This window comes from Perna viridis, chromosome 5 (genome assembly GCF_037379345.1).
Source record: "Perna viridis isolate PV_CMFRI_1.1 ecotype Kerala chromosome 5, ASM3737934v1, whole genome shotgun sequence".
NCBI classification, from domain to species: domain Eukaryota; kingdom Metazoa; phylum Mollusca; class Bivalvia; order Mytilida; family Mytilidae; genus Perna; species Perna viridis.
Genome location: NC_142449.1, coordinates 44,682,177 through 44,751,569, shown reverse-complemented (window position 1 = coordinate 44,751,569; position 69,393 = coordinate 44,682,177). Strand labels below are relative to the sequence as shown.

General features: G+C 31.6%; 1 protein-coding gene across 20 annotated transcripts; it reads right to left on the bottom strand.

Annotated features, from left to right (window-relative positions):
• Positions 1 to 8,921: 8,921 nt before the first annotated feature.
• Positions 8,922 to 65,167, bottom strand: LOC148617885 (kinesin-like protein KIF28). Of its 20 annotated transcripts, XM_088585501.1 has the most exons (34): positions 64,857 to 65,167; positions 61,662 to 61,700; positions 60,760 to 60,836; positions 60,389 to 60,405; positions 59,577 to 59,599; positions 45,393 to 45,517; positions 41,672 to 41,750; positions 41,055 to 41,121; positions 40,309 to 40,495; positions 39,149 to 39,304; positions 37,970 to 38,067; positions 36,830 to 36,930; positions 35,777 to 35,927; positions 35,285 to 35,363; positions 34,773 to 34,873; positions 34,212 to 34,408; positions 33,518 to 33,663; positions 32,650 to 32,796; positions 31,993 to 32,152; positions 30,897 to 30,914; positions 27,697 to 27,784; positions 26,822 to 27,115; positions 25,461 to 25,736; positions 24,600 to 24,644; positions 22,939 to 22,953; positions 21,210 to 21,374; positions 20,077 to 20,205; positions 19,512 to 19,559; positions 19,238 to 19,276; positions 16,317 to 16,397; positions 15,477 to 15,518; positions 14,374 to 14,544; positions 13,811 to 13,954; positions 8,922 to 11,802 (listed from the first exon to the last, which is right to left on the bottom strand). In XM_088585501.1, the coding sequence occupies exons 1-34, from the start codon at positions 64,868 to 64,870 to the stop codon at positions 11,710 to 11,712; spliced, it is 3,612 nt and encodes a 1,203-aa protein (XP_088441627.1). In that variant the 5' UTR covers positions 64,871 to 65,167; the 3' UTR covers positions 8,922 to 11,709. The 20 variants fall into 20 exon arrangements, 18 of the variants coding, with proteins under 18 accessions (XP_088441627.1, XP_088441630.1, XP_088441629.1 ...); XM_088585504.1 differs by lacking the exon at positions 15,477 to 15,518 and having other exon boundaries at positions 64,857 to 65,165; XM_088585503.1 differs by lacking the exon at positions 22,939 to 22,953 and having other exon boundaries at positions 64,857 to 65,165.
• Positions 65,168 to 69,393: the final 4,226 nt, after the last annotated feature.

Genomic DNA, 69,393 nt, shown 5'->3' with positions numbered 1-69,393 from the left:
AGATCTTCACTACATAATCGTTTAGGAACCCAATAATCTTGCACTAGCACAGATGTTAAATTCTCAATATCTATCAATTATTCTGCATAGGTAAATATTGTTCAATTGAAGTTTACTTGAGTCGAGCTTCTCTTGATCTACATGTAGCTTTCATGTGAACTTGAGCATGATACGAAAAGTACACATGAATCTTACGAGAACTCTGTTAATGGATTTGTTTTGCTCTATTTAGGTAAAGACCTTATGAATTTCATGTGAAAATTCCCTAAATTAATATTTCACTCCATAAAAGACTTCCAGCCTAGATATCATGAAACATTTATTTTCTGTTTTTCACAACTATACATAAAACAATATCAGTGGACATTGGACAAGTTGACAGGGGATTTGATTTTATTGTTCAAACTCCAATACTGTTTCTGTATTTCAAGGTTTGAGAGGACAAGAAGGCAAAGAATTTAACGGTTCTGAAAATATGGACGATATCCGTCAATTTCTAGTTGGTCCTGATGGAACAAATGGTTCAAATAGGAAAACCGGGAATCGATGGAAATTCTGGGTCTCCTGGCATAGACGGTGATAATGGGGACAACGGAATACAAGGAATTAGGTGAGATCGAGGCAATACAGGGAGACATGGAAATATTGGATCCCCGGGAATGCCAGGAGTATAAGTTTATAATTCGTTAACCATACATTCACACAATATCTTTCTTTCTTCCATGGATGATGACAAAAACCTTGGTCTGTTTATGTGAGCTTAAAATTAATTTCAAATATTGTAAAATAAAATCAAAATTCGTGTTATTCGTAAAACATGTGTGCAGCTGAATTAAGAAACAATATAAGTGACAGGGAGTTGGTGATGCAAACGGAACACCTCCAGCCGTCAAGGGTTCTAACTTTATTATCCGATAAAAAAATAGACACTAAATATAGAATATTACAAACGATATAGAAAAATTTCCTCAGTTCATATAATATCATAGTCACATGGGGTTGACAATTTAACTGAGTAAAACATACAAGTTCAGATGCTTGTTTAAATACAATAATTAATCTTAGTAATCGAGTTTTCCTTATAGTGTAATTTCACTGAACTACGTGTAATATACATAGTTTCATAAACCCATTGATAAGTATTTTATCAGATGCAAATACAACATAAGAAGTGATCCCAGGTAAAATATATTTATGTTTCTTACCAGTTGCAACGATTCATATAAACAGGAATCTGTCCTGAAACCAAATTATAAAGGTAATACAATGTGCTGGCCTTAACCTCTTAATAGATACACGCATATATTGTGAAAAATATAATATCCTAGCTGTCATAAAAACGCTCTGATTATATGTCTGATTCTTTACATATTGAAAAGCATAACATAGTTCACGCGTGGGTGACCAAAATTGACTAGGAAAGAAAGAAAATATTTATAAGGTTTAGTTCATTCTATGATGCGATTGTAATTAATAGGTTCCATCCTTTAGTTTTTAGTGTAGTCATTTGCTTTTTTTTACTTTGTATGTATGATTTTAGTTACTTCTTATTCTTTGCTGTGTATGTCTGTTTTCCTTGCCTGGTCTTAGTCCCTGGATTATATTTTTTTGATTACTGCTATAACCTTGGTTCACTTGATTACTCTTTGTCCTTCTCTTAATTAATATATGTATCAAGTCTTAGCAAAAACAAGAAATATATAAATAGAGACTATATATGATATATAAATACATGGAAGGGTATCGAACAATTGTTAATCTAAGTCCGAACCACAATTCTTAAATATGATTATAAAAACTATTTCTTTTTAACGCTGCAGTTTACTGTAAATGTATTGATTTTCACGATTGCTTATCTTCGCTTTTTTTCGCTGTGGACAGAAAAGCGCGAAAAACAGGAACCACGAAGGCGAGTTTTAACACTATATAACGCTATTCATTATTTTAAACCGCGAAAATTGATAACGCAATTATGACTTTGTTTAACTTGACAGAATCTGCAATACTGAATTAATACATTTACATTATTTTATTCTCAGGCATATGGTGTTTGTATTTCTCATTCAGCGCAAAACGCACACAAACTACTTTAAATGTTTGGGCGGTGATTTCATTTTAGTTCCAAGCTTTTTTTGTCAACTTTTTAAGTGAGCAACAGCTGATTGCGCTTCTCTGCTCAATTGTTTTATAAAGTGACGTAAACAGTAAACATCCGTTTTTGTTCTTTATTAAATTCTATATTCTATAGGCTAAATTTTAATGAAAAGTTACAGTAGTATACATATTTGTCATGTTTTATTTGAATCTGGTTTAAAAAGAAACTCATTGCATTTTACGTCAATACTTATCAGCCAAGATGCTAAACATGTCCCACATTAATTTTTACATTATTTCTCTATTTGTCTTCGACTGATTCATTAGGAGTTCACTGATTTTTTTTAAAAAAAAAGGATCGCAATATTCCTTTTTCATTCAGATGATAATGCTCACTTAGAAAAGAAAATATCTTCGAATAAAATATATATTGTCGGTTAAAGGAGATGTCTTACTCTTTATCGTATAGTTATAATGTGATCCGGTTTCTGTTCATATATTAATTTTTTAATATATTATTTTTTTTTCATATAGCCAAGGACGATTGAATGCATATCAAGGAGGGTAGGGGTGGGAGGGTTAGAACCCCCTTTTGTTGAGAACTTAATCAATTTCGTACAAAATTATGGTAAATTCTTAGCATGAAACCGCCTAATTTCTGGATTCACCCCTGCATTACTTAAGTTTTTTTTAAGAATACATAGATTAATATGAAGACTAAGTTAAACTCATGGAACTTTAATATGCTTATATATGGAGATTATTGTCTATGGTTGTCATTATTCAGATTATGATACTGTACCTTTAAATGTTTTTTTCTAAATCATTTTTGCTTATATTAAATTTAAATATTTTCTTATAATATACTTTTTTTAAATTGAAGTCATTTTCAGATTCAAAGGATAGAAAAAAAAGAAGGATTGTTTATTAAATAAGGTGGTTTTAATGGATGACTGCTCGTGACGTGTTCTCGTGACGTGTTGAAGCATAATATTTGCATTCATACCAAAGAAAAATAAAAACTATAATAATCTGCAATTTTTATTCATTGCTGTTCTTAACAAAATATTTCGATACTACTTTCTTATACGATTAAAGGTCACATCGTTTAACATTCAAAATTCTGAAATACTGAAATCTAAAATTCAGGTGTTTGAGAAAATAATGCCGCTCAATCCAAAAATACTTCTTGTTTATTTGACGTCATAGTCACATAACACGATATGAAACCAACCAACACATGCGATAAACATTACATCTCAATAAGAACTGGTTGATTAAAAAAAAGGGATACATTGCTTTCTCCCCTTTTTATTTTCTTATCCGAGACCTTCTGTGACAACATTTACGATATATCAAATTATCCAGTGTATAGCAGACCCTGTTCTAGATAAAAAGAATTTGATGCCAGGCTTTCAGATATATTAAAATTATTCGATGTATTATTTCGAGGTTTTCTTTCATAGACAGATGTTTCACATTCGAACTAAACACTATTCCTTACCTCTCACTGTACTACACTCCAAAACAAGTCTTGACACTCCTGTTTCTGAACGTACCTCAGCATTATATAGACTTGTTGCCATCATTTTGGATATTGGTGTCCACAGACTCTTTAAACCAGTTTGTGTAAAAGGTCAAGATGACGAAAAACGATCATTCTTTCCATTATCGTTTGTCAACATAAATATAGAATCAATTAATTTGGCTAACATCCTCCGTCATTAAAACGTAACCAACAAAACTTTCCCTTATTTCAACAACAAATCAATACCGATTATTTCATATTCCTATACTTCACCTATTGCATTCAAAATTTTCAGTTATAAAAGGCTATTGCAAAACCACGAGATTTAAGACTTCATGGCTAAACCACCTAACTGTTCTTGCAAAAACTCTCCATTCAAATATGGCCCTTCTGGTCATGTCATTACGGGAGATTTAAGCATCATCGAAAACGAACCTTTACGTGATATCCTTTCTAAAGGTCCCTAGTACCGTGAACCAAGCTCCATGAATTGGAATTATAACTAAAAAGGTTCTTATGAATGCCGAGGAAGCTTAAGCAAGAAAATAGATAAAATGAGAACAAGAAGACATTGATTCTCTGTCAGAGTGGACAAAGGAAATCTGATCTGATCCGAAGAGTAATCAAGGGAACCAAGGTTATAGTGGTAACAAAAAGAATGTAATCCAGGGACAAAGACCAGACATGGAAAACAGACATACACAACAAAGAACATACAGTAACTAAAATCAAACATACAAAGTAAAAAAAGCAAATGAGCAACTCGGACTCCACTAAAAACTGGGAGCATGGACCAGGTGCACCGGTAAGGTTAGCGTCCTCTGCTTTTCTTGAAACACCCGCCGAGTTGCTCATAAAAAGTCCGAGATAGACAAACGAGGAAAGGAAAACTATGGCCCGTTGAATAAATCAGTTTTCATGGTGTAGATGGATACACTATAACGATCCACGAGTTCATGATGACGACCATAAAACTTCTGTAGTGATGACTTCAATCTTGTAGCAACATAACCCTGTTCCAGAAGCCTATTTGTTAGAGTTCTAGCGCGATACAAAAAGTCTGCGTAGTTTCGGCAAGCTCTGGCATAACGTATGAGTTGTGATATGAACACTCAATACGAAGGTGCTGAAGGGAAGTTGCCACAGATGAAAGGAAAGTTGACAATTCTCAATGAAAGTCATTACGTTTGTCGTAAAATGTGATCAATAGTTTTCCTTTACCATCCATTTCTAAGTGTAGGTCAAAATATGAGGCTGACCTGACAGTGTCTTTAGTATCCTTTATCTCAAGTTCTTTTGGGTAAATACGATGTATCAAATCCCCGAAATTAGGATTGTTTAAAGATAATACGTAAACTATATAGCGGAAACTGAGATTGAAGGATCTAGCCAAACGATATTATTTCTTTCTGATCAGATCAGCTATAAAGTCAGCCTCATAAGAGGAATAGGTCAGCAAGTAAAGGAGCACAATTTGTTCCCATTGGAATGCCGAGCGTTTGTTAAAAAACACGTCCACCACACTGGACAAATATGTTGTCGATTAAAAATTCCAGCATTTTGTAAACATCTTCCTCTGTATATTTGGAAGATGATTTGGAATTATTTGTTAAAAAGTATGAGGAATCTCTACCAAGAACTATATATTTGTATCTAGGTGTACCATCTTTTTGGAAAAACAACGATGTATAATGTCGGGATTTTAACTGAGTATGGGGAATAGAAGTATACAATGTTGAAAAATCATAGGTTTTAATGTATTATATTCAGATAATAGTCTTAAACTAATTGTCTCCAAAAGATCCACATTGAATTAATACCACTACGGGAGTGACAAGTGTTGTAGTAGGACGGCAAACCCTCTTTGACAGTTGTGAGTATAGAAGTTAAAAGTTTTGAAAGAGGTTTGGTGGTACATTTTGCAGATCCAGCTATGAAACTTGTTTGTATGGATTCTTGTGGAGTTTAGGAATCCAGTACATAGACGGTATATCACAATCATCGTCCTTGGTAGAGAGACCAAAAGAGGATAGCACAGATTTATGGTTTTCCACAATCTCTTCTTTGGAGAGTGTGTTAGCAGTATAGGTCTTATCACTGCTATTATTTTCTACGTCTACCTCTGATAATAAACATTGGATGTAAAACGTTTTGCAGACAAAAATAATGTTATTTTGGGCGTTGTCTGCTGGTACGACAACATATTTGTCATGTATAGTAGACAATGTTTTTGCTACATCGGGGTCTGATGTAGCCTTGGCACTCATTGCCTTCATTCGTTTCAAAATTAAAGACCTCACGGCCTTTAACCACTCTGACAGAGAATCAATGTTCTCGTTTTATTCATTTTCTTGCATAGTCCTCGACGGCATCCATAAGAACTTTAAAGTTATAATTCCAATTAATGGAGGGTGGTTCACCGTACTTGGGACCTTTAGAAAGGATATTACGCAGAGATTCGATTTCGATTATGCTTAAATCTCCCGTAACGACATGATCAGAAGGACCATATTTGAATGGAGAGGTTTTGCAAGAACAGTCAGGTGGTTAAGCCTTGAAGTCCTCAATTTCGAGGTTCTGCAATAGCCTTTTATAATTGAAAATTTTGGATGCAATGGGTGAAGTATAGGAATATGAAATAATTGGTATGGATTTGTCTTTGAAATATGGGGGAATTTGTTGGTAACGTTTTGTGATGGAGGATGTTAGCCAAATCAATTGCATCTGTACCTTTGTTGACAAACGGTACACACCTCTATGAGAGTTGATTGGTTCTTTCAACTTTTGAAGAGTTTTATTCTTCAGGGACATTGAAAACTTATGAATACTTATTCTAGTTATATATTACACGTAAAGGTAATGATCTACCAATTATTTTTTGTTAAAAATGACCATGTTTTTTTTATTTTACATAAAGTAGGTTTAACTATTAGTTCATACTTAATCAAATCTCTAGGAAGATAGTATAGCTTTTTTCATACTAGAACGAATCTTCATCCTTACAGTACTTTGAAAGATAAACATGCAGCAGTAAAGTACAATTGTTTTCCTTATTCAAACATTTGGTATCAATTTTATTGGACATATCCGTAAGTCATTAATGTTTTATTGTTTTCATTGGAAACAACGCTGTTCTAGGAAGTAATTTCACTGCTGTTCTATAAAATGAAATACCTTGTGTTCGTAATTTCTAGATAAAGCAAGAATGTTTAATCGTATTGAACGAATACGAAACAAAATTGTCTATATGTAGATAGAAATCAGGTGCACATCAAAATGTATGGTTTTTAAAGAAATGAATCTGCAAACCCGTTTATTTTCTATGCCATTACTGTTTTTACCGCTTCTTGCTCCAAAAGTTTAGAGAATTTGGTGGTCTTTATTATACCCCCACAAACAAGGTTTAGATGTATATAGGAATCATTTTACTAATACGCTCCCGAAAGGAGCGTAAATGGTTGTATTACCAACTTGGTTCTGCATACCTATGGCCAACGAAGCATCAATATCCGGTCTGTATCTTCATTTTCAGGAGCTGAAAAATAGCATCATGCATGGCAGCTTCGTTTGCGTATACTTGTATATATGCAATTGAGAACCAAACCAATTCTGGAAAATATTTGCTAGATTCGATGATTAAATATAGATCGAATCATGATAACTTTTTTAAGATAGGGAGGGCCATAACAGTCTGCAGTATGGCGCCCAGATCTTTATGAAAATTACGTAACCAAAATTACCCATAATTCTTGGGTACTTAAAATTGCGAAAATAATCGAAAAAGAAAGAATCGATACAAAACAATTCTAAAAAAGGAATCAAAACGAAATAAAAACAAAATTAAACGATACAGATCGTTACAGAATGAAAAGAAACTAAATGGAATAATGAAATCTTTTAAGACGTTTCGCAGTTTATAAAAACCATAATGTTTACCTATGCCGGACATTTCTACCCAAAAAATTTTCAGACCATGACAACCCATAATTCCTTACGAATGCCGGACATTTCGGCCAATAGACATATCAGACCATTACAATTAGTATAATGCTTTAGGATAATTAAAACCATATATCATTACAAATTTTACCACATTTGAAGGTTATAAGTATATTATATTAAACAGAGCTGACAAAAATTACCAAATGTGTTTTTGATAAATGTTTATTCGTGAGCGTTAAAATGTTTCACCTTCATTATATTATGGTACAACGACTTGTAACAACAACTCGTGGATGAAGCTACTCTGGTCTGATGATCAATACATTTTCTGCAAATATTTCAAAATGAACTTTTTCCCTCTTCATTCCAATTCAAGGCTATAGTTTAGCGTAGCAATTACATATAGAGTGGCGGAATCCAAAGACAGTCAATGGGTTATTACCTACAATTTCCTTGGGATTAGTGTTATTTTTGAGCCAAAATTAGCAAATGATAGCAAAATTCTTTTTCTAAATAGGACCAGTCACTAATGCAATTGCATTCAGAAACAGTTGTCTAATGTCTGTATCTGAATCCTTACGCATTTCCCAAAAAGTGTATCTATTTTATTTTCCCTGAAAATCGATATCAGAGAATTTAAGAAAACATATCACCAGAGAAGAATATTCATTTAACAATAACTTGTATCAAAAAAATACAACACACCATGGCAGAAAGTAAGACTAAACGATGAAATATAAAAATAGTTTTTTGATTCTGATAATTTTTTTATGAAAATTTTGTAGGCTTGTAAAAATAAACGTGTGATTTGAAATGAAGTTGTAAGCGATAAGGTTAAGCTGGCGGAGATTTAATAGCATGCTTTTCATTTAATGCACTCAGAACCTTGAAGACAAATTTATTGTGATGCTGAAGTATCCACTGAAACGGTACCAAAATCTATGAAAAGATAGTGGTATCAAAGGAGGTAGACCTAGCGTAAAGGACACAACTCTTACAAATCATTGGATTTAGCATTTTACATCAATCCCGTGTAAGCATGAAAGTAACTTGGACTGAGTTCATTCTGTTTCAATTGAAAGCTTGATAGGCTTTGGTGAAATTGTATGTGATACAAACATAACACTGATTTCAAGAGTTATGTCCCTTACCCTAGGTCTGCCTCTTGAAGTGGTACGGAGTTCATTTTTCGAAATTGTGATTAATATTGGTGCTGGTGCTGGTGTTGGTGTACCTCTGTCACAATGATGTCGGGCGACAGATAAAAGTTTTCCAAAGTACAAACACCCCTCTTTTGTATTATTTTCTTTTATTCATCTATCTTTTTATTTATTTATTTTCGATAAATGAATCAAAATACAAGAAAACAGTTTTATTCTAAAGAAAAAATATAACCATAAATTTACACGATATAAATTAAATGAATTATATCACAGATAAGTGTAAACAATTTATTTCAGAGGCTGGACGGACGTATGTACAATTATTATATGAACAAAACAAAATATAAAACAATATTATAAGATAATGGGTGAAACAGCACATATGTTGAAATAAGCCTGAAGCCCAGCTCCGTACAATACATGGAAATAATACAAGTACAATACAAGTAAATAATACAACCATTAATCAAGAGTCAAGATGACGGGACAAATTCCTCTAATATGTTTGCCTCCCTCAACCAACATCAGACCTTGGACAGAAGGAACGATATGGGCTTTATAAGCAGTGTTAAACTGTGTTACGGATACCACACATATTAGTCGTCAAACAGGAAGTTGTTGTTGCTTACGGATATCTAGGATATCGCATCCCACAATATGGAATACCCTTTGAAACTTCTGTCAGAATGTAAAGTGGCCGTTACCACATAGTACTGGACAACGGACAGATATCATGATTATCAAATACCACCCGCAATGGGAGTACAAAAACTTACAGAAGCATAGTAATGGTTTTCAATTGCACAAATTAAAAAAAAATCTAAAAATTAAGAAAAGGAAAACAGTCTATCAATTTCATTGCCTATCAATGAAGGATAACTGTGAAAGTATTTTCGGTCTTCAGGTACTAATTTTCGTGGTTATTGTGGATTTGGTAAACCACAAATTTTTTTTCCGACCGAAAAGGAAAATGTCCATTCGTTTGTATGATTGAGTTCTCAAATCAACAAATTCAAGAATCTACGAACCGATAATTTTTCCGTAAAGCACGAAAATAGGTACCCACGAATATAAGTACTTTCACAGTACACAGCAGGTACTTCAAGATATTTTTAAAATAAGAATATACTTTTAGCAGTTTGCATCAAATTTAAGGGTTCATCATCTATAGATTTATTGGAAAGCATTTAAAAAAAATCAATAAAAGGAAATAATTGAAAATAAGACTGTTGAAATAAAAGCAAAGCTTTGTGAGTATTATTTCAATGATCTAGATGTATAATGATCTAAAGATGTATAGTAATTCTGTCCATACCAAACACTTTTTGTACTGTTAAATCTATCGGTTTAGACACGTGTTCGGTTTAGGCAGATTATAAATACAAAGCTCCACGCCGCGGCAGTCATTTCTTTCCCATCTTACTAATCGCTGAAGACAGGCCTTTCGACGTTTTCTGACATTATTCAAGTCAAACGTTGTTTGACAATCGCATAACGTCGCATAAAATCATTCACATTTTCCCGAATTTGCAAGATTCTTGCATTTTCCAAGAGGGCTGGTTGCAGCGTCTAGGGTGAATTTCGAACGTCCGACGCTGTTTCGGAGCTTATCAATACATTTAAACCGATATGAAAGGACAAAAAAAATAGTTTCTGGTTTCGACAGAGTTTCGATTTTTAGGGTTCCAATATGTAAGACATAGTTTTACCAAACAAATATTGATATCAATCCATGTTTAAAACACAATAAATGATAGTGTATATTAAATAATTGTCATAACATTAAATTAAAAAAAGAAAGTTTGACAGAATAAGAAGAGAGACATTTACTTAAACCATCAAATGTCATGAAAATTATCATCTGCATTTAGATTTTTCTCAGTGTATAAAAACATACTTACTGTATTATCGACAAATTGAACTAAATTAGTGTTTACAAGGATTAAAAATTCGGTTAACAATGATCTTAACGGATTCATGCTGAATTGGTGCGCTGATCATTAATAATTATCGCACTGTATCAGAATATAAAGACATATTTCAAATTAAAAAAAATATTAAAAAAAAATAAATAAATAACGGCACTTCACACTTTTGTCATGTGAAAATAGTATAGAGGATTCTTATATATTTGAACACATATGAAAATGCATATAAATAATGTACAATATACATAGTTACAGGTCTTTCTAAAACTTAAGAATTCATTGCGAGGTTGCTTTATTATTGCGAACAAAAATAACAGGTCGGAAAACCAAATAATCAAGCTCACAATTTGGTTATTACTACTGAAAAGACGCATTAATTATCTACAAATTGCAAAACATTAAATTGTATTGGTCTAAATCATTGCCAAAAAACAGAAAACGCACGAAATAATTTGTGTGTAAAGCAGTAATATGATATTTTTAATTGACTGAATTGCAATACAAAGGACAAAATGAAAACAATTGAAAAAAAGAGGAAACCAAGTCTACATCACAAATTACAAATATTGCATAAACTATACAATTCTTATTGCCAATGATACGCAATTCCGTGATTTTTTGTCAAAGCTAACAACTCATGCAATATAATTAAACTGTATATTTCAAAATATTTTCGTTATTTTATTCACATGTCTATACTAAATCCATATAGTCCTTTTGTGTAGCAGTTTTTAATTCACAGACATGGAATAATCAATTCATATAAAGAGGAGTAGATTTGTCACATGACCAAGTATCATCAAGTATGGTGATTTAGTATTAGAGGACATGTTTTAGATTTTGAATGCCATATTATCTTCCAATCATCGATATAACTTATAATAAATGGATTCCAATCTACGACGTAATAGATCTTGTGGGAAGAAAGTTACATTTCATAGCAAATTCAATGATACGTGTTATTATGAACTTCTACTTGGCAGGGTAAGTTTAATGTTTTAATGCTAAAGTAAAATATACGAATTAACGATATTCAATCCAAGAAATACTTTTGCTACTGAATAGAACATGTTGAACTTCCATCCCTTGGTTTTCCTTCTGCCGAATTAATCCGCCTCTTCTCTTGGCTTTTTTTGCCGTTAGTAGTCTAGAAAATGAAAGAAAAAATTATATTTAGTCCCCTCATATGAGTTATATAATGTTACTCCTCACAAATGAGTTATAACATATTTTGTCGCATCAAATATAGCACAACATGCATTTCACAATTATTTTTTTTACACTATACAGGGATCAATCAGGAGTTTCAACACAACTGGTCATTACGTCTACGTTTTCGTTCTAATTTTGTTTTCAGATACCAAACTTCTTATACTGACCATAGTACAATCCCATTACCATTCTGTATATTTCTTTTGCTACTTGTGGGTGGTGACCATAATAAAATCATAAGTCAGATAATATGTGGTGACCCCTGCCTTGATAAGAAATATCGGTAACTAAATGTACCGAAGCGTCAGCAGATTTACTGAATAAAATAACTAATTAACAAAAAGTTGACATATAATTTATCGGCCATTTTGATCCAATAAAACAAGGTAGATATTTAATTTCAGTTGCAATGGGGCATTCTTATTTTTGCGTGTTCATGTACATAGAAACTCCAACAGATCCCTGAAGTATGGCGGAAAAAAACTAAACTTCGCACAATTAAACGTTAACATTTTTTTAAATGATCATTATAAGGATTTTAACTAAGATCTTGAAATATTTCTATATATTGAAAAATCTCTATTTGTAAAGCAGATATTTGTCATAATAATTTATATTTGACAAAACCTTAATAATTTTTATCTTAAAATACATCTAAATAGCATCCTTGTCACTTTAGTCCAGAGAAAGTTCATGCAAACTGAAAAATAAACAAACTAATATGCATGTTCAAAATAATAAAATAACATAGGAAGGGTATTAAAATAGAGGTATTAATAAAATGTGATAAAAAAGGTACAGTGCAACTTATCTAAACCGAGGCCCCGAATTCCAGAACCTGTGTAAACCAGACATCTTAGGAAGTTCATTCATATCACTTTCAATACTTTTTATGTAAAACAAACATCTGCCTTAGACGAACAAAACCGCAATCCAAAAAAAAAAAAGACTCGGTTTAAACACGTTTCACTGTAGTATTATTATGCAAGACGTATTCCTTAGTTGTGTTTTTGAGTCTTTTTTTTCAGACAAAATTCGTAAGTAGATGCGCAATAGCATTACATATCCCTGGCAGTTTTATAGCGGTTGAGGAGACTTGCAGATACAATTGCTCCTGATACGATGACGGAGTTTGGCGAGTTGTTTATAGTGACTTTAAATCCGTTCAAAAAAAAAAAACATAAATGGGTGGAGCTCAATGGTAAATCATAATAAATCATTCTTAGAAAGTTTCAGAAATATCCATTATTGATTACCATGTTATCATACAAAAATTATACAAAGTGGAATAGCAAAAATGTAAAACATAAGAATCAGAGGATTAAAAATGATATAGAAATGTTCGAAATCAATCTGAACAGTATTTCATAGTACCTACACATATGATAATTTGGAATAAAACCCTCGAATTTTCCCTGTGTTTAGAATCAACAAACGAGGGGATGACATTAATAACAGCATAATTCAAAAACAGTAAAATTGATTGTGCTGAAATGGACCTTAATATGTTGATTTATTTTTTTATTTTTGTTTTTGACAACAGAGTAAGGTTTGAAAAAAAATCCTTAAATTTATCCTCTAGTTATCATACGAAAATGTTCTGGTGCCGAACAGATGGGTACACAAACTGAGTGTACAATATGATTCCACTACGTGTGGCGGGTTGTAAAAACAAAGAAAAGGAGAAATATGAAAAACTGAACTCAACGGCCATAATAAATAAAACTATAAAAAGGTCTACGAACCATAAGAAGCAATATTTATTTCGAAATTAGAATCTACAATGTGACCTGAAAGAAAAGTGTCTTTAAACGTAAGAAGTTTTTTCCATAAAAACGAATCTTCAATTAACAAAAATTATATAAGCACATTGTAAAGACTGACAACAAAAACAAGACCAAAAGAAAACGGTGTGCTGACAAATGCATTTGAAAAGAACTCACAACGTTCTCTGTTGATTTATATCTACGGTTATTTTTAGCTTTGTTGTAACCACTCGAGCGTATCGAATTGTTAAACCCCATATATGGTGCAAGATCAACAGATGCAAGGGAGTCAGTGTCGCCATATTGTTCCGATTCAGGACGCTGCATGCATAAAAACAATTAGCATTCATGATTTAAAATGATATATACATGCTGTCTGTGCTATATTAAGGAACATATATATTTCGAAATTTTGTTCAGTTAACAAGAAAAAATGGAATGATTTTTTTTACCTGCCAAAGAAATTGAGTATATACAACAGACTACTTTTCCCGGAAACTATAAAGAATTCTAATACAGAGCCTTAATTGAATATACCACAACAATAACAATCTATATCTTACATTAATCGTGCAATAGTTTTTAACAGTTACAGGAAGTAAAAATTAACATCCATGCGTAAATAACCATTCAATCAGAGAATTCAAGACAGAAAGAACAACAAAAACGAAATCAATCAACAACCAATCAAAACAAAGATTCATTCAAACAAACTAAACAAAGAACCCGGATGATCTTACTTGTTGTTGTCCATTAGATAGGGGCAAATCCTTGTAGTGGTGCTTAGAAACCATATGGTAAGAAACTATACCATTGTTTTTATCCGCCTCAGCGGCTAAAACTGGTTCTTCCTCGCCAAATATATACAGGCTGACGAGATCGTCATCCTTGTGAGAATGATTTTGTTTTTCCTGGAATTAAATCATTTTAAATGTGATATACTACCATATCTATGGGTCATGCATATGCTTCCTAAGGTTATTCAGAAGATGACTATATTGAATGATATTAGTGAATGGAAGTGCATTCCTAAATATTTCTAAAATTGCTCAATAGTACTAATTAACAAGTTTATGTTGATAAGCCTTATAATTTAGATATTTTTTCCCCTAGAGGGAAACAAAAACTCGAAATTTTATACTGTTGTTTTGTAATCCTTTTCCGAACATATTGGTTTATTATCTATAATTAGTAAAACGATACAGTACCGTTCTATGTGAGGGTTGCAAAGATTTAAACAAATTTACGGTATTTCTTATTCAATTTCAGAAACAGCAGTAGCTAGCAATGAAAAATGAACTTTCTTGTTTGATGAGTAAATAAAATTTGTCAAACCCAAGATTGCAGGAAGGAAGAATAATAAATAAACATCAAGAATGAAAAAGGGAATGCACTTTCAATCATTAAACTTTTATAAGTTAGTTTAAATCTGTTCTTGCATATAAACAGCCTTATCGAATTGATTCTCTTCTACACTATTCTACAAGGTAATTTTATGTCAGATTGTCTTTTTTTCATGTCTACAACGACACTACAAACTATAATCAGTGATCATACTTCATGGAATTAAATAACTATAAGCTACTTCAAGTTAGTTACCAGAAATCACCTCAGTAAGAATTACAACATTACGACTCGTGAAACGTGGAATAGAGAAGAGTTGTAAGTTCTTTTCGTAAAAATACAGACATTCCATAAAATAAAGGAAGACTAACACTAACGTGCAACAATAATTTGGTTCCGTATAAAAATATCAAAGAAATGAAACTGATAAGACTGCTTAATGCCAGAAAAAGTAGATGAGTACTATAAATGTGAGTAATATGAAGGAGTCTGATCTTACTGCAGGTTTTGTGTCACGAACAAATTTGTGCCCTTGAAACATCTGAAAAGCGTAAAATGTAAATTGCATGAAATAAAGTCGTATACAGATGATTCCTTGCAAAGATTAGTATGTTAAGCATCGATTTATAACGAAATAATAAATACACAGTAAAAAAAACGCTGCTCCATTTCTTACACTTGAAAATTGTATGTTTATAATTGTCAAGAAGCCTATATATATATAATCACTAAAAGAAGATCCCACAGCCATAAATGAAAAAAAACACAAATGCAAAGTCGAAAAGCTTCTCTCACAGCAAATACGTTTTTATGAAATATGTAAGCAACTCGATGTCAGATCATACCTTTTGTAGTCATGAAAGTACTGAGAAATAAATCATAATTTACACGAGAATTTTTATCGAAGTATAACATCTTTGATGAATTCATACTCAAAATTACTCATACAAAAGAATTTGAAATTTATTTACTAAAAAGTGAACTCATGACAGACACAATCTACAAAAATCTCCTGTGCAGAAGTAAAACCGCTATTTCAAAGCTATTACACCTCTGTCATACGCAGTTCTATTCTAATTTCGTACAGAATACCAGCACCAGCTTCGTGGATTCTATATAAGAAGTGCTTATGCCTTGTAAATGTTTTTACATCCTTAATAGCAGAGCAAATAAGTTAGCGGAGTGATATACAGTATAACAGGTGCGATTATTAAGTCTGCCTAGGAGATTGCGTCAAAAACCGAAATTATCAGTACAATTTGTTTAGAATCAAAAGGTGTCTGACAACAGTAAGGCTGCAATGTTAGTCTAAAACAAACAGATTCACACAGGGACATACTAAATGTGTCAAATCCGTTGACTGTCTGAGTAGATTGGGATTCTCCACGCCATTTTTACGGAAAGACTGTGGATGTAACATCTACAATTTAGAAATATTTCATGTACAGGCTGTCTTATAAATGCAATTATTTGCTTCTTTGTTCAAGTTTAGATTATTATTATATACCTGTATTCAAACTACGATATTTGGGACGTTTTCACATTACCGAAAAGTAGTGTATTCGAGTTATTAAAACTAGTTTTCATTATGCACACTAAACGATTCAAACTCACGTAAATTAACAAAAAAGTACAAGATTTTTACTTTATAACCACAAAATAAATAATGAATTCCGGAATTTATTAAATCTGCCTCGCACATTAAAGGCATCATCTGACAATGCGATCCTCAGGTCCGATACCTCTGAAAAAAAATTCTTAGGAAAACACATTGTGCAAATAATACGTGAGATTTTATATCTATTATAAATATCAAGCAGTATAACTACTACTGTGAATACTACCATTTGGAATAATCATACAAAATGACATACGGAGGAGACCTAGCGTAAGGGAAATAACTCTTCAAATCGGTGATATGTTTGTAACAATTTCAATTTCACCAAAGCCTATTGAGCTTTCATTTGAAACAGAATTAAATCAGTCCAAGTTATTTTGATGCGTGCACGAGGTCGATATTAAATGCTGAATACAAAAGTTTCAATGATTTGTAAGAGTTGTGTCTCTTAACCTAGGTTTGCCTCCTTAAGATCAATAAAAACCCTTCCTCTCATAAACAAGAATCTGCAATTCACATTTAAAAAAATGAATATATTACAAACAGCCGTTTCCCTAGAAATATCATTCATTCATAGAGTTAAACTAATGTTTACTAGAAAAATAAACTGTAATGAATTTCACAAGAAGAAGTTTATGTACTAATTTGGAATGTAAGACCAGTTTTGTAACCTTCACACACATATAAACTCACATTTTTTATCAAATATACCACAGACCTCTAACAATAAAATATCAGATCAACTGGGTATTATTTTCATTTTACATGTATGAAGCAAGTGTCTGCAATCTAGTATACAGTATCTTTATGTGTGCTTAAAAATGTTAAGTGATTATTGTCATCTATTAACTAAAAGCGATCCTAGAACATTAGTACATTTTGGTCAATTATAATCTTAGGAACTATTCTAATCATAGTATGACCAAAAACTATTCTGAAAGCAGTATATTCCAAAATAAATTTTTGTGATTTCAACCTTACAAAATTAGCAGATTTGGCTGCTCGTTTATACTGCTTGGAAGTATTTTCTATACCAAGACAAAAAGGCTGAAATGAAATATTTAGTTATTGTTTTCGTTGTAAAAAGCAATTCAAATCAAAGTGTTTTGTTGTCTTCTTTCATTTAGAGGATACTGATCAAATAAATGCATATAGATGATATTCAATTGTTCATTTACTTTATGTTTCGGTTTTAAGACCGTTCAGCAGTTGTTCGTTGAATCACTTTGTTTTCCAGAGATTATAATTTGACATTTTGTATATAAATAAGGCTTCATTGTTGTATTAAACAAAGTATCTACAATAATGTAGCTCCCATAACATTTTATGGCAGAACTTCCGGTAATCAGTGCTGGATTTAGTTTCCTATTTTGACATTTTTGGTAGAACTACCGGTAATCGGTGTTGGATTTAGTATCCTATTTTGACATTTTTGGTAGAACTACAGGTAATCGGTGCTGGATTTAGTTTCCTATTTTGACATTTTTTGTAGAACTACCGGTAATCGGTGCTGGATTTAGTATCCTATTTTGATAATTTTGGATCTTGAACTCCCTTAGTAGCTGATGCACAGGTTTACTCTTTGAAACACGTGAAAAGCAAACAAAATTTGTAATATTTTTATTACAGATATTTTTTTTTCAAACGTGAAACTAAACTTTCTTCTTTAGATATACCATTGTAATTTTTAGTAAGTTACAATCAGTTTGCTCATTTCGTTGAGGCTACTGATAGTTTTAAAATGTTTGTATCACAAGAAAAGCAATCTTGGAACATTTTACATACAATTTCGTCACATTCATATACTGTTGAGAAATCTTTTTTTTTTTTTAATTGACCAAATTAACAACAAATTGACATGTCCCAATTTATCATTCTTTTCCTGGGTCAGAACTGAAACAAATCCATACTGTTTTGATATTGATAGAAACTAATTAGTAATGTGCTATCATCCAATATTGTTAGATATATTTTCAGACACGATAGTTGTTATAGTAATACTATATATGTATCAAAAATGCTTCCCTATTCTACACACTATTGAAATGATAACCAGCAAATTCTGAACAGCAAATGAAATGCATTTGATCCACTTTCTTCATATAAAGACTTACTTGTGAAAGTCAATCTGATCATAGGGAAAACTTCTCATTATATCTGATCATAGGTAAACTTCTCATTATATCTGATCATAGGTAAACTTCTCATTATATCTGATCATAGGAAAAACTTCTCATGAATTTGAATTCTAGCTTAAGTTTTAGTCAACAAACCTATACTTATGAGGCAACAAAAACCCAAATAAGACCTAAATGATAAATTTATAATAAAGCATAGTCAAATTTTACCTTAATTTCAGCAAAAATGGATGGACAGATGGACAAGATAATATACCCTATGCACTGTTGCTATGTTCAACAAATAAAATTAACATTATCCATTGATATTCTAGAAAAAAAAATGTGTACAAAACCACAAAGAAAAAGAATTGTCCATCATTTCACAAATACTCATGACTAAAATCACTTTCACAGTTTATCATAAAGATGTTTATATAATGGTTAGATATCACCAAAAGTATGCATGTCAAACGTTACATGAATGACGTGAAGCAAGCCACTCATAATAAAAGGTTTTCTTACTGTATCTAAATTCTTTTGAGATTTGGATAGTTTCATAAACTGCAAAAATTAGAAAAATTACTCTCAATGCTGGCACAAAATGGATTTTAAAATATACGATTAGCATAAAATTCAAATTGGTCAAATCAAAAATTCAAGTATAAATGTTAATCAAAACAAGTCCTACCACAAAGTTAATTCAATCCAGCATTTGCTTATAGCAGGAAAATAAGCCACAAACAAAGACTTTCATCTCAGAAATAGCTATAGAAAAGCTGAAGCACCCCATGCTTACAGTATGCTTTTCATAATGCTCATGAGCTGTTCTAGCCAAATGTAGAAACTAAAAAAATTGCAAGGCAAACAAGTTTTAAGTTATCTTGTTGAAAAAAAAGACATTGATTCAGATAATTCACCAAAATTATTAAATATTCAACAACTCCATTTTTTTGTTTAAAAAAAAGCAGAACATCTATGTTTCATGCATTTGAAAATGTCAACTTTTTTTCATCATTGAACTCTAAAATCTGCATTTTGAAAAGACAAAAGATGCTTGAACATTCAAATTTAATCACCTTATGTTTAATCAAAGATACAACAAATTAATAAGGATTTAGAGCTTAAATGCTGAAAGGTAAATAGATATTAGAAAAAAAATCCTCCAGGCAAAAAAAAAGAGTTCCATTGAAAGTCAATTCAGATGTTCTAGACAAAAAGCTGTTATCCTAAAAAATTGTTTTATCATTTAAAAAAAACTTACATACACTCAAAGTATTTATAAATAATAAACAATATGAACAAAACAATTGAATAAATATTTCATTCCTTATGAAGGCCTCTACAAGCATGCAGTTACTTACTGAGTTCAGAATCTGTACTCGTGTTTTTAGCCTGGTTCCAGTACTGTATGCTACAGCAGAAACAGTTCTATAAAAGGGTTCAAACTGTTTCTCCTCCTCTGGCTTATCTTTCCATTCTTCACAAACTTGCTAAAAATAGTACAAAACATCAAAGAGACAATAACTTCAAAATCCAGGATGGACTGATTTTGAAAAAAAAACAAAAAAAACATTAAAACAAGGAACTAAAACTTTGTAATTTCAGAAAAGGGCTAGACCATGATAATAAAAAAGCACAATAAATAACAAAAAATTGAAAGATAATACACAGAAAATAAAGAATGAATCAGCAACCTGGACTATACTAAATACTGAACATGTTGAATTATGGATCAGGTGCACCTGTAGAGTAAAACATTTCTAACAATGAGATATGAAATTTGACCATAATATTATCTTGGTTTAAAGATAATCAAAGCAGAACAAGAAAAACTAATATGATTTAAGGCTATGACTCTGATAGGCAGAGCTCAATTTAGTATTAAGAGACAAAACAGCACTTCCCCACTTGCACAAATCATCTTACTTCCATGTCAACAAATTTCCTCACTTAGGTCAGAATATTTTTTTGCCATTCATAGTTCTAGTCTTACATTTTACATATACAGGACATCGCTGACGCTCCCCATATGATAAAATAAACAAATTCATACTAAATCTCAGCTAAATTCAGAAATAAAAATAGAAAATTTTATATGAAATCATTTCAACAGAAAGTTACAAAATAATGGTATCTAAAAAAATACCTCAATAGAAAAACAAATTTGTAAAATAGATTCCATTCATCTAGGAAAAGGGGACGATAAAAGGTATTATTGGCCAAAAATACGACTGAAAATTAATTGAAAGGGGTGATAAAAGGTCTTATTGGCCAAAAATACGATTGAAAATTAATCATAAAGTTTTGAATGATTTAATTGTGAATTTGGGGACTGAATCCATTGCAAATTAGAAAATATAATATTTTTTTTGCCTCCAAGGGGATTATGTCATAAATCCAAAATCTTGAGTAACAATACTAAGTACCTGTTAAAGACTTCTTTTCTTAGAAGGGGTAACAAATTCAAATTATAGAATGTATTAAGTTAGTGTACCTGCATCCTCCTTTCTTTCTGGACAAGTCTTTCATACTTCCTCTGAAGGAGAACAACTTCTGTCTTTAAATGTGATTGGTCAGACATTGTCTCAGCGCTGAAAATAGTATTTCTCCTTGCCTGGTTTTGTGGGTGCTGGTCCATTGAATCCATCTGACGTAACTCCTGAAATTCAGAGAGAGTATTAATTATTGGATTATACTGTGTTAAAAAACAAACAACTGTAAATTCAGAAATAATTGCCATTAGTTTGGAATTAAATCATTGTCATTGAGCTAATATTATGAAAATTTTTTTTTCAATTTTGTCAATGGCATACTACATTGCTATATTTTTCTGCTGCTTTTACAGGAATACAGTAGTTACGGTATGGGTACATTGCAAAGCATTCTTTCCTTGCTACTTGCATGTATAGCCAATAGAATAGTTAACAACAGGGGATCAATTTGGTATTACCATTTTCTAAAGTAGTTAAGTAGACAATTGGTTAGTAAACTTAAAATTCCTGCTTTATTCTATGTCTGATATATCTCTTTGTCAATTGTCCAGTAAGCAACCTAAGAAAATTCATCAGTTCATAGTCATTCTATCAATGCGAGACTAACTCTATTCCCTGAAGTTAACTATTTAACTGGCTGTAAAAGCTTTTCTTAACATTGTCTACCTGTTTTTTCAATGCTTTAACTAGCAATACCTATTCCATAGCTGACAAACTAAATCTCTAGAAGAAGTAACAAATCAACCACAGTCAAATATATTAAGGTCTGATGAACACAAATATACAATTTGTGAATGACACACCGGTGAAATAAGTTGGCATAAATGTGATGTGCAAATATCATAAAAAAATCAAATATTGGAAGATGATACCAATGAAAATAGGTCACGTTCAAAAAAAAAAAAATCATATATCTATTTATAATTATTGTCATTATTCATCTTTATTATTAAAATTACTGACAATTAATTGTTAAAAATAATATAGATTCAAGTTAAGAATACATTCATATAAATACTCAATTTAAAGTTACAAGACAGCCATATGTACAGAAAAATATTTAAAATATTTTTGTGCTATTGACATTAAACAAAAATCAGCCAATGCAACTATTTCAGCAAATTGTTTGCTGTTTCAGAAATTAGCATTTTTGTCAATGACATAAGTAACAGCAAATCAATTAATTTGAAAATTATTATTAAATTGGAATTCAGATACTTTTTATAAAAATATCTTAATTCCAATTAAATAATAATTCTAGAATCAAATAATTCCTTTGCTGTTAAATGTATTAATACAAATGAATAGAATTTTTAAGACAACTGTCTCAACAACAGTGGTGGCTCAAGAGCTTTTTGAAAATAGGGGTTCCAGAGAGGTTCTAGAATCTCTCATTTTCTCATTTCTACCCAAATTTTCAATAATTTCTCATAAAAAAGGGGGGGGTATGAACTGTGGAACCCTCCACTTGATCGGCAAATGAACAATACTTCTGATTTTTTTCAAAATTCATCAGTATGTTATGACAGACTGCAGCCTATGGCTATCCTATTCAGGAAAAAATCAGTAAATTTAACATCCACAAAAATTATGAACAATTTTGTATTATACATGGGTTATTATATTTGGATGTGATCACATGGTTTAAAAGCTGAGAGTGAAGCAGTAAATTATCATTAAAAACATAGAGTTAAACAAAGAGTAAATCAAGAAAACAAACATAATGCTTGCCATTTGTCTCATTTCCTGAAATAATGGTATATCATCTGATCAATGATAAAGTAAAAACAAAAAAATAATGAATAGTTCAAATGTTGTAACTGGTATATAACTTTCAGCCATACCGGGAAGATTTTCATGTTACGAAGATTTTGTGATAATAATAACAATAATCAATGTTCTAAGATCATGAATCATTTCTTAAAACCAGTAATTAAAGGTGAAATTTATAAATCTGTTTCTGATGTTTATTTTAAGTAATAATTATCTTAGAAAACAAAAGAAAACGGATCAATAAACGTTACATAAGTAAATCAAAGCACTCATGCACTGAGTCAATTAATATCAAACGAGAAACTTAAAATAACACTTAAAACTCACAATATTCAAATAAGAATATTTCTATGAGAAATGTTGATAAGACCCCAGTTTGATGACTTCTCACAGAGCCGCTGATTGTTCCTAGCATTCATATCCTTACAATCATGTTATAATGTTCTTATACCGAAATTACCATCATGATTCATGAATGAATAAAAGTTTATTTATATTGAAGTCCAATTCAAATAAAGAAAACTGAGTGTGACACCAATTTATAGATCAGAAAGCAAATTATATATATTCTCATTAGAAAAATTTAACAAAAAGCTATATTTATCCTGGGGACATGGATAACTTTAACTTATGAATGTAAAACACAACTGTTTTCCATGGAGGTTGCTTACAGGTTTAATAAATTTCTAGACCTAAGGGACTGCAATTACAGTTTCAATCTACGATCCTAATATTCATGAAAATGAAAATTATAGATTTTCTGTGATTCATCTCATCTATTCATTATAATAAAATGAGCTAAAAAAAGTTTTAAATCCAATTACTTGACTGTTCACATTTTCAAATTGACAATTGTTTAAAATAAATACCACTACCATTCCCTGTACATGTATTTGTATTATCATTCAGTGCATATAATGATAAAGCATTTGGAAAACAACCAAAATATATTTACAAGCAAAGTGTTTAATAGTTCTTCTGTCACAATAATTAATAACAAAATGAAACTTTAAACCCTATGTCACCTGAAAATCCCCATTTTTCACAAAATTGAAATTATAAGTAAATATCAATTCAATTAAAGGTAACATTTTTTTATTGATTCAAACTTTTTTTTCAAGAAGTATTTTATAACATTTCAATGAATGATTATACAGTTTCTGCTAGAGTCTTGATTCCCTAGATTACTCTTAAACCTGTCTAAAAGGGACTGATGAGGAAGGTGTTCACTTTACACAGATTTCAGGTGTAGATCCAAAGACTGGCACATGGGATGTGCTAATTTTACAGTCAGAATACCTCCCGAAAATGTCATTGCTTCCCATGCCTCAGCATTGATTACTAATAAACCCCCCCAACCTCCCTTGAAATCCTGAGTTCAAAATGTTTTGAAATTGAATATGAAAGGACCTCAAAAGAAATCTGGTTTGGACAGGTTATTAGCATCTTCAGGGTTCAGTTTAGACAGGTTTCACCATAGCTGACCAAAAAATATTACTCCATGTGATCCCTAAATCACAGGTGACATCCTATCTTTTGTTTGTGCCCATTTCTGATGAAGCATATGTATAATTTACTAAGCAAAAGACATGTGTAACCACTAGTTATCTCCCTTTTACCTGATTTCCTGCAATCTGTTGCTCATAATCTAATGCAGTTAATTCCTATATTATTGGAATGCAATTTGATTTTAAAGCATGGTTGATTACAAAAAAAATCATAAGCTTTATTTTTACTCATTTATCTGAAAAAGAAGCCCCTAATCCGATGCAAAATGTTCTTGTCACGATCCTTGGAAAGTTCTAACAATATTTGTGCACTATGGCATGTCTGAATGTAAGCAATGCCATTCAGCAACTTTTACAAGAATAATACTCCTTGTTTTGCAAAATATGTGAGCAGACTCAATCCCATGAGAAACATGATAATAGAGAAGAAATCCAGAGAAACTGACAGACAATGTGATTTCACTACACCATCACTTGTTCAATAGGAGTACAGTATATGATCCAATAATTGCAACTATAACTGCAATCATTCATCAATCACTGGTCAGTTTCCAATCAGTCATCAATCCTCCAAACTGACTGTTAAACCTTTTACATCACATGACCGATGATAGGTTTATATATTTTATGGATCGGTTTGTTTTTGTCTTTCATATTTACATATATTTACTAAATTCTATAAATTTAGGCTTATTTAATATATTTGTCTATTAAATTTACCATTTCTAATGAAATACAAAATATTGATTTATCATTTTAAGCTCCAAGTAAATTTAATATGGCACATTTTTTATTTGTTCCTATCAAATTTATAAAATTTACGTGAACCCCTCATCTACCAATTTTTGTAACAAAAGTGCAATTCCATCAGTCACCAGTCATCAATTTTCAATCTGTCATCAATCATTCAATAGTTGCACTGATGAATTCAGGGCCAGCATAACAATTTATCATAGCTAAATAATGTCTCACCCTGGTTGTCAGTTTCATCAACTTGGGATCAGGAGCTGTATCCTCTTGGACTCCATATACATTAAAGCAGATTGATTTGGTTTCAAAAAATTCTAAATGTTTCTTCTTTAATTTGGATATCTGTATCACTTTGGAATGTTTAAACTCTGGTGTCAGTGTATTTTTCACAGTGGGTGTCTCCACAACATCACCCTTGCCCTCGAGAAAGGCATTGTATTTGACATGTATGCCTTTAGAAAATCTCACTTTGTTTATTTCTGCTTTGTTGACAGTCACCTGAAATATTAGGAAATTTCAAAATAAGTAAAAAAAGTATGAGGTTCATTTTTGACAAAGCTACGACAAAAACAAACATTGCAAGGATTTCTTAACATGTTTAAGGATTGTTTTTTATTTTTTTTTATTTTTGACCAAGTTATACTTACTAAATAGCAAATTTTGGAGCAGCTAAAAAGGGTAAAGCATTATCCATTCCATAGTTTATTATGTAAAAACAACTTGGTCAAAAATTTTGAAACAACCCTTCTAATTTTTATAAAATTCCAGGTCAACTTCAGCCCAAATTTAGATTTGATCTTTAATCAAAGGGTTTTCAGTGAAGGATCATTTGAATCGTGGACTGCAGAGCAGTTGACATTAATGACATCACAGTACCAATTTATTTCATTTAACAAAAAACAATATTGAAGCATGCTTTAATTCAATAGTACAAGACAATAAAAGAAGAATGAATATGCTGAGTATATCAGAGACAGCAACATCTGACGGATGAAAAAATGTCAGCTCATGGCCACCCATGGGTCTTCAATGAATGAAAAATAAACCCTCACACCACTGGGCAGGATGCAGCTGGACAAAAAATAATATTATACACAGGTACAGTGAAATAGTTGCCCCCATAAACTCCAGCAGCGTAAAAGTAAAATTAAGGAGTCAACATAAGATAAGGGACACAACTCTTACAAATCGTTGGAACATTTGTATTCAGCATTTTATATCATGTAAGAATCAAAGTAACTTAGATTGATTTTATTCTGTTTCAAATGAAAGCTTGAAAGACTTTGGTGAAATTGAATATCATACAAACATATCACTGATTTAAAAAGTTAAGTCCTTTATCCTAGGTCTACCTCCTTAAAGTGAAAATGAAAAGTGTATTTTTCAGTAGTTATGAACAACTTTTCACTCAACACCATTTGTGAAATAGGCCATAAAAATTATATAAATGAACTTCGATCTCAATAATTTTTCAAAACATTATATACACACATATATATATATATATATATGTATGTATATACAACTACAAGTACAGTTATACTTCAACCAGACCCAAATAAATAAAAACTGACTTTACTTACTTTGAAATTATAAGGTTTACTCAACAACTCCTTTGGATCCTCAACAAAAGATTCTTCATCTAATGGCTTTCCATTGGCAGCACAAGGTGTCACATGGACATACAAGTAGCCTTCTTCCTGACCTTTATAATCAGTTATTAACACTTTATCATCAAAGTCCAATGCGTAGCAGAGTGACTGAAGAAAGACATTAGCGGTACCAATGAGGACATCTTCCATTGGTTCCCAGAAAGGGTCCTCTTCTTTGGGCATTCTAGACACATCTTCTCCATCCAAAAAACGTTGATATAGTTCCTAAAGAAAAAAAATCTATGGTGTTTATTTTTCAAAGACACCAACATTGATCAAAGTATTAATCATTAATGTTCCAATATCAAATATATATTGTTGATAAGTAAAGGAGTAGTCATAATGAAACTAAAAAGAAAGCCAAAATGCCAAGGAAACTTTACCATCTTTGCAAATAGTACAAATTCCCTGCAACCCTCCTCTTTGTTTATTTGGATATTGATATGCCAACATATCAATATCCAAATAAAAAAAGAGGAGGGTTGCAGGGTCAGAGGAAATTTGGATTACTTTGCAAATTTCAAAATTCAATAAATCCTACCAATTCAAGAAGCCTTGTTCTAGATTTTTATGCAAAATGAATAAAAAATGCACAAAAAAATCATATTGACTAATGTTTGTTATTCATTTTGTACATGTAAGATGAAAACTCTTAAACAAACATTCTTACAAATGCTAATTGGCAAGCATTCACTTTATATAATTTCAAATATTTTTAGAAGAAAAACAGCTTGTTTTAAACTGTAATAGTACTATACAAAAAGTCTTTGTATAACCTCAATTTCAAGTCTTTCTTTCTATCATACCTGAATCAGATATCTTCTGTTCATGAATTTTCCTCGCTCCCACAACCATGTGTTACCATTCAGTAAATTTTTCATTTTTACCATCACCCTGTAATATTCAAATCAAAATTTTTAATCCTTAGCTTGGAGCACTGGCACATTTTGTTAGAAGTGTAAGCTGTTATACCAAATGCAGTTTATTTTATTTGTTATGATTTTGTCACAGTTGTGTATAATAGTGATGAAATATCTTAGAACTTCTGTTCTTTCGGCACAGTATTTTAGCAACAACAAAAAACAACATTTCTTGAACTAAAACAAGTACTACGTGTATTTATAAGTTCTCAATTGTAAACAATACTAAAAGGATAATTAATTGGAAAGAGTGAATAATCAAAATATTATCTCGAGTGCTGAAAGGGCACCTACATTTAAGAAGTGAGTGGAACTTGTTCTGCACACGAGTTAAATCTTCAAGCGTTCATGGCACGAGTGATCATATTTTGGTTATTCAAGGTAATTAATTGATTATCCTATTTATTATAGAGATAATTTATTGATATTTTCAACATGAATTTTAAATTCTATGATTGGCGGATTGATATTAATGTTGTGACTCTTTGGCAGGCAAAAGTCCGAGAGTTAAATTACTGAATTAACTTCACAGTATGAATTATCGAAATTTATTACATTGGGAACATTGGATAAAACACTGCTATCTATAAAATAATTCTGAATTCCACATGTAAGAAGATATACAAACAGTAATTAATACTAGTATTTGTTTCAAATACCCTACAATAAAAAATGGCAATGGAGTAAAAATTAATGGCCTTATATAATATTCTAAATATGTGAGGGGAATTATATGGTGTATATATATACTCCTCGAGTAAACATCAATGACGATGCTTTGGACGTTGATTCTACATTTCAGTGCAAATAGCTTGTAGTGAATATAGAAATAACATTAAAGTTATTTATAGAATTTTTTTTGTCTCGTAAAATTAACTATTCATAAATAAAATAATATGCAAATGTTTTTTTATACTTAAACTTTACTGACTAAAATTCTTTTCAAAGTCATACTATATTTTGATAAAATATTCCTCAAGCTAGACAAGCCACAATTACTTTATTTTCTTCCCAAAAGAGGAGGTGGGTACTTATATAAAATTGTAACAGTTCTTCGTTTTTTATATTTTTTTTTTATTTTTACCCTTTTCTTTATAAAAAAACTTTGTAACCGGTTTTCGCTCAGCAAGAAATTAAACGTTTTAAGGTTTCTTTTAACAGTAGTCTGAGTAGCTGTCTATATTAATGAAATCTTAATGAGAACTTAATAAGTTTTTTTGTTTGTTTGTTTTTTTTTCTTTTTTCTAGTAAATCAAAATTATTTGGTATTGGTATTTATTTTTATCTAAATTGTGGGATAAAATAATGATTCAATATAAATCAAAGCCGCTGAAAGAAGCAACATGTACATAAAAACAAATGATGTAGATACATGTATAAATATATCTAATGAACAAATATCAAAATATAACACAGGCTAAATACTGTGAAAGTATTATTGTTCATGGGGTACCAATTTTCGTGGTTTTCATGGGTGAGCCAGACCATGAAATTTGGTTCCCAATGAAAAGGAGATTCCCATTACTGTTTATGTTGAAAACCTCAAAACCACGAATTCAAAAATCCATGAACTTGCTTGTGGTTCTTTCTTTGTCCATGAAAACTGGTATCATTGAATTAAAGAACTTTCACAGTAAAGAGAGAAAAATCTCTGACATGTTGTCAAAACTGTAGGACCATCACACAAATAACTATACCAAAAAATAATAACTGGAACCCCCCCCCCCACATCATTTTACAAAATTGAATAACTTACGAAAATTTAAAATTCTAATTAAAATGATGGTAAATAATAAAACCAAAATCATAATCACAAAACAATAATTACAAAAATATAAAAAAGGTAAAATCAAAGAAAATTTATTATAAAATGCACTCTTTATGCAAACATGTACATAAATAAATGTATACTAATACATAAAAACTTTTGAATTAAATCCTAGTACCAAAAGAATAAGGTAATTAAATCCTAGTACCAAAAGAATAAGGTGATTAAATCCTAGTACCAAAAGAATAAGGTGATTATCAATAAAAGAACATATTTATTAATAAATACTATATAGTCAGCTTTCCAGAAAATTATACACAGAGACTTTCTTTTAAAACTGATTATGTAAAGCTTGATTTAATAAATATTCAGTAAAGAATAATAAATACTGTATAGTGACTGACCTCCTGATTTCGTGAAGTCAATAAAGAAATATTGACTAGCAATAATCAATCCCTAGGCCTGATAATTCTCTTACATTTATGGATCAATTAGATGAGACAGGTGTTGTTATTGTATTCATCAGAAAGATGTTACCAAATTTCAATGAGTTACCATTACAATAAACAGCATAAGATGCACTTTCCTTATTTTTGGAGCATTTAAATTCTCACAACTTTAACAACTACACAATCAAAACACAAAGAGAAAACTAGTACCAAAAAAATGATTTCAATTCCTGAATTTGTTTTTTATTTATCATATATCAGGGCAGAGAAACAGATGGATAAAAGGCAATTACACACCAAATATGTCAATCAAAGATGTGCATACTAAAAGGTAATGGGCATTCATAACCTTAAAATTTTACGATGAATATCCAAAAAATCATAAAATTTGGCTTTGTATCAAAACATAAGAAAAAAATATTTCAAATCCAATTTTCATATCCAGTCAAAAATTTCACAAATAGGAAATCTGTGAGCCAATATGCCCATTTAATGATTAACCCCAGCTGAAATATATGATATGATATAAGTTGTCGGACAGGAAGTTGTTGTTGGTAAGCCTTTAATCGCACTCCATGATATGCCAATCTATATAAAACTTAGGTCAAAATATCAAGTAGTCCTAACAAGTTGTTGCAGAAAAAAACTGTTACAAAAAAAAAGACAGATGGACAGAGGTAAAACAATTTACCCCCTTCTTTTGAGCTAGGGTATAATTACATCATTGAATCTTATACTAACAAATTCTCTCAAGCTATATCAACTACAACAATACACATCATTATTAAAACCCACACAAATTTCTATGACTGCAAATCACATGACTATCACATGACTATCACATGACTAAAGCTTACAGTGTAGTTTACCTGACATTTTGGTCCTGCCTTGTTTGATTAAATACAAATATAAGCATGCAAAATATCGATTTAAGACTGAAAAAGAACACTATACATGCAAATTTCAATTTATTGTACAAATCTATATATATTTTTACAAAAATGTATCTCATTATGGTCATTGTATGAACTTTTCAAATTGATCTCGATTTCTGATGGGAAAACCGTACAATTATACTTGACAGTAAAATTCACGATCATTAGTTCGACAATGAAGATTATGGAAACCAAGAACTGTCATTGTTAACTTTACTGAACAGTTGGTTTAACAAAAGAAATTGCAGATATTGTGGTTTAATTTCAAGGCTTTTGGCTGATGAAAAGCTTTTTTTTTTTTTAATTTGACAAGATATGTGGTAAATTTATTACAGATAATTGTAATTTCAGCATAGTAATGGTTATCAATATATTGGAAATTATCTGATTGAGAAACGAGAAATTATTATCTGTCAAGTCTTTGAAGAAAAATTTCTTTGAAACAACATGCACTCATCATATTTTCTATTCTGATTTTCTAACCATACAAGTTAATTGCACATAATCTTTGTTCTTGGATGGCAAGCATCGAATTCAGTGCAGTAAAAGTATTTCAATTCTTTGGATTTTATGAGTAGCACATATGGACAATATGCAAAAATCGTCTCAAAATTTTACAGCAGGCATTTTTGTCATACATTACTCTTTCAGAATTTATAATACAACTATCCTATTAGATGCATTGACTGTTTATCTGTTCTAGACAATATGCATATCTGCACCACATACAAACCAAATATAAGCACTGAAGAACTTTCAAATTCATAGTTGTCAATAAAGATAACTCTCACAGATTGGAAGCAACTCATAGAATACATAGAAGAAAGAAATTCTAAAACTACTATAATGGGAACTCTACCTATCAATCATGCAGGGTAAATTCTAAAATCCTAACTCAAATGGGTCCTAAACATTTTGTGATGTGAGCTTTAGTCTCTCCTTCTTTAAAATACTGAAATACTCAAATTGTGACTTATTTTTCCATACTTTATCCAATAAAATATTCTTGCATCTGGCATTATGAACTTACTTTGTGCCTTGATTACTGGACAGGTCTGATCCTTCTGTGGCAGCAGAGGCTATTAGAACAACTTCAAATGACTTGTGCTTGTCTAACTCTTCAGATACAGCATTTACTTCAGACACCATAGGCAGAATTTCCAGAACCTGCTCTTGGGCTATTTGCTGATCTATACAATAAAATGTCACCATAATATTAATCATAAATCTTTATATTTTGTTCCTATTTCTATCTTATGAATAAACAAGATATAAATATATATCCACAATCTATTTTGGGGTCAAGTGTTATATTCATACAACTTGATTTCTTAAGAAAAAAATGAATTTATGGGCAAAAGTTGCAATTTCATTTCTTACTGACTTCATTTGTGAAATTTGGATACAAATCACACTATTTCAAATATATATAATTTCATGCATTTATTTTTGTAATTTTTAACAACTGCAGCAATAAAAAAAAACCAAAAAATACAGCTAACTGCAAAAATCACTTTCATAAAAGTTGACTCTGAAAGTCCAAGCCCATTAATTGCAAGAGAAGAGCTACTCTTGAAATAAGCTACTTTGTGCATGTTTTAATTATTTTCGTTTACTTCAAAGAGATGATTCTAGTCTCAATGTTTTTCTAACATTTAAAGGGTTCAGACTTGATAATTTTTTTTACCTTTGGTCAGTCCAGCTGAACCTGTAGCAAAGCCCTTAACCTGAGCAATTTCTTTCTGAGCAAACTCCCACGTTATCTCTCCTGGCAAATCATTAGCTGCCTCATTCTTCTTCTGAGGGTTCATGAACACATACATGTGATTAGATCCTGAAAAAAAGATGTACATGTATTAATGACTTGGGTATAGGTACATTTAAATCTGTTTAAGGAGGTAGACCTAGGGTAAGGGACACAACTCTTACAAATCATAGGAACTTTTGTATTCAACATTTTACATCAATCTCAAGTTAGCATCAAAGTAACTTGGACTGATTTCATTCTGTTTCAAATGAAAGGCTCTCGTGAAATTGAATATGATACAAACATATGATTTTAAGATTTATGTCCCTTACCCTATGTCTACCTCCTTAAATTAACTCTTTGATTTGCTAAAATTGTTTGAAACTATGTTTTCATATACTAGAAGAAATGTGTTCATAAGCCACAGTACACCACCTCATGCTGAACCTCTATTCTAAAGTGAAAATTATTGCCACGAAGGGGTCCCAAATGTTAGCTAACAAAATCAGCATATTTATAAACTTAGTGACCTGAAAAAGTAGACCCTTTCCGGCCACACATATATATGTATGCATCTATATAGGTAGTTACATATACCACCTTCTCTAATCCCCAAAACCCTGATCCTGTAGAAAAGTCCTTCATTATCAATGTACCTCTTTGCTTGATCTTAAACATGAGCTTGATAGCGAGTCAGTGTCATCCAAAATAAAAAAAGTCAGATTAACAGAATTGTAAAAAAGGGGGATACATTCAGAAGCACTGTTTATTGTACTATTAAAATATCAAACAAAATTTCATAACTTACCGAACAATACTCTGTCCTTATGACAGAGAGTTTTCTTGCCCTGAAGTGGTATACCATTGACCTTTATTTTTGACCCTGAACCTGACACAGATTCAATCTCTACAGATCCACCTTTGTTGTATAATACTGCATGTTGTTTCTGAATACTGTAACATAATATACAAAATATATACATATTTCATGAAAAGATAAAATATGTAAGTATTATATCACAGCAGTACGAGTTTGAGTCCGCAGAAGGAACGACCAAAAGTACATTTTTTTAGTCTCAGGTCGTCTAAATACGTTTCATATAGATCTGTAAGAATTGGCCCTTTCTTTCTCAAAATTGTTTTCAGTGATATGATACCTGAACAGCAAGAACAATTGTTTCAAGCTCAACAAGCTTTCTGATCTTCTGGGACCTACAATAGCTTGAGGGTTTCAAAATTTTATTAATCTTGAACTCTAGGTTATCTTACCTACAAACTCTGACAATGGTATCTAATTATAACCCTCTATTAAACGTCATTTTCAATCCAGTTTTTAGTGGAGTCTGAGTTGTGATTTACTTTTGTTACTTTGTATGGATTATTTTGTTACTTTATGTTCTTAGTTGTGTTTGTCTGTTTTTGATGTCTGGTCTTTTTCCCTGGATTACATTTTTGATTTCCACTAGAATCTTGGTTCCTTTAATTACACTTTCAATCTTTACCTAAGACCATTGAGACAGATCTGTGGTAATGGTTTTGCATCTTTCCTTCCAACTGTAGTCTCTTTTTGAGACAGGAAGTGACATATGACCCCTGATAACATAGGATCTTCATTCAAGTTGACTATGTGGGCCTCTTTAGATTTTCTGGCTGAAGTATTATCAGTTATATGCTCTGTTTCTGTTCTAGCAGCAGCTAACTGCAAAACAATAATACAAACTTTTATATCTAGGTGTTTCCTTTATTTCTGACAATCTTTAGGTCATGAAATATTTTGTAAGAAACATGTAGGTTCTTGGAGTAAAACTGATTGTAAGTAAGGATGTTAAAAGTGAAAACAGCACTGTAAAATGGTACGGAATAAAGGATTGATATACCACATGACAGAGATAACCTAAAATTATATTTCCCTTCAACTTTGCCAGCAGAAGACCAAAAATATTGTGGTCAACAAAAAATCATAAACCATCTGTGTTTTGAAAAAAATGTTGCATATCAATATTATAATGTACTCTAAATGCCTTAGCCCTTTGCTAATAAAACTGTCACCTCTCACCACTCACCTGTTCCTCCCAGCTTTGAGAATTCTGGGCCAATATTTCCTGGTTAGCCATGAGCTGAGCTCTAATTTGTTCCTCCATCTGTTTTCTCATTTTTTCTACCTCTAAAAATAAATTAAAAAATCATTTCATATTATACTATAAAGATGATGAAGATATCTATGAGCAAAGTTCAGACTACAAGCAAAAAATCAAAATGCAGGCAAACAAATCATTCTGAGCACTCAGAGCAGGCACACTATCTACTCCTGACACTCAAGGCAGGAAAACTATAAATTCTCCTTACTCAAGGCAGGTATACTATAAGTTCCCATAACTCAAGGCAGGCACACTATCAATTCTCATTACTCAAGGTAGACATACTTTGCTACCTAAACACTCAAGGCAGGTTAGACAACTCAGGCACACTATCCACACCCCACTATCAAGGTAGACAGACTATCCATTCCATACATTCAGGTCACTCACACTAACCACAATCAACACTTCAAGTAAGAATACTATAAATAGATAACCTTCAGGTGTCATTCCCATGTCTTGTCCCATCAGTCCTCCACCACCTTCCATTTGTTTCTTCAATCTCTCATTTTCTTCCTGTAAAATACAAATTCTTTATTAGATTTTGGTTTTTTACATCATAAAAAAAGATTTAATTTTCTCCAAAATTCAAATGTAAGACAAATTTATTTTGTCACAACCTTAAAATATTTTTTAAAAATGTATTCAGCTAATTTAAGTGTCCATAAAAATACAATCGAAATGGTCTTAGACGTAGTTCAGTTTCAAATATATTTGTAAGTTAAACAGGAGGTATATAAGAAAGGATCTGGAAAGGGATGACATGATATATGTCATCATGCAAATCTACAAAATATCTAAGCATTTCCTCCAAGAAAAATCTGTTGCCAAAAAATTGTTCAGAAAGACAGACGGACAGAGAAAATGATTTCAATATAGCCCCCTCTCTAAAGACATGTCAAGAAATCAAAGTACAATAAAATATTTACCTTTAGTTCTCTAATAAGTTTGTCCATAGGGTTTTCATTGATGACAGCTTTGTTTTTAATTTTTTTGGCTCGGTCTGCATACCGTAACGTAGACAATGTCTCATCATAATTGATGTCAGCAGGAGATAAGGCAGCTATCATTATTGTTTTGCTGAAATATAATTCTGATACAGTGAAACCTGCCTAAAATGAACCCCATTGGACTGTAGTTTTTGTTTGGTTTAGACAGGTTTTTGGTTTAGATATGTTTGGTTTAGACATGTGTTCAGTTTAAACAGGTGTTTGGTTTAGACATGTGTTCAGTTTAAACAGGTGTTTGGTTGAGACAGGTGTTCAGTCTAGACAGGTGTTCAGTTTACTCAGGTTCAAATCACATATTGATATTGAGGTACTTTAACAAGTGTCTGGTTCAGACAGGTTAATGGATTGGAGTATTCAGGGTTTGGTTAAGACAGGTTTCAGTGTATTTATTTGGTAACTGAATGTGCCAGCTACGAACTTAAAAAAAAGTTGTTTTTGTGTGTAAAATGGAAAAATACTGTTATAGTAAAAGTACTATTAATCTTGGGTATCAATTTTTGTGGTTTAAAAAATAATTATCATTTCATGGATTCTAGAATTCCTGGATTTGACAACTCTTTCATATAATCAAATGGGAAATTTCCTTTTAGCTGGGAACCATGTTTCTTGGTTTACTAAACCAACGAAAACCACAAAAACTGGTACCCCAAGAATAATAATACTTCCACAGTATGTTAAATTTATTTTGTACTGTGCTGCACACTAATGACACAATACCATAGAGTTTGTAAACAACATGAACTTCACTTTAACAACCTTTAGAAAAACAGTATCCAACACCTAGATTTATGAGAAAATTATTTTTCCACCCAAATTGTAGCATTATATAATTTACTAGTTTTTGAGTTAATGAATCCTTTTAATTGATACAGCATGTCTCTCAAGAAAACATTACAATACACTCATTCAGTGTGAAAATATATTCTCTACTGATGCAAGCAGAGCATTCTATATGGTCAAGTAATTTTGTACCTATTGCCACCAAGGGCATTCTGTAACAGTTTAGTTAATACTGAGTCTCTATAGGGCACTACAATCTTCTTCTTGCTTCCTAGCGACAAATCTGCTAATGCCTGATAATAGAAAAAAGAAACTCAGAATATAATTTTAAAACTGCATCAAATTAAGTTAGTTATAAATACAAAAATAGGTAAAATACAAAGTGGCCATATTACTGTAAAGTTGGTAAACAGGAAGTGGAAGTGTGACAGACCTGAAATCGCATCTTACAATATTGGACCCCATATTGAAATAGTGTTCCAAATATCCAGTGGCTGTAATTTATAGTTGCAGAGAAACATGTTATCAAAATGTTTTCCCAGAGCACCTGCCACCCACTGCCTGCTGCCCGTCTGCCCAGTCACCATTCTATAAACAGATTTGCATGACCCCAACCTGGCCAAAAATTACACCTGTCTCTTCCTTTTCTATATGACCCCCAAACAACAAATTTTGTGCAATTAAACAAACACTTCTTGTACATCTACACAATGCATATAGCAATTGTGTAGAAATTCATTTCAATTTCATTTTTAATTACAAATGAGATATAGGCAAAATTGCAGCATAAATTATGTGACAAACAAACAGATAGATGGACAAATGAATGGACATCCTCCTCCCTAAAACAAGAAAGAGGAATTCATCAATATGCAGGAACAAAGGTTATTTATAAACATTAGTAATAGCAAATAAAATATCCAGGCGTAAGTATTGAAAACGTATTAATTGTTGCGGTTGCTAATTTTTGCCAATTCTGTCAAATGAACATATTTGCGGGTATCAATTTTCATGGTTTCAAAAAAAATGATTAGTGTTATATAGTATTAAAAAATCCATTTCGCGTGTACTATTTTTCGCGGTTTTCTGTGAACTGCAAAAATAGTGAAAATATAGTTTACCATGAAAATTAATACATTTACAGTATTTCAGTCTTTTTTACAAAATCATGATCAGACTCCATAACTGAAGATAAGAAGAAATTATTCATATGATACACTGAATTGAAAAAATAATGGTTTTACTAAATAAAGACCAGCATCATTAATAAATACAATACAGTTTAGTATTTTTTTTTATTGCTATATAAAAACCATAATATAGACTACTTACAGAAATGACATTGCCAAGAGCAGACAATGATTTATTTATATTAGCACCTTCTTTGAGCCTGTCACCAACTGCCCCAGTACTGTCAGCTCGTTCTGAGCCTGAAAATTAGACATTTCTGTGTTCTATAAAAATGTAAGTGATACTGATAAGAACAATTTCAATTTTTTCACCCTCTGCTTATAGTCATACTGATCTTGTGTTCAAGGCACAAAATATTGTTAGTGTATAAATAATTGTAAGTCACTTCATCATAAAGGGAGGAAAAAAAAGTGACTTGCATACCATTTCACAAAAATTAATGTGTAAACTTTATCGTAAATTATGATGTAACAATGTTTTTTTTCTTTTGTGAAGTCATAAGTTACGATCTTTTTTAATCTTACAAATTTTTTGGTGAAATTGATCCCCAATTACTTCTTATCATGTTCAAACTTTTTTTTAAAAATTATTCATGATTTATAACTAATTTCATATCCCTTTTTTTTGTGATTTGAGTAATATTTGAAGTTCTTTAATTTCAAGTGTTTCTGAAATGTATATTCAGATGTATCCTATTCAATAAAAAATTATACATTGTTTTTTAATTGTGCTTATTTTACTGAGGTAAATATCGGCAAAAAATACCAAACAGTCAGCAGTGGAATTATTAAATTATGTCCAAATCCCAAAACATGGACTAAACATGAACACCTGAAACAACAACCATCTACATAAACAATGCAGTGAACTGAATAAAAGTATTTTTCCCTGCTCTATTAAGGAATATCGAGGATTTATGAGGGTTGTGAAATTTTTTAAGATCATTCACGCTAGAGCAATACAAAAGGAAAAATAGATGGGTCAGTGAGCTTGTTTTTGAGATATAAGCATAGTGAATTTTTTTTTTTTTTTTTTTTGGGGGGGGGGGGAGGATTTCTCTAGATTCTCCTTAATTTAGTCTTTGTAGTTTTATATCTATGAAAAACTACCAATGAAATAACAAGGATTTCATAAAATAAATTTTCCAAATAACTGTTTAAGGTGTGTTTAACACGTTTAATTAAATTATGAAAAAAGAAAAGTGGGGTTCATTAGGCAAAAATATTAATGCTATGAAATGGATAAACAAGAGGAGTCCGAAAAATCTGACAAAAGTGGCTGAACAAGACCAGCTAACAACCTTAACTACAGGATACAAACCTGCCAAATCTACCAGATTCATCACACTGCTTTTCTTTGTCTCTGATCCAGAATCAGCATCTTTAATGATCTGATCAAATGTTATTGTTACTACTGTGTGAGCTCTACTGCTGGTGGCATTCATATTAGTGGAGGCCACAGTTCTACTGGCTGTTCCTGTGGATGAAAGTAATTATGCTTGTTTAATTATTGAATTGATTTCTTGATGGAACAATTGCAGTTTTATGTGCTACGGCAGATGTTTCAAGAATATTTGGTGGAAAACATTCAACTGATCAAACTATATCTCTTTGGATCGTTTAGAAAGTCATTTGACAGTTACTATTGGTAAAAAATCATTTTTTGGCTTCGTGTCCAGGTCAAATTGTTAAAATTTACGCACTGGCCAGTGGAGTGATTTAAATATATTTGTCATAGAATTTAATTAGGTTTGAAAGTGCACACTAAGCGTGCTTCTTCTGCATTGACTGAGTGATATAAATTTCATCATCAATGTCAAATTATGAAATAATAGACTGTTTATACAACTAGTATTATCATTGGTGGATGGGTTTTCCCTACATGGACATTTGTATATGTTCATCGATGGTGGATGAATTTTCTATGTATCATTTTCATTTGTGTTTCTGTTTCAGTTATTTGGATGAATGGTTTTCACAACACAAAATTGTACAATTAGAGTATTATTTAAAGGTGGAGGATTTAATGAAGCAAAAGACATTAAATTTGTTTTGAGAAATGATGGATAACTGCTTCCATTATTTGTCTAACATGAAGATATTTGCAACAGAAATTGTCATTTTTAAAAGACATTATATTCATTCCCATGGTTATTCAAAATCACAAAAAAACTTGTACATATTTGCAGTCATCTAAGCATAATGTATACCATGAACTTAATTAAACTTTATTAAAAGAAGATTCCCCTACCAGTGCACCTGGTCCATGCTCCCAGTTTTTAGTGAAGTCTGAGTTGCTTATTTACTTTTGTTACTTTGTATGTATTATTTTAGTTATTTTATGTTCTGTGTTGTGTTTGTCTGTTGTCTATGTCTGGTCTTTGTCCTTGGATTACATTCATTTGATTTCAACTTGAATCTTGGTTCCCTTGATCACTCTACAACAAAATGTCTTCTTCATAAATTAGCAATACTACAAACCTTGTTCCATTCTTTTTTCAATATCATTATAACTCCCCACTGGAACCTTCTTTAAATTTTCCACATAAAACAATCCCAGTTTAGGATTCTGTCTAACCTGGAGGCCACCCTTGGGGTTATCTTTAGATAACAAATCTCTAACTTGTTCATTGTAAATCTCTAACATAGAAAATGTCACTTCAAATCTCTAAAATAAAAGAAATAATAATGTGTAACATAATAGGCTTATATAAAAAGAATGTATGTGTCACATTTGTCAATTGTTTTATTAGAAAAAGTTTTATAATTTTATTTTTCATTTGTAAAAGCTTTGAAATAATATACCGTATAGCAGTTAATTTTCCCAGGGTGCTAATGTTGGATTATTTAAGCTATCCATTTAAAATTGCCAAAATAAATTAAGCAAAATATTTACTCCGGGCTTCAGTTCTTAGTGCACCACATTATCTGCCAAAATTAAACAGGCCAAATTTTTCATGTACCTTTTTGCCTACAATTTTACATCCACAAAAAAATAGTCACTATATACTATATTCCCTCTTCACAAGAGGCTGAATTATATAATCCACTTTCAAGTAAGGGATATCATTCATTTTTTTCCATTAGTACATTGTATCTGGGTGTTTTCTTTGTTTTTGTTCTGTTTTGGTTTGTTGATTTTTGTAGATTACATGATGTTTTAGTTCTTGATGCTGATACTGAGTAAAATTTTGTTTTATTTACAGTCATAGAGTTTTAATACCTACCCTATTAGAATCTGCATTTCCTTCAACAGTTTTAAATAATTCATCACAAGTTATTGGCACAATTCCCCTGAAAAATTTAAGTATTAAAAAATGTATAACACAAAACAACTGTTTGTTCAGAAAAGAATAAACTCCATCTTTTAACAAAACTAACACTAATACTACCATCGGTCTAAAAATAGATGAAGACAAAGGAGAAACAGTTTCTACCTAACTATTCAATTGATTATGATATTTATCCATGATGGTTTGTCATGAAAAGAATTAACTCCATCTTTTAACAAAACAGACACTTTCCTCAATCTTAGGCTCTTTCAAGTCATTAAAGAAAATTTCTACTTAAGTAACAGTCCACATAAAGTTCTGGCACTACTAATGGTAAAGTAATTCATGGTGAAGAAAAACCCACCAAACAAACAATGCTTTTTCAATCTATATATGCTATATTTTTAATTAACAGTTGAAAAAGTAAGACTGGTTATGTGATCAGTAACTGTTTCTGAACAAATGGGTTTTTGACATGCATGAATCACCTTCCGTCTGATTTTCAGAAAGATTGCTACTTAACTATTTAATTGATTATTATGAATATTCATATACTGGTAGGAATAACTTACTTATTTGGTCCATATCCCACCATGGAGTAAGACTTCCCTGAACCAGTCTGTCCATAGGCAAACAATGAACAGTTATAACCTGAAACATGAAATAAAATCGATAAATGGTCAGGTTGAAGTCATTGGTAAAATTAATTTAATATTTTGCCCTCCATAATGATGAAACATTAATACTTGGGTTTATATCATGTGATGGTACCCATGCTGTGATACTTTACCACCTAGAAATAGATCTATTTCCCTACATTTTAACATTCTCCTTACAAACAGTTATATTCTGTAATACAATGTATACTATAACATCAGTTAACAGATTGGCTGATGTAATGTTAAACATTGCCTGGGTTCCACAAAAACCTTTAGAAAAAACTTTTTAAAAACAATTTTATGCTACATGGTATATTGAGTACTAGAATTTTGATTTAATTTTTAATTACAAATAAAATGTTACCAAGGGACAGTTTGATACATGTACTACCACAGATGTCAAACACTAAATAGTTGGGGCAAGTATTGACACCATTCAATGTTGATACTGCTCTGAATTTTGATTGCAATTAAATATTTGATACAGGATTAGAATTTGACCAGAATCAAATTGGCCCTTTTGTGACCCCTTATTCCTGATTGGTTACAGTCATAACACCAAACATCAATCCCTCACAACCCCAAACACCAATCCCAGTCTTCCTTTTGGGTATATGGCACTCGAAAACATCTATCTCAACTGTTCACGGTGATAATGAACTTTTAATGTTGTTGTTTTTGATGTTTTTTTCTTTAAAGAGAGCATTAAATTTATCAATGTAATTTCTACCCAAAATATAAGTTGGATTACCTCCCCTTCATAACACCACTTACTGTGAAAACATTCATTGAAATTCATTTAATGGTTAAGACCACTACAAGGACAGACAGATTTATATCATCCAGTGATATAATCCATCTAAACTACCTCAACCTTTTCTTTATTGGGAAAATATGCATCATTTGTTTAAATTGTGAAATTTGAAATAACCATACAAAACTTGAATTTGTGGCTAAACTGATTCATTGTATAGAGGATATTAAGTGTCAGTGTAATTTTGGAAAGAAACACCAAAAACTACCCTTTGACTTTTCTCTTTAGGAATATTTTATAGCCATTTTTGGGGAAACAGGACTTATTTCAAGGGATTAAATTTAGGCAAACAAAATCACTGACATCACCCTAAGTTATTTGTAGTCTTTTTTTAGTCTTTGTTTATGAGGAACAGAGCTTTCTGAATTCAAATAAGGACATTGATGATGATGCACATCCATGGAGTAATCATGCGAATATCTTAACCTGACAGGAGTATGCACAACTTCACTTAACATCCACTCTGCACCTGTGTTAAAAGTTCAAACAATCACTTCAAATTTACATACACGTACAATGCACATCATTTCTGGCATAACAATTTTGAGCAATTCTTGTTTCAGACTCCCTACAAATATAAGACATCACTGATGCTCAGTCCCTTTAAACTAACACACTTGTATCATTAGCTGATACAGCATATTAACCAATCCTGTTTATGATAACAATTCTTTTATCTTTTCCAATATTAATGTGGCTTTAAAAAATAATGTCAAGCTTAATAAGCCTGATCAATTATCAGATTTCCATCTATAGCTGTGTTCTATTAACTGCATCCATGGTACCAAAATAAACAAAAACAGAAACCTCAGCCTCAATGAACTGATAATCAGTCAAGACAATGATGAGGTATGGGAAATCACAGACACATGGGACACTTGGGTACCCAGGTCAATTTATTTATTAGATGGTGGTATTGGACATTTTTTTTGTTATATTTACAATAAATGGGTTCAGAAACTGACAAAAATATGAATTTTAATCAAATTAACAAATCAGATGGAGATATTGGTTCTCAAGGAAAAAAAGGGTGGTCGAAAACCTGCCTATGTGGAAAATCTTTGTCATTATCTTCTGTAAGTCCAATGACTTAGTGTTCTCTAACTGTCAATGTGGCTCATGAAGAGTGGATGTTGAGAGCAGAATATAATGACTGAAATTTTTTAGTAAATCATCGACACAGATTTCAAATTAGTACGATAGTGTGTTGGTAGGTAAAATTATATATCTAGGCAGCATTATTTTATATCCAATTCTTGATTACTAAGCTTAAACATTGTTCAGTCATAAAAATCTTTGGTTTCATCTTAATTCTGCATGTCCTTTATTTAGACCAGTACATGAAAACAATGCTTCACCAAGTAACATTTTTTTCACTGAAATTTATTCAGAGATTTTCTGTCAATATCTTAATCATTTTTTTATTTTTAATGTACAATGAAAAAATTTCATTAAAAGTTACCAATCAATAGACAGTCATAACGCAACAAAGAACAAACAAACTGAGTTCGTGATGTAAAAAAATCAATACAAATTGAATATTTCTAATGTTTAATGCCATGCAAACAACGTTGCAATTTTCTATCAATATTCAAAGGTCGAAATCTTGGGACTGCTTTTTTTAACAAGATAAGTTTCCGTTAACAGGCATTGTTACAAGTGAAGGTCGAAGTCATAGACTTTCCGAGACCTGTGGTGTCATATTGATCCCTTAAGCCTTCATTTACATAAGTCTATAAATAATTAACTGTGTTTATTAGATACAAACATGGCTATGGTTTTCGTGCAGTAAAAGTTAAGCCTTTGCTGTTGATTATATTTTCTTAAATTGTTTAAGTTATAACTAAAGGAATGTTACCATATTCTCTCAGTGTTAATGGTTTTAATGCCTGGTTTAACTACAAGACCCAGTAGAAAGAAAAACTCCATTCATAGGAGAATCCACTGAAGCCTCAGGTAGCTCAGACTGCCTTATGAAATTGAATTTTTATTTAAATGTCTTTTTTTTTACACAGATTATCTCCTAGGTAACAAAAGTTCTAGAAAGTCATCAGAACCCAGCTGAAGGAACATCAAGTACTTCTTTCTTACCATTATGATGCCACTATCATTATGGAGTTAACTCACAGAAATTTATCAAAATTAATTTAACTGAAATTCAGCAACTGGGTATAGGGCACTGAGTTCAAGCTGGTTTTTGTTTTTTGTGTTTTTTTTTTATTGGGGGTCTGTTACTCAATTACCTGTATAGTACATTAGAATTCTGATATCATTTGATTATTTAAAAACCATTATGATGCAGTGACTCAGCATTTCCATCATGATCCTACTTTAATTTATTTTTTGTTAACCTTTAAATTAATTCTTATTTTTGAGGGATTAATTTACGATAATGAGAAGAATTTTGACACCTTCCCTTGTGTAAAATTCTATCCATTTGAATGATTATTTGAAAACTTGAGAGCAGTTTTTTTTTATTAGAACAACAAGCAGTACTTTATCCCTAACAGCAATGGACCACATCCAGTGCCTATTATATTTTCGTTTTTTTAAAGTTGCATTATTGTCTCTCTTGGATATGAAGTAGTTTAAACTAAGCGACTTCTTTATGATAAACTCCATTTTCAAGTTAGCTAATTTACTGAGGGAAACAACCAACGCTTGTTATGAACCAAATTAAATTCAATGCTTATTTTTTTTTTAAAGTTTCATTGTTGTCTCCCTTGGAAATGAAGAAATTTTAACTGAGAGTCTAAACAAAACTTTGTTGAATTCTTTCCCTTAATGAACTAGAAATTCTGTTGTTTTAGCATCACATACCTTCAAAAGCATTATCGAGGACACCTTGTCCAAGATCTTCAAACACCCGTCTTTGACTAGCATATTTACAACCTGCTTTCTCAACCAGTATACCATCAGCACCCTCAGTGAACCCATCATGTGACCTAAAAATATTGTAATCATTCTAGATTTATTATGAGAGAAAAGGAAGGAAATGTTAGTTATGCACCATGTCCAAGCAGCAAGGTATTTATATAGAACCTGTTGCTCATTGCATTTTATACCAAAAATAATTATTTGTTTCTTGTTTTATTTTCTCTTGACTTCCAAAAAAAAAAAATTTAATTGGCTAATTCCATACCAGTTTATTCTTTTTTTTCAACTTTAAGTACCAATCTCCTCAGTCAACCTACAATCGCTTCCTGTTACAACATATCACTCAACTAGCTTATATATAGGCCCTGCTATACAGGAGATGAAAAAAATCACAAGGTATGAACATTACTCATTACAAATCAACAAAGTTGTTTCTATAGTACTGAACTAATTTGCGTAAAGAGGCGGGGTTAGTGCTGACTGTGGCAAATGTGTAAAGCTTTGAAATACATTGTAACTATTTTATACTCCGATGTGTCATTACATACTTTGCACTGAGGTATACAGTGAGAAATTTTACTTGTATATGTGGACTCAAATTTTCATCATTTTCCTTCCAAATTTGTTTGTTCATGGGGTTCTTATTTTTGCATTTCAAACTGTCAAGCAGTATGAAGGGTGTGGAATTCAAGGAAAATGAGTACCCTTTTAATACAAGTACCTACACATTGAGGAAGTAATCACTGGTGTTTCTAATACTGTAAACATATTAATTTTCGCGGGTGGTAATTTTCACGGATTCCGTCAAATGAACATATTCGCCCCCGATCAATTTTTGCAGTTTCAAAAAATGATCACCATTCTATAGTGTTAAAAATCAATTTTGCAGTACTATTTTTCATGCTTTTTTGTCCAATGCGAGAAATAGTGACAATTAGTACACCATGAAAATTTATACTTTTAAAGTATCTAAAACTAATGTATTCTGTGAGTTTGTGATTTTCAGAAATTATTGCATAGCAGTAGTTTAGCCATATTTACCAAAATACAAAATCATTTTTCACTTATATCAACAAGAATCTCCTTTATTCATGAGTATGATTTAAACTTTAAACAAGTGAGAGTTTTAATTATTCATGATCCATTTAATTTCCAGCAATAATTAATTGAACAAGCAATTCTAAATTTACAAGAACATTGTTTTCTTAGGCGAGAAATGCTTGGATGTCTGTATTTTTCCACTCAAATTTTTAATATGATTTAAATGCAGAACTCAATTTTGTAACATACACTACATTAAATTCAATTTATCCACCATGCACGAAGTATTTAATACTTGAAAGTAAATACTAGATAACTGAACATCTTGGTTACCAATAAATCTAAAGTTCAGCATAAGTTAGCCACTCTTTGTCAGTAAATCAACCTTTTCAAAAATTGTACCACTTCATATATCACAATTTATCAACTGAAAAAGTAACATTGACAAGAGCATGTAGCAGTATATTGAGAGAAACTATGCAAGTGTTTATATTGATGATATAATACACTGTCTCTTAAACAGTTTAATGCACAATGGTGCAATCTATAGCATGTTATTAAAGTCATGACGACGGGCAAAAAGGCACAGCATAACATAGAAACATTCAGGATACAAGTGAATAAGAAGCATTGATTTTTTTTCACTGCATTTAATACTGATGATGCTAGATACAGGCATAGCTAAGACAAAGACAGGGTGAGGTAGCTTAAAGGTGATTACTAACCCACAGTATATTTCAAATTACATAAATGTCAGTAAATATACCATTTTGATATATGGAAATGACCACTTAATCTCGGATTTCCATCTTTAAAAAATATAAATCTGTCTATTATTGTAGGTATTTTAAATTTCTGTCTATTTTTTGGTTGAGACAGGAGAATTTTCAGAACAGGTGAATGAAAAATTACTTTTTGAATATCATGATCAGGCTGTTGAAAACTGTACTGAATCTGATGGTCTATATTCACCATATATATTTGCTGACTATAAACTGAACAAGAAAGATTAGGTGAAACATTTATTGATAAAAACATTCATCAACCTAGTTAGGACCAGTCAGACATTCAAAGAAATGATAAAGAGCACTTTTAGTTTTCAATGCAGAGTAAGTCCCAAGGTTTCAAATTAACTACCAAGAGTAACAGATCAAGGACTTCTTCAAATTTCAAATCAAAGGTTCTCTTGAAGAAAATGAAATGAAAGGTCGTCGGTAAAATGTCAGCGTATACCTAGGAGATTGGAGGTCCATGACCTATGCAATAAAAAATTCAACGATCTAAGTTCAAAAATTGAGAGTCCCAAACATCGGACCACTGCTAATTTGTACCCCTGAGAGATCAACTGGCAACCAACCAGACTGTAACGCCATACAAAAAATAAGTACATAAAAATTCAAAAACCATCGAGCAAACTCCTGATTTGTACTACCGGTATATGTGCATATATATGACTAGACTTTACTAAGAGTTTAAATTATATAACGGCCCTGCAACTAGGTTTATTCCTCAGCAATCTCAAAAACAAATGATTAAGAATGAAAAATTCCATTAGAAAGGCATAGTATAATTACTTCCTGATTGCACAAGACAACATGAGACATTCCATAACAAATATACATTTTTAAAATCAACAATGTAAAAGAGTATTTATTACACCCCATAAAAGATTTTCATAATAGCTTTAAAACAACTTTCTAAAATAATATCTGGATCAAAAAGTCAACAAAACTGTAAACAAATGCAAGCAGTGCTACATGATCGTCATAGGAACTCATGTCACAAGCTCTAGTCATCAGTTTACAAAACAAACAATATAACAATATAAAGGCTTGAGTAATATTCACCTAAATTACTCAGGAGGCACTTATACCATTCAAAAATGTATAAGAAAGCCCATAATCTTCAATACAAACATTGTAAAGTCAATTAAATTTTCCGTTGTGTTTGCAGTAGGGGGATCGCCAACTTTCAGAGCTTTACAGAAATTAAATTTCTTTAACATATTGGTGGCTTGGAATATGCATATGTTATTTGATTAATATTTAAACTTTTAATGAACTATAATTAAGAAATTTAAAAAGATGCGATTGTTCTCAAAGCGTGAATTAAACCTTTAACTCTTTACAGACTTCATTTTAATAAAAGTAATAAGATATGCACTTTTTAACCTACAAAGAGGAAAAACCAGGCTTTTAAATTCACAGGGTTCTTTAATCCATTTCTTGTGTTATAGTGAAAGCTGCCAAATATGAAATATGATGTTTAGATGTATTTTCTGATAAAAGAAATAGTAAAATTATGTTTCATTAGGTCATTTGATTAAAGAACACGGTCACATATTCAGGCCAAAATAAAAAGTATCCTAAGTTCTCATCCCCTCCTGACCTGAAATTTTCAGCCCCCTCAAAAAAAATTATGATTTTTTTTTTTTGTCCAATTTAGACCATTTTCTTTAAAATTGACAGCATTTTTCACTAAAATTGATAAAAGAATAAAACATAAAATTTGCCACCCACCCACCAAAATTTTGAACAAAGTATGAGAATCTAGGATTTTTGTAGTGGCCTTAACAGAAACAGAATTAAAAAAAAATTCACACCAAAGAAGAGAAGCTCCAGACTGTTATTTAAAGAAACCTTGCAAGTCTTTTACCAGAACATTGTCTAAGCATTTGGAACAATGGTTACAGTAGCTGAACCGATCCGTGCAATAAAAATTGCGATTGGTCATCAATCATCGATCAGTTTCCGGTCAGTCATCGATCCCTCAAAATGATCCATTAAATTGGTGATCTCATCACATGACCTCGGAGCGGTCAATGTATTTTATGGTTTTTGATATTTTCCTTGTCAATTTTACACTTCTTCACATAATGTTATAAATTTAAACATCAAAATATACGTTTATTTTACATTTCTTTTATTTTAAACAGATCTTGCATCATTTTACATAACAAAATTGCAATCAGATTGGTCACCGGTCATCAGTCATCGATCAGTCATTGATCAGTCAGTCAATGGTCATCCATTCAAATACCTTAATACATATCAGTGTTAAATTTCAAAATTTCTGACATGCAGTAATATGGTACATGGCTTCCACTTATGAGAAATATGTACTGTAAGTATCTTATAATAACTTGTTTCAAATCTTTCAAGAAAAGTTAGAGACTGAAAAATTCTTCAAGTGAGCAATAGTAAAAAATTTATGACATTTCACTGAGGACCAAAATCAAAAAGAAAAAAATCAATTTCAAAAGAGTTGATAAATATATCACCAATAATCTGAACCAACCAGTCTAATGAACTGTCATCACTCTATAAAAATTTGAAAATATATTGAAATGGACTATAGACCACAGGGGAGATAATGAAAATCCAGCCTCAAAACTTTTGATGACATTATTGCATAAAACTGAGTAGATACAAATAAAGAATCAATCAATCCCTATCAGAAAATCTTTTTGTCAATTAACTATCCATAAATTGAAGAAATAAAAAAGCATTTTCCAGTGCACTAATAAGACCACCTACAATAAAAACTGACTGAGGATAAATGTCATATAAATCTTTCATAAAGTCTTCAGTGATAACCATTATTCTAAATTTCAAAGCAAGTCAAACAATTTTAATCTTCTTCCTTGTTAAATGATGATAAAATAACCAAATATATGGATATCTTGTCCAAGCTTGTCCTCATAACAAAAACTTTATGAATTTAGTACAAGATGTAAACTACATGGTTCCTTTTTTTCCATTTTATTTGCTAATGAATTTGTAATTTTACTTGTAATTTTATTACAAGCATACAAAGCTGGCCTATAGCAACACTTTAATGTATATTAATTCAGATCACTGGATTGCATACATAAATATAAAGGCTAAAAAATAATTTTGAGGGGCACAAAATCTTTGGTGCAAATTTTGACTGCATTGATTTATCCTGACCTCAATCTGTCCTGTATTTGGAATGAATAGTACTTTCCCAACAAAAATCTTTCTACTAATTACTAGTACTTTTTTTTCCTTTATTTTAATTTAACTGAATAACTTGGTTTTAATTATATACAACCAAGAAAAACAATTTAAGCTTGTAATAGGATCACTTATTTCCAAATAATTTTGTCACTTTTAATTTTATGCCAAAGAAATTCAGTCCATAAAATTAAACTTCCGTAATTTAAGAAAGTCAGACTAATAAATAGAATCAATACATTCAATGACCAAGAAATTTAACCCTTTAATGAAAATATATATTGAGACAAAATAGTGAAAGAAAATATCCCAGTCAAGACAAAATGTGTTGATAAAAACACTGCACTTTCACATTTTGATTACATGTACAGTCTGTAGTTTATACAAAATGTACCAAGCTGCAAATGTATGAATAGAAAAAGGAACAAATATGGTGAAACACAACAAATACACCAGCATATATCCTATATACAAAATAATAAATACTTTCAGAGATCACAAAAAGGTCTTTCACAAGTATAAACACACCTTTAAGTTAGTGCTATAAGGCATTAACAACAAAAGTAATAAAGTCTACGGTAACCAACTGAAGACAAACTTCAAAATAAAATAAAAGTGAAATAACAACACAGCCATCCCCCTTTTATATAAGTTGGATGTATTATGTATGTGTTTATATAGACAGATAGATATACTAACATGCCACACTAACTCGACAGCAACATTTAGACAAAGAGACATATAAAGAAACTTGGTTCAATTATAAACAATGTGGGTGCTATAAGGCGTCATATACCTTTCAATATTAATAAGATTTTGAAAAAAGCTTATGTGGCACAATTAAGTCAAAACTTTATTATTACACAACGACCTTAAACAAAGCATGCAATCCTGACCTAAGTTTTCCCTAAAACCATAACAAAATCATATGTGTAAATCAATCATTTTCATATTTTGCCTAATTCTTACAAAGACTGTTACTTTAATAGTGTTACATTAAATTTCATCTATTTACATTACTTTAATATTATAATCATTTGTAACAGTAATAAATCCTTTATAAAGCCTTCTATACCTATGAGGCTCTTTTTAAGTTTTTGATATATAGAAGGGTGGACATTTAAAATCTAAAATGTATCAAAATTGATTTCGTCAATAGAAATGTTGAATGACGGTTTAATACACTTTAAACAAAGCCTTGTAATAAGCCTACAGAAAATATCTTGTATCAATGTTTGACTTTTGTAACACAATACAGCTTTTTGAAAACTGTACCTGAAATTCTTCATTATCGTAATAGTTATTTGGACCAATATGCATGTATATGTAAATGTATTATTTACAAGACTTAAATAATTTCAAAAAGAAATAGTTACTGTTGTTTTCTTTATGAAACCAGTGTAAATCCTTTCAATATCTCCAGAATTTCAACTATTACATTGTTTTAAATGAAAATCCAAAGAATATAAAAAACAAAAAAATGGCATAACTTACCCTACCGATGCACCTGGTCCATGCTCCCAGTTTTTAGTGGAGTCCGAGTTGCTCATTTGCTTTTGTTACTTTGTATGTATGATTTTTGTTACTTTATGTTCTTTGTTGTGTATGTCTGGTTTCCATGTCTGGTCTTTGTCCCTGGATTACATTCTTTTGATTACCGCTATAACCTTGGCTCCCTTGATTACTCTTTCTTAATTTTTCTAAGGGAGTTTGAGCCAACAGTAATAACATAACAATTGGACATTGAAAAAATCAATCCTGATGAACAACAGACTGGATTAAGCACTCTTTACATAATAAAGGTAAGATTCAAATTGGTCCCATGGCAAAACTATTCGAGTGATAAAATAGTCATCAGGCAAATAATGCCATAAATCATTCCTGAAATTCGAAAGAAAAATCTCTCATTCAATCCAACCAAATTTCAAAAGTCACAGTAATATCTGAATTTTACAGTAGCTTCAGAAGTTGATGGTTCCTTCAGATATTTTACTGTCCTTTAAGATCTGTATGAGAGAGTAATCAAGGGAACCAAGGTTATAGCGGTAATCAAAAGAATATAATCCAGGGACAAAGACCAGACATGGAAAACAGACACACACAACAAAGAATATAAAGTAACTAAAATCATACATACAAAGTAACAAAAGTAAATGAGCAACTCTGACTCCACTAAAAACTGGGAGCATGGACCAAGTGCACCGGTAGGGTAAGCGTCCTCTGCTTATCTTGAAACACCCGCCGAGTTGCTCATAAAAAGTCAAGTTCGGGGTAGACAAACGAGGAAAGGTAAACTATGACCCGTTGAATAAATCAGTTTTCATGATGCTGATGGATACATCATAACGATCCATGAGTTCATGATGACCACCATAAAACTTTTGTAGTGATGACTTCAATCTTGTAGCAACATAACCCTGTTCCAGAAGCCTATTTGTTAGAGTTCTAGCGCGATACAAAAAGTCTGTGTAGTTTCGGCAAGCTCTGGCATGAGTTGTGATATGAACACTCCATACGCAAGAGCCGAAGGGATGTTGCCACAGATGAAAGGAAAGTTGACAATTTTGAATGAAATAGTTTTCCTTTACCATCGATTTCTAAGTGTAGGCCAAGATATGAGGCTGACTTCACAGTGTCTGTAGTATCCTTTATCTCAAGTTCTTATGGGTAGATGCGATGTATCAAATCCCGAAATTAGGATTGTTTAAAGATAGCACGTCATCTATATAGCGGAAACTGAGATTGAAGGATCTAGCCAAACGATTTTTTTTTTTTTCTGATCAAATCAGCTATAAAGTCAGCCTCATAAGAGTGAAGAAATAGGTCAGCAAGTAAAGGAGCACAATTTGTTCCCATTGGAATGCTGACCGTTTGTTGAAAAACATGTCCACCACACTGGACAAATATGCTGTCGATTAAAAATTCCAGCATTTTGTAAACATCTTCCTCTGTATATTTGGAAGATGATTTGGAATTATTTCTTACAAAGTATGAGGAATCTCTACCAAGAACTATATATTTGTATCTAGGTGTACCATCTTTTTTGGAAAAACAATGATGTATAATGTTTTTAAGTCCGGATTTTAACTGAGTATGGGGAACAGAAGAACATGTATAGGATATATATAGACCTTTTTTCAATATCCATTTCTACCAAATAAACTAAGGCAGTACAAGAAACAATTATAAAATAATAATAAGACTTCATTTTGAGAGGGTAACACAGTTAGATTACAAGAGCTAATCTCCCCAGAGGCCCTCATGCAATACACATTATGTCGTTTTTCATCGTTTAAGAATAGTTTCACTTCATTTATTTTTTAGCCTTTTACAGCTTGCTTTATGGTATGGGTTTTGCCCATCATTGAAGACCATGTGGTGACTTGCAGAAGTTTATTGTTCTTTGCTCGGCATTTGATGGATGACTGTCTCATTGGCAATCATACCACATCTCCTATATTTATATATGGAAACATATTAATTTCGCTGTGTACTAATTTTTTGCTATTTTTTTTTTTTTTTTTTTTTTTGCAGTGGACAGAAAAGCAAAAAAAAAGTAACACTATAAAATGCTTATCATTCGGTTAAATCACAAAAATTGATACCCACGAATATGTTCACTAAACAGAATCTGCGAAAATAAGCAACCATGGAAGTTAATACATTTACAGTATTTAGAAACAAGAAAAAATTGTACAAAGAGAACAAACAGAGAAACACATATTAAATACAAAATTTTTTTTGCATTAAAGACATTGGTGTATTTGTCAATACATAAATCACTTGTCACTTAAGTACTGCATGATTCTATGTTAACAGCAATTAGTATTTGAAATATTACATAAATTACTGGGTAGTTTATTCAATAGAATTGAACCAGAATATTCAAAAGACCTTTTGTAAAGTTCAGTTTGGGTTTTGAGACTGCACACTACCCATTTTTTTACTTCTCATTAAGTAAATGTGCTTTGTAGAAGCATAATAGAACTTATCTTCTAGACATTTTGGAACTAGACCTTTAGTTATTTTAGTTATAAGCCAATATTTATGATATTTAATCCTATGGTCAATTCATAATACCAAGTTGTCTAAATAATGGGGAAGAGGGTGGTGCATATGATCAGCATCTAGTATCAAACTAGCTGCTCTCTACAGAATATATTCAAATTCTCATTACTACATCCATTTCATACATTACAACAGTAATCTATCAGAGGTAGTATGTAACCATATAGAAAGTTTTCCTTGCCTCAGTACTCAGAAAATATTTGATAGTGGTAAATTAAGAAATTCCAAAGAGAGGGGGTCCACTTACTGGCCTTTTTAAGGGGGACAACTCCAATGATACCCATTTTTTTCTATATCATCAGCCAAACATTTAGAGAGGCCAACCTCTCTCCCTTGGATCGGCTTATGGAATATATACATGTACAATGTATATGTTATTTCAATAGCATTGATGACAGTAAACAGATGAAAGGACATGCAATAAAAAGGCTAAGTGAACTTAAAACTGATACAGAACACCAAGCTTTAGTCCATCCAAACAATAATCTTGCTCATTATTTTAATTCATCAATGTAGTAGTGTGCTATAGTTGATACCCTAGATAGATTTAATTGAAGTGCAAAGGTCATTTAAAAGCCTAAGGCCAAATGGAAAATAAAAAAAAACCATGTGTTTCCTATTACCCTAACATACCTATTTTATTCAGTTACATATAGTATACCATTATGTTTTGTTGTCAATTATCAAATAAGCAGTGTTAAAATAAAGAAAGAATGTCTTTTTTCCAAAATCTCAATGTGAAAACAAAATAGTCATTTTCTTAAAAAATACCTACCTACATAAATAACCATTTTTTTCAAAGGTGTAATAGGAAACACACATACTATTTTTTTGCCTTATAAAAACTTTACATTATACATGTAAAGAGTTCAAGATCAGAATTGAGATGTCAAAGGTGTAACGAAACAACAAAGAGATAGATGTTTGAAGATAGAGTGTTGACAATGATATGATAAGTTTAAATTTAAGTATACAGCATATATATGATCAAAGAAAACCTAAAAGGATATTTTGATCTAGTTATAAACAAAGTGCCTGGCAATTATGATATGCTGGTTTCATGAATTATATACATGGTGTAAGGGATAGATAGACAATATGGGTAGATTTATGAAATCCTGCAAATTTTGTATACCACTGTCATGGGCAGAGTATAAGGGAACCAAGAATAGAGCAGAAAATCTGAAGAATGTAATCAGTGGATAGACTAGACATGGGAAATAAACACACACAACAAAGAATATGAAATAACCAAAATAAAATATACAAAGAAACAAAAGAAATATTAAGCAACTCAGACTCTTGAAGCATATGGACCAGATGCAAGGGTAGGGTAAGCAAACCCTGCTTTTCTAGATACACTTGCCAAGTTGCACGAAAAAACATTATAAATCATAAACCATCACTAATGTCATAGACAAGAGACAACTGAAATAGATTCAATGAAGTTACACATGAGTTTTGTTTTGTAGTAATATCTGACAAATAGTAAATATTTTGTAAAATTCCAAAAATTTCAAGTTGTAGTCATATCAGAATCAAAATAAATCAAGAGTACAATTAATCATGATTCATCACCATACCAAATTTCAAAACAATCTCATCAAGATTTTCATATTTCAGCTTCATATTTTTGGGACAAACATTTAGAGGAATGAGAGTAGTGTAATTTATAGACAATGTCAACAATTTAGGTAGGGGGCGAAAATTTTTATGTGTTCATGGTGAATGTTTATTTCTGGAAAGTTATTTTTGTAGTGTTTTTTTTTTTTGTATATCAGCAAAAAAATACCGAAGCATGGTCAAACTGGGACAATTCAAATATGTCAAACAAAAATACATTACCAGAATGTGAAAACAGGTAATAATGACGATCTAAATCACAATGTAGCTGAAATCAAATCACTTATATAAAGCGTCTGTCAAAATATCAAATGGGTATGATAAGTGGTTGCAGAGAATAAGTACAGACAGACTAAATGATGGGGAAACAGATGGAAAGACACCAAGATTATACCCTGTACCATTGGCTTTCACAAAGTGGGGATAATTATAAAGATTTCTTTAGCACATAGCCACAATTTCGAATTCTCAACTACTTTCACCTCTCAGAAAACTCTGGCTACTGCATTATGAAAGTCATTTAGACAAAAAAAAACATTAACTTCATCTTATGACAAAAAATATGTTGAAAATTATTTGTTTTATTACTTTACACATCTATAGGCACCTCATTTACTCCTAATTAAAAACATAGAAATCATTTATGAAATCTAAAAAAAAAAATACCAGTTAGTAGAACAGTGGCACGATACAATAAAGCATACAATGTACTATGTAATATGAACTTATATAAAATATACATGGAACTAATCTTTATCTAATGACCACTTTAAACACAATCAACAATTTCCCTTTTAGGTAAATGTTTCGATAAATTATAGATGACTTGTTTTCCAGTCTCCATATAACACCTTACACTCAAAGTCGACATTGATTTTATTTTATTTAAATGTCAGGACATTGATTGAGCAGGGAAATTGTAATTTACAGTACTAAAGTATCAACCATTCACTTTTATCCCTTCTGATACTGTTTAGTATAAAACTTACATTCATTTTGACCTGTATTTTAAGGTCATCCTTGTGTAAAATAAGACAGCTTTCTCTACTGCTAAGGGAAGGAATTAAAGATAGTCCAATCACGCCACTGTCCAGTGTGTACATTTGACATAGACACCATGACAAAAATAGATATTACCTAGTAACCACCGAATGATTTCCAAAAAACATCGAAGAAATATAGTTCGATACAAATATTAATTTATTTCCCCACAATATTGATAAGCACAATCGTACAAAAATGTTATAAGCCCCCGTAACTGTCTATGATTATTAAGACAGTCACCTGCGAGCTTATAACTTATATTTGCCTAAGTCCTTGACCTTCAGCCCTATCAATAAACATTATATTGTTGAAGTTTGGTTTATTCCTAATTGGACCATTGCTCTCAAACTAAGAAAAGACCAGGACCTTTTACTATTGAAAGTAAATTTGGACCCCTGAGTATTTTGAAGTAAAGCTTTGATCTTCAGATTAGGTTAGACCTTTAATCTAATCAGTAACTACAATTTGTATGTAGTGTTCCCTAAATATGATTTGAATGGGAGCTGGAACCCTGCCCTTTTAGATGGGTTTTATAAGTACCATGCCCTTTTCTATCAATTTTTTATGCACCCTGCCATGAACTCTATAATAGTTGAAACCAACACAAATTCATTACCTGATGGAACAATCATGATATTGATCAATGTGTTATAGTCAAGTGTGTACCATATACTGTGTATGCATATTGTGGCAAAGAGTATAAATAAAATCCCCCAAAAATGTTAATCTTTGTATGATGTGCCTTCAAATTTGTCTTAAACATGACAGAGTGCCCTCTTTTTACCTGTAATACCCTGATTTTTTTCAAAAGCTGAGCTGTGGGGAATAATATCATGAGTTTCCAGTATCACCAGATTAAGAGAGCTTTTAAAATTGCTTTTTATGACAATATAATTAGCACACAAATAAAGAATGCTCATGACTACAAAAGTATATGCTTAACTCAACAGAATTGTAACAGAATAACATGATTAATTTTCCATTCATGGAATGTATGATAGGTTTGGCCTGAAACAAGTTTTAGGTCAGATCAGTCATGGGTCTGGTGCCATTATCACAATATTGACAATGGAACAGGATCCTAACCTTTGGCTATTATCTCTACTGCCTAGGGAAGAAAGGAAAAGTCATAAAGATAACTCTCAAGTTGAGAATTTTCTCCATTACTAAACTTTCCTCAAAGCTGAGGAAAGTTATTTTTTGTGGGGCAGAAAAGCAGTGATGTTAAGATTAGGTGGATCTTATGCACTTCAGTTATTCATTTTTTTTTTAAATATTATACAAAAAATAGATAAGTTTTCATAATTATTATAGGCAAAACTTAGTTTCAAGAGAATCAAATAATACACAGCAGTATTCTAGCTGCAATTTTAGGGGGATATTTTGGGGGAGGGGCATATTCATAGAAATGACGGCACTTTAGCACACAGTCAAGAACCTTTCTTTACTGTATTCTGGATGACAGATTAGTTACTGTGAAAGTACAATTGTTTGTGGGGTACCAATTTTCATAGTTTTCATGGGTAGGGCAAAAAACCAAATTTGGTTCCAAACAAAAAGGAGATTTCCATTGATGTGTATACTGAAAAACTCAAACACCATGAATTCAAGAATCCACGAACTTGCATTTCCTCTATAATCCACAAAAATTGGTATCCACGAACTCAATTACTTTCACAGTATGCTGTTGTATTTCTTCCTTTCTAATAGTACTTCAAAGTAAATAAATCTATAAGCATGGCTTAAAGATAACTCTGACATTTCTTCCAGACTTGTTTTTTCTTCTGAAGTGGAGTGGGCACATTAAACTAGAGACTACCAGGAGCCTCATTCGGTTACCTGGTTCGTTTTTAACATTAGTAAGTCATCCTACAACTTCGACCGAAAAAAAGACTGTTGTAGGCCTTCTCACAAGGATCATTTCAGCAATTGAAAATTTTTTATATCTATTGTAGATTTCAAGATATAGGCAAAACACTGCAAAAAAATGTCATTTATCATCTTTCAAGGGCAATAACTCCAACAAGGAGCATCCTACAACTTCCACCCAATGGAGACTGTGGTAGAGCCCAACAACCTAAAGTAGGGAGGTCACATTTATTTTTTAATACCCCATAGTTTTCGAAATATATGTAGAAATGAATTCAATACCAGCACAACTGAATTAAAAATTAGTATAGTGAAATCTGTCTAAACCAAACCCTGAACAAACTAGAAAAAAAACAACCATTCCTTTATATCAGTTTAAATGTATTTTTAACATTGGTTAACCAACCACCTGTATAAAGTGAACAAATTTTAAAGTTCAAAATGAGTTTGGTTTAGTCAGGTTTCACTGCATCTGCAGTCTGGTTTACAGTAGAATCCAACTTACCAGTAGGAATAATCAAATGAAAACTGAAAAGAAAATATAATCAATCAAATCAGTTCATTAAATTCAAGTAATGTGTTATGGTTCCGTGTAAATAAATGTATATGGTTATAAAAACATCAACTGTGTTCCTTTTTTTTTTTTTAAAGAGGAAGACCTAGGGTTAGGAATATAACTCTTGAAATCAATGATATGTTTGTATTATATTCAATTTCACCAAAGAATATAAAGCTTTCATTTGATACAGAATTAAATCAGTCCAAGTTATTTTGATGCTTAAATAAGATTGATGTAAAATGCTGAATACAAATATTCCTATGATTTGTAAGAGTTGCGTTGTGTCCCTTGTCCTAGGTCTACTGCCTTAATAATGTTCAAGTGCTGCCATAAAAAAACTTCTCAAAAATACTTTTTGTGAGTTTTTTTTTCTTTGTTTGTTGTTTTTTTTTGTTTTTTTTTCTTTGGCTCTTAACTGTTCCAAGTATGTTTCCACGATTACACAAAGCTCTTTTATAGACTCTTACAAATATATAAAAAAAAACAGAAATGAAAAAAAAAAACACTAACAATAAAAAAGAATACTGTAAACATAACAATTCTCACAGTGTACTAATTTTCATTACTTTCACAGTGGACAGAAAACCATAAAAAATAGTACATGCAAATTAATTTTTAACACTATATAATTCCAAACCTTTTTTTTTGATACCCGCAAATATGTTACCTTGACAGAATCCATGAAAATCAATATGTTTACAGTATTAAATACATGTACTTATTTAATGTTACTCAAACATATTACTCTAAACACTTACTGGTTTGCCTTCCTCATCTGAAACAAAAAAAAAAAGTTTTGGTTAGTTAATCACAATTTTTTTTACAATCCAGAACTTGATTTTGTGTTCACACTATTGCTTGTCCTTTGTTCACCAATGCATGTCTAATGAATTTTATTTTGTTTCCAGTAAAAAACAGTTTAGCCTGAAAAGGTCAGTTTTGAAACATTCATAAATATTAAGTGTGTAGCTTCTCTGAATACATGTATATATCTATTTCCATATTATTTCTAAATAGATGAAAATATGCCCTCACAAAAGGGGAGATAACTTAACTAAATCTATTTTTTTACATACATGTACAACTTTAAAAACAGATGCAAGCATATCTTCAAAGGGAGGTAACTTACTTGGTTGTTCTGGATTACTTATCATTGTCATCTGACCATCCATCTGAATGACCAGCTTTGCCCCACGATCCTTCTCCCTAATAATATGAAATACGAAATATTTATATGTTCAAACAATATTGTCACATAAACAAAATGAGATATTTAAATATTTTTTTAGCAACATAAAATATGTAAATCAAGATTAAAAGCTAAATCAGTTAGTTGTTTCAAATTTTCATTTAGAAGACAGAAAATCACATACAAAGGGAGGAAGGACAATTTCTCCCTGTATTTTAAGCTAAATCTATGAGTTTGAATGTACACATTGTGGATTAGTTTCTTAGTTGATATTTTATTACACATGTATCTTGTTTGCTCAGTTTCTGGAATAAAAAATTATTCAACGTGATGTTGCAAGAAAAAAAACATGCTTGTTTGAAACCTCAGATAACTATTTTAAATCAAATTATAAATCTATATATTCATCAACCGAAACAAATAATAAAACAGATACCCTATGCATGTACTGACTACTTTAAGTTAGGAAATTGTAAAATTTTATAGCAGTCTTTATAAATATCAGGCAGAAGGTGATACATACATGTCAAATACCCATAAAATTCACTTTCATTTTTAAGTCAGAAAAAGTTACAAACCACATAATTGTAGTCTTAGTACAAAGATCATATATAGTGAATAAAATTCAAAATTTGCAAGAGTTATACTTTTTGGTTTGTTTGATTGCAGAGGCAGATAAATGAATCATTTTCTCCAAAATACAGTTCTGTATACAGGAAAGACTCTTATTACATAAAAATGTGACTTTTGTAGACTGAAAAAGAATCATTTTTTTTGGGTTGGTTTTTCTAAGCCTTGTATCACTGCTACCATTGGTAATGAACTGGTACTTAAGGCCTTACCTTTGATTGAAAGGGCGGACCCTGACGGCTACCTTGACCCTGTAAGAGAATAAAATATCATTATTATTCAATATGAACTCCACTTAATTGAGAATTTTTATCAGTTTCAACAAAACACTTCACTGTCACATCAACACTATAACCCACCAGTCTTTCCATCCACAATAGTCCTCTCTCTTTAGTGTACAAGTCATAATTCCAAAATTTAATAAAATTTATATCTTGTTCCTATGAAAATGTACATATCTGTTGCATTTATATAAATGATAAAGGGAGATAAATCACTTATAGCAATCAAGTCAAGACTGTCAATCAATTGGAATATACAAGTTTCTTTCCCATAGGAATACTCTGCATTTTTTCTTTATTTGCCTTAGGATATAGTAATAAGATTAAATATTAACAATCTAATTCACAAATAACTACTCACAATCCATCATAGGCTGAAGTCCAAAAGAGACATATTTATTTTAAATAAAGTATGAGCTTCATTCAATAGCATCACTTCAAAGTCATACAAGGCTTTGATGAAGCTCAGAGAAAACCCCAGAAATTGAACAGTAACCATGTGAGGGTATGAAGAATTTCAAGGAAAAAACAAGATCGAAGAAATTGTACCATTTCAGTACCAGACAGCAGGGAAAGGCGTGGTTTCAGTTGGCAAGTTAATTTACGTTATTTTTTTTTTTATTTTTAGCAGCATCACTAATTCTTTTATATAACTTTATGGTTAAAGTATGAATCATTATCATAACAGGACAATTGAAAGTTGCAGTCCATCTTAGAATCATGCAGGTGTTGATTTTTAAGTAAAAAGCATAATATATTTTCAATTTTCTTGTTATTACAAATGCTTTTAAAGAAGACTGAAATTTAAAAACGGTTTCATGTCATTTTTCTTCTACTTGTGGAAGAAAAATAATTGGAATGCACTTTCATTTTCTTTTGAAAGGGAGGTAACTTTTATTTCATGAAAACATTTTGATAAAACTTTCCCCGTAAAAGTCTTTTTCCAGAAGTCTCATATACATGTAAAACATTAGTGTCCATTCTACATAAATAAAATGCATTAAGTTACCTAACTGCAAAAATAGAAATATGTGACCTATCTGCCAATGCATCTCTTAATTCAACTTTTGCATGATTCTTAGATGGATAAATACTTAAATATCTCTATATCTAGTGTTATAGACATGTAACAATGAATTTTACTAAGATATGTGCACTGTCCTAATTCTTTCACTTGTAAAACTTGTAATAAATGCACCTTTTAACACATGTATAACAACTTGTTATCAAACAAAGAATGTTATACAGTACATTGTATTATTTCAATGTGGAAATGCTTGTATTTAGGGATTTCCTTTTAACTACTGTTCTATTCAAGAGTCAGGCCACCTCCAAATTGCACATTAAAATCTGTAAATAGTGGCTGGTTAATCAGATCAATACTTTATCCCCTAGTAAGGCTATGAATCCATATTCATACATTTGTATTTTTATGGATCTCCTCAGGGGGGATTCTGGGCCATATTCTCGTTTTTTTTCCCTATGGTCCTTGAACTTTGATAAAAATTGCATATACATGTATCTACTCAAATTGCCCCCTCAGACTTCACTATAATGTAAAAATGACCCCTAGAATTTTATCAATGTCCTCCATCTGATCAACCAGACATATGGCCTATTCGGTTTTCTACCCAGGGAGTACCCTGTAATTTTCTGAATTATATCAATCCATGATAAAAGTAGATTCATTTTCATATTTCCTTCTACTAATATCCTTTTTTTTTTTAAGATTTTCAAGGAAAATGAAATCCTTTACCGCATCTAGATCATGGAAATTCTACTTTGTTGTTTGAAAAGTTTAGAAATTACACAAGTAGGTAATCAATTCCATTAAACTGTTTAATGCTTTTAATATCTATATATGACACATTATACATGTATATACAACATGTAAATTTAAGTAGTGTTCTAGTTGGATGAATTTTCATTTGATAAATTATTAGTGTATGGAATATATACAGTTGTTACAATAAGTAGAGCTAATATGAATATGATAAATATTGATGAAAATTTCATATATTTAAATTATCATTCCCAAAATCAGTAAACTTAACAAAAATATAATTGTAGAATAAATATTTAAAATGAAAACTATCTGGTATAAAAACTGATTTTAATGAGCACTGAGGCACTAAATTTGCATTACAATTATTTTCATTTCTCAGCCAAATGGTACATATACGTATATTCATAGATTACTCAAACAAATTATCTCTCCTGACACAATCATAAGTAGTGTATACCACTTATTCTATTACAAGGTACTACCATTGATGGATCCAGAGGATTACATGGCATTTGGAATTCTTTCTTATGTTCAGAGTTAGAAATAGTAGCCTGCCCGCCATTCCGAGACTGGCTATTTTTTGGCAGGGCTGGCTAATTTAAGCAAAAATCTATATAGCCATATAGTAAATATAATAAAAAATTGTATTTAGGACTGGCTAAAACTTGAGTGAGTGTCCTACCCTGTTATGTTTGAAAGTTTTCTTAATTTTGTGCATTTTTCTTTTTTTTTTTTTTTTCTTTTCTTTTTTTTTTTTTTTTTTTTGTAAAACGACCAATTATAACCTGGAAACCCCTTTTCGTGAACCACCCTCTTTCCAAAGTCTGAGCAATCTACTACAAGAACTCTTGAGTACGCAATAAGTGAAAATATACAGTTAAACCTGTCCAAACCAAACCCTGAATAACCAAAAAAACCTGTCTAAAGTAGACAATTTTTGCCTCATTATATCAATTCAAATGTTAAATTTTAAATCTTTGTAAACCAAGCGTCTAAACCAAACCAATTTTAATGTTCAAAAGAGGTTCGATTTTGACAGATTTCACAGTATACAGTACACAAACAGTTTAAATAATTGCTTGAGAAGTTTTATCATTTAATTCGCTATTATACCGAATTAATATTAGTGTATGTATTATTTTCTATTGCAGAATACATGATAAAATAGAATAGTGCAATTATGCACGTACATCTAAAGTATCATTGGCGAAAATCGAAGAAGTGGAACTATTTGTATAAAACGAGCTGTTCATCGTAATTAAGAAGTACATAAATATACAAAAATTCGTGTCAATAGAACAGACCAATTAAGTAACTATTGTAAACAAATGTTAACTTACGCCTCGTCCGGCATTTTTCTCACTAAGCTTTCTTTGTCACTTATTATAGTTATCCATTTTAGAATCAATTCCAGAAATAAACCCTCAATGAAAGCACATGTACATCCATTCCATTTCAAACCATAAAATTGAAGTTCACTGGACAGTATTATTGACTATTTCATACGTAGGTATAGTCCGTTTCTAGGTACCCACTTTTAAAAGTATCAGGTTCAATGAAGCGAAAATAATTCTTTGGTCAAATCAATAATGAGAGAGTGGTTATTTCTTATTTTACGTAAATAGGTAAATACATTCATAATCATCTTATTATCTGAATGATTATTATTTGTTTACTACTAATGTCGCCAGTTAACTATCATATTCAAAGCTTTTTAACCTAGCAATTTTGTTGCACCAGAAAAGTGACAGTGACTATAAGCAAACACTGAAATCAAGATTTAATTTGTGATAACACTCTCCAAATGTACTTTTAATGTAGACTCCTATCCTATTCCCCCTCCCCGTGGCCTTTGGGTGGTATAGGAGTCTTGGGTTGATACCCAGGAGGCGGATCCAGGATTTTAGATTAAGGGGGGACAGAAAAAAAAATTGAGGTTAAATTTTTGAAGTATTCTTTTAGAATGAGTGCATTGTAGATATCTTTTGTGGTAAAATTAGCGAGAAATTTAAGTTTCAACCTAAAATCGCCTAAATCTACCCCTGACAACCCATGCTTTGTAAATTTTAGGGGGGGAGGTGCACGCCCGCCACGCCCCGCCTGAATTACCGCATGTGATACAGATTTTGACTTTAATATTCAGTATATATATTACGCTTAATTAAAATGCAAAGCTTGTATAATTCTGTTTGTTTGTCGTATTGATTTTGTGCAAACCAACTCGATCTGGTGTAGTTTACATTTTAAGCAGAAACCGCCAAAATAGAGTTATTTTCAATCGACCATGCATTCGAAAAACTGTAACGCAGACCGGCATAAGCTGAAACGGTATCGTGCAGTAAAAATCACCTGGCTGGCGGCGAGCAAATGAACGCAAGGAGTAAAAATTTTGCACAGTGAAGATGTCGTAAATTTCTCTAGATCTCGGAATTCGAAAAAAAAGGGAAAGGAATTTAAAGAAACTAGCTACAAATAACTCATAAAATAAAAAGAAAATGGGGAAAACTAAAGTTAACACAACTCCAACGCCATTAAAAATTGCAGATCGACTATGTGCACAGGTAAGGTACTCGTTTTCACATGTCATAATTTTGTTAACAGAGAAAACATTCTCACACTGCACGTGGTAATGAACAACAACATATCGGCCAAATTTGCGCTTTAAATCAATCCCAAACGCTAAACTGTTGATATACTATTTAAAATTACTTTAATCGAAGAGATTAAAAAAAAATATAAAGAAAACGATAAATACATGGACAATGGCCCAGTAACAGATGACAATAGTGTCCGTATTAATGACATATGTGATTTTTTAAAGCAATCATTAGATTTGCGAAATTGAGGTCCATGCCGGTCAAAAGTTGCACATTTGCATATACCTGTGCGATCAATGTTTTCAAAAGCTTTAAATGAGTATTGACCACACATTACTCGTTGCTAATACATATATTTTTGTTTATATCGCTATTTAATTGTTGATGATTCATAGTCTGTTCCATTTAAATCAACTAACTGTTTCGTTGGTCTTGTGGTAGCTAACACTCCAGTATAGTATGGGATTTCATCCCCATGCCGATTCCTACCAAAAATACGTATATGAAGTCCCTGGTTGTAGTATCTCCGTTATATCTTCGGTAGTTGTTAAAGGGGAGACATGAATCAATCTATAGGAGTACCCCATTCAATTTTATGGATTTTTGGATGTATTAAACATCAAGCAACTGCGGAAATTACAGCAAACACATCCGAATTTCGACACTGAGTGCCGAACAAATAAAAAGCCATTTGAACGACGACGACCAACAGCATGTCAGGTGCCATTTTAGGCACAAACAAGAAACCGAATTGATGAAAACCGAATGTTTTATGGTAACATAGATTCCCTTTTCTCTTTCGTCTAACCCGGACTTGAAGTTTTATGAGCAATCCGGCGCGGGTATTTCTAGAAAATCGGAGAACGCTTACCCTACCAGTGCATGCTCACAGTTTTTAGTGGAGTCCGGGTTGCCCATTTAATATTGTTCCTTTGTACGTGTTATTTCATGTTATTTTAAGTTTTTAGTTGTGTGGGTATATTTTCCCCGTCTAGCCTTTATCCTTTGAATGTGTCTTCGATCACCACTCGAATTGTGGTCCCTTGATTTTCCTTCAACCTATATGCACTTCAATATGTACATAATTCTCAATTGACGGGGTAATTTCATAGGGTATCTGCATCCATCTTCACAAACATTTTAATTAAGTCTAAGATAAAAGATACATGTACTATCTTCAGACAGATATTGACCCTTCGCACTATAGTAGGTATTATATCTTATCAGTGGCCACGTTGACACTGACCTAAAGAAGAATTTACATGAGCTATATTTTGGGGGAAATGAGTGAAATAAAGAGAGAAGGATCTCTGCCGACTGCAACGGATGGTCATGAAACTTTCAACTTTGATGGTGTTTTCCGTGACGTCAATAACAAGCAGACAAGAGAGCGACTTTATGCAGCTCAAAAACTTGTCTCAGAGGTGAAGTGGATAGAGGCTATAAATGCGCTTAAAGTTTTGATTTCTGAGGTAACAAACGAACATGACAATAGAAATTTAAAGGCAATTGTGAAAGAGATTGAAACATACCAGGAAAGACATATTGATTCGTCCGTAAAACGCCAAGACGAAGTGGACTGGAAATCTGTGAGCGAGCGACGACCGACGAGATATTTCGAAAGATGGGACGAGTTTCCACAAAGCATATTTTTGTTGAAATCATATAAAATGGAAGATGGGTCATTGCGAGTGTTAGTCGGACGCAGAATTCTATCGCACCAATGGATAGCAAACAAAATCCGAGAGTTGCACTGCAGTCACATTCGCGCAAGCATGATTTTGGGTGTTTTCGTGGATTTCAGAGTTCAAGATGACGGCGTTGTAGTATTTTACCGCACGCTTACCCCCTCTGAGAAAAAGACTATTATGCATGATATTGTCCACAAACACTTACAAGAAATGGAGCTAGTTTTCCCATTCCCAGTTCTCCAGACTAAGTTCAAAACCGAAATTCACTGCCCGGCTGAAGGATGGGAAATTGATGAAACTTTGGCGCTTCAACTAGGAGAGGGGGAGATATATCTTCGGGACTATTCCGTAGAATGTTTAAAGACTCTTTGTAAGGATGAACTTTACATCTATGACCCTGCATGCTCGACAGGTCAATTTTTAGCAACAATGAAGGATGCCTTACCGAAAAGTTATACCGTAGGACAGGACCTCAGCCTGCAGATGACAATGTTCGCGGGAAAACGTGTTGACGAAGTTCACCATGGCAATGCCGCAGATCCGAAAATTCCGGATAATACTACAGACGTCGTTTTCGTGAGGTTTATCAATTCCGAAGTGTTAAAATCTAACGTTGCCAGACAAATGATTCATCCATTAATTCGAGTACTGAAGAGAGGTGGCCATCTTATCATATTTGGACATACCCCTGTTCTAGTGTCGTCTGCTGATTTATTGATGAACGATGAATTGGAGGTTCTTCGGTGTATGGGTGGGGACGCAAAGTGGGATGGAGTTTTCCAGTATTACATTTGTAGAAAACTTTAATCTTGAACAGTTCGAATTTTACAAGTACTCAAGATGTAAATACAATGTCATTTCGCGGAAAAGTGGATGAGTAAATTTACAAACAATGTATATAGGCATACAACAAAAAGATTAATATAAAGCCAGTGGATTGCAACAGCTTCAGTTGGATAAAAACACACAAAGGATGGGACAAAAATTAATACTAAGTGAAAACTTGGGTTTCTGCTGTTAAACTAGGATAGAAACCACAAACAACACATACAAATCAAATAGAATGCTAATGTGTAATCCGGACTCCACAAGGTTTTGATAACTATTACTTTCATTATACCCCTGCTCGAAAGGTGGAATACATATTTCCATTGTGTATCTCCCACATTTTAGAATTTGTTTACCACACGGTTTCTGCTGTGTGGAACGGGATCATCCTTAAACAAGCTTTAATCACAATATTTCTTGTTTTTAACTTACGCCATGTGTGTCATCTTACTTTTCTTATGCTGTCAGACATGTTAAATACAAAAGACACATAACATAATAAGCTCAACATAGCGAAAGTGCTTATGCTTATAATATTGACAAGACCATCACCATAGTACAAATACTACAGTTATAAAAGTGTCCAAAGCTATTGAAGGGAAATAAATTTGTGAATTCGAACGAGAAATAGAAACAAAACGATATGGCTTTTGCTTTTAATTGGCGCTACATGTACATCAATATCAGAAGAAATGACGCTGGTGCACCAGCACTCGAGGGGGAAGGTACCAATTAATTTTAAAAAAAGTGCACACCATATT

Bases quoted from the DNA above. Each gene is read 5' to 3' on its own strand.
- LOC148617885 (XM_088585501.1), bottom strand. The intron at 45,518-59,576 runs GTAAGTTGGATT...CAATATTTTTAG, and splicing joins TCATTTGATTATTCCTACTG to GTCACATGATGGGTTCACTG. The intron at 16,398-19,237 runs GTAAGAAAACCT...TCTAAATTGTAG, and splicing joins CTCAAAAGAATTTAGATACA to ATGTTACATCCACAGTCTTT.